The following is a 68,882-nucleotide window of genomic DNA, read 5'->3' as shown; positions in this document are numbered from 1 at the left end:
GGCTGGGGGGCTCCTGCTGGGGGTAGCCCGGCGAGCAGGTGACACCTCTGGGCTGCAGACAAAGGGGGAGGTGGAGCCGGAGGGGTCTGAACTGGAACTGGGAGTTGGAAGCAGTGAGTCTGGGGCTGGGAGAGAGAGACAAAGGAGGGGGCAAGATCCCGGCTCCGGGGGCCCCTGGGGCCTCCTCTCCCCAACGTGGATGGGCTGGTTGTCTCTTCCGGCTGCACTGACCCCTCTGAACGATGCTGTGTCCTGTTGGCTAATGAACCCGCTGTTCTCCTGCCGAGTGAGAGTCACTCCTGCCTGCGGCGGGGGTGCAGAGCTTGGGGGACACAATCACACTGGTGTCAGTAGTGGGATGTACGGCACCCCGAGGATGGAGCATCCAGCAGTAAGTGACGGGGGCCCAGGAGGAAGTGCTGACGGGCAGTGAGGTGCAGTTCCCCAAGGCAGAGGGGCCTGTGGCTGAACCAGAGCAACTGCGGTTGTGGTCCTCGAGGGAGGGTTACTCCTGGGAGTCCCTTGTAATCGGTCCCAGAGGGTGGAGGGGCTGAGGGCCTAACTCCTGGGGAACGTGTGACCCGCAAGGAGTCTGGCACGCTGAAGGGATTCTTCCAGGGCTCGTGGGACGCAGAAGGCATCAGCCTGTGAGCCTGCGACCACGCTCGGCAACTCAGCGGCAGCGTCTGGCAACTGAATTGAGATTAAAGGAGCTGGACAAGGCAGCGTGGATGTGCAGTGGCAGAACTGAGGCAAGTCAGCCGGGCAAGTCCCTTTAGTTCCCTCGGGCTGGTCGGTCTCCCTGCTTCGGTCTCCGCTCCATCAGCCACGTTCTCAAGTCGGGCAGGCAGAGCCCCAACAGCTGCTGCCGCTCCAGCAGATCAAATGGTTCTTCTCTGGGCTGGGCCCTGCCCCGTCTGCCCACCAGCCCATACAGCTGCTCCGGCCAATGTTTGGAATTCAGTTACAGTCCGGTGAAGGAAGGTACAAACGCTTTCCACCCTCGGCATTTAGCCAGACCACCAAAATGGTTGTGTGCCTCAGTTTCCCCTTCCCTGCCACACAATAGGTTTGCAAATTTCCTCCTCATGTGAGAGGTTGGCAGACTAGTTACAGGGAACGGCGGTGACATTTCAGAGTTACAAACGCCTTCAACGTACAATTCACGCTTCTACATCAATGTCATCGTGTCACATGGCTCTTTCCAAACATTCAGTACAGGGTACAATCCTACGGCGTTTGGTAGCAGCACCCACTGGTTACAGCAGTCAGCGTGAGTAACAGGACAAACCCATTGCAATTACACATTTACGTTGCTTTTTGCTGGACCACAACTGTGGCTACCGGCCATCCGCACCGTCCATCTGTCTGTCCACTGAACCTCCTACCGGCCATCTGCACCGTTCTTCCATCCGTCTGCCACTCCGCCTACCGGCCATCCACACCGTCCTTCTGTCTGTCCACTGAACCTCTACCGGCCATCCGCACCGTCCTTCTGTCTGTCCACCGAACCTCCTACCGGCCATCCGCACCGTCCTCCTGTCTGTCCACTGAACCTCCTACCGGCCATCCGCACCGTCCTCCTGTCTGTCCACTGAACCTCCTACCGGCCATCCGCACCGTCCTTCTGTCTGTCCACCGAACCTCTACCGGCCATCCGCACCGTCCTTCTGTCTGTCCACCGAACCTCCTACCGGCCATCCGCACCGTCCTCCTGTCTGTCCACTGAACCTCCTACCGGCCATCCACACCGTCCTTCTGTCCGTCCACTGAACCTCCTACCGGCCATCCGCACCGTCCTTCTGTCCGTCCACTGAACCTCCTACCGGCCATCTGCACTGTTCTCCCGTCCATCCACCACTCCCGCTACTGGCTGTCCGCACTGTCCTCCCGTCCATCCACCACTCCTGCTACTGGCTGTCCACACTGTCTTCCCGTCCGTCCGCTGCTCCACCTACCAGCCATCTGCACCGTCCTTCCATCCGTCTGCCGCTCCTCCTACCGGCCATCCACACCATCCTCCTGTCTGTCCACTGAACCACCAACCGGCCATCTGCACCATCTGCTGCTCCTCTTACCGGCCATCCACACCGTCCTCCTGTCCGTCCACTGAACCTCCTACCGGCCATTTGCACTGTCCTCCCGTCCATCCGCCACTCCTGCTACCAGCTGTCCGCACTGTCCTCCCATCCATCCGCCGCTCCTCCTACCGGCCAGCTGCACCGTCCTTCTGTCCGTCTGCCGCTCCTCCTACTGGCCAGCCACACCGTCCTTCTGTCCATCCACCACTCCTCCTGCCGGCCAGCTGCACCGTCCTTCCTTCCATCCGCTGCACCTCCTACCGGCCAGCTGCACCGTATTTCTGTCCGTCTGCCGCTCCTCCTACTGGCCAGCCACACCGTCCTTCTGTCCATCCACCACTCCTCCTGCCGGCCAGCCGTACCGTCTTTCCATCCATCTGCCTCTCCCACCGGCCATCTGCACCGTCCTTCTGTCCATCCACCACTCCTCCTACCGGCCGGCCACACCATCTTTCCATCCATCTGTCTCTCCCACCGGCCATCCGCACCGTCCTTCTGTCCATCCACCACTCCTCCTGCCGGCCAGCCGTACCATCTTTCCATCCATCTGCCTCTCCCACCGGCCATCTGCACCGTCCTTCTGTCCATCCACCACTCCTCCTACCGGCCGGCCGCACCATCTTTCCATCCATCTGCCTCTCCCACCGGCCATCTGCACCGTCCTTCTGTCCATCTGCCACTCCTCCTGCCGGCTGGCCACACCATCTTTCTGTCCATCCGCCGCTCCCACCGGCCATCCACAGCGTCCTTCCGTCCATCCGCCGCTCTTCCTACCGGCCAGCCATACCGTCTTTCCGTCCTTCCGCCGCTCCTACCGTCCGTCCGCACCGTCCTTCTGTCTGTCTTCTGCCCCTCCTCCCGTCCATCCACCTCTCCTCCTACCGGCCGGCCACACCATCCTCCTGTCCGTCCACTGCTCCTCCTACCGCCCCGCTGCACCATCCTTCTGTCCGTCTGCCGCTCCTCCTACTGGCCGGCCGCACCATCCTTCTGTCCATCCACCACTCCTCCTGCCGGCCGGCCGTACCGTCTTTCCATCCATCTGCCTCTCCCACCGGCCGTCTGCACCGTCCTTCTGTGCATCCACCACTCCTCCTACTGGCCGGCCGCACCATCTTTCCGTCCATCCACCGCTCCCACCGGCCGTCCATAACGTCCTTCCGTCCATCCGCCGCTCCTCCTACCGGCCAGCCGTACCGTCTTTCCGTCCTTCCGCCGCTCCTACCGTCCATCCGCACCGCCCTTCTGTCTGTCTGCTGCTCCTCCTACCGGCCGGCCGCACCGTCCTCCTGTCCGTCCACTGCTTCTCCTACCGGCCGGCTGCACTGTCCTCCTGTCCGTCCGCACTGTCCTCCCATCCGTCCGCTGCTCCTCCTACAGGCCGGCCGCTGGCCGCACTGTCCTCTTCTTGGTATAAAACCTCTCCTAAGCCCTCCAAACTGGCATCCGTATGTAAAATAAAGGGTTTGTTGGGGTCAGCAAACACTAAGACTGGCGCATGAGTTAGGCAGTTAACAATCTCTCGAAAAGCTCTTTCACACCTCTCATCCCGTTGTGATCCAAAAGGCGCTAGAGGACCAAGACGCTACTGCTCTGGAAGCCTTGGGGGCCTCCACTTACCACTGGTCTTAGTCTTGCTCTTGCTAAGCGGGTATCCGCGGGTGAGCGCGTTCAAAGGCTTGACAAAGGCAGCGTAATACTTCACAAATCTCCGGTAGTATCCACTAAATCCTAGACAGGTTTGAAGCTCCTGGCAATTGTTGGGACGTGGCCGGGTGACAAGTGCCTCTATTTTATCCGGGTCAGTACTCACACCTGCCTGGGACACAATGCGACTCACGTACTTCACCGATGTTCTGCAGAGCTGGCACTTGTTAATAGGAAGCTTCAACCCATTGGCATCCAACCTCCTTCATGCTCCTCCAATGTTCTTCCGAATACGATCAGGTCATCCAAGTAAACCAAGGGGTTATAGTGGACCACAAGCTAAATATGAGTCAACAGTGTGATGCTGTTGCAAAAAAAGCAAACGTGATTCTGGGATGCATTAGCAGGTGTGTTGTGAACAAGACACGAGAGGTCATTCTCCCGCTCTACTCTGTGCTGGTTAGGCCTCGCCTGGAGGATTGTGTCCAGTTCTGGGCACCGCAGTTCAGGAAGGATGTGGAGAAATTGGAGAGGGTCCAGAGGAGACCAACGAGAATGATCAAAGGTCTAGAGAACATGAGCTATGAAGAAAGGCTGAAAGAATTGGGCTTGTTTAGTTTGGAAAAGAGAAGATTGAGGGGGGACATGACAGCAGTTTTCAGGTGTCTAAAAGGGTGTCATAAGGCAGAGGGAGGGAACTTGTCCTTGCCTCTGAGGATAGAACAAGAGGCAAGGGACTGAAATTGCAGCAGGGGAGGTTCAGGTTGGACATTAGGAAAAAGTTCCTAACTGTCAGGGTGATCAAACACTGGAGCGAGTTGCCAAGGGAGGTGGTGGAATCTCCATCACTGGAGCTATTTAAGAAGAGGTTAGAGAGGTGGCTTTCAGGGACGGTCTAGAAAGTGCTTGGTCCTGCCATGAGGGCAGGGGGCTGGACTCGATGGCCTCTCGAGGTCCCTTCCAGCCCGACTCTTCTATGGTTCTGTGATTCTGTGAAGACTTGCAGTAAGTTAATGTCACCCACAACTTTCTCCATGAGATGCTGGAATGCGTCTGGTGCCCCGGGAATCCCCTGCGGCACGCGTTCGAACCGGCAGAACCCTAGTGGGCAGATGAAGGCCGCCTTCTCCTTATCTTCTGCTCCCAGGGGCATCTGATAACATCCACTTCAAAGGTCTAAAACTGAAAGCCACTGGTTTCCCAGGAGGCAATCTACGGCATCTTGAATCCGAGGCACGGTGTACTGCTCGACCGTGGTACGGCTGTTTAGGGTGCGGTAGCCGATACACATCTGAATTTTCCCATTCTTTTTCGGACCAGCACGATGGGCGAAGCGTATGGGCTGCGGGATTCTGTGATGACGCCATCCTCCGCCAGCTCTTGAAGATGCTGTCGGACATCTCAGAAAGGGCGATCCTCCTTGATCTCTCCCGGAAGGGTCGAGCATCACGCAATCTTTTGCGCATCCCGCATCCCTCTCATGTGGTGCGAATACCTTCGATCTCTCGCAAAGCTTCTTCCTCAGCTGCATCTTTCACTCCTCAGACAGTGTATCAGAGAGGAGCCATATTAGTTTGTATCTTCGAGAACGACAAGAAGTCCTGCGGCACCTTATAGACTGACAGCTATTGTGGAGCATAAGTTTTCATGGGCAAAGTCCCGCTGCATCAGATGCATGAGGGGGGCAGGGGGGGTTTCAGAGGGGCATTTAAAGAGTGGGGTCCCAGTAAGAGGGAGGGCCAGAGCTGACAAGGTCTATTCAGCAAGGTGGAAATGGCCCAGTATCAACAGCACTTATCAAAAGAGTTAAAAACAAGTCAGATCACAGTCGCAGGCCTCGCCCCCCGGCCAGCCTCCTCTCCTGGGTGTTGTAAATGGCCACCTTGGCCGTGGCCAGGAGGAGGCTGACGAGGAGGTCCCACGACTTAGTGGGGCCACGGATGGGGTACGTCAGGATAGGAAGGTGTGGAGAAAAGCGCGGCCAGAATTTCAATAGAAGATTCTGGAGGAGCCGGAAGAGGGGCTGCGACCTGGCGCACTCAACATAAACGTGCGCCAGGGTCTCCCTTGTGCCGCAAAAGAAGCAGGTGTCGGGGAGGGGGGGTGAACCGCAACAGGTACACGCCCGCGCTCACCGCCCCGTGGAGGATTCTCCAGCCAATGTCCCCGGCGGGCCGCGGGACCAAGGTAGAATAAAGGCTGGCCCACCGGGGCTCCCCACCCTTCGAAGGTGGTAGAAGGTCTCGCCACTTGTGGTCTGGGTGGGACATGAGGGTGGGGAAGTGGAAGTGAAGACCTGGGGGGCTGTGCCTTGAACAGAAGAACTTAGGCCCCTGAGAACCTGCCCGGTTGAATCGTCTGGGCAGCCTGCGTGGACCCCACCCAATTACGTCTTAACGGCTTCACGCCCTCTTGAACGCGCTCTTCAAAGAGAGGGACTGCATCAGTTGATGTGTCAGGGACTGCACGGGCTGAACAGAGTTGGAAGCGGGGCCTTTGAAGGGGGTATGGAGAAAGTTTGGGTGTGTGGATTGGATCTTTACAGTATTGGACTGGGAGCCTGAGAGGCAAAGGACACCGCTCAAGCCACTTGAGCTGGGACAGTTACTTGAGGGTTGGTTGTGAACTCTGGGTGTGGGATTTTCCCAAGCTTCTGCCATATGACTTTTCTGCCTCTTCCATTAAAAGTTTCTTTTCTACACTCAGACTCTGTGCTGGCGAGTGGGGAAGCATCGCCCCCCCGAGGAGCCCAGGGGTGCGTGATGGTCCCAGGCTACTGGGTGGGGGCTTGAGCTGGTTCTGTGTGAGATGGATGAAAATGAAGCCCTAGATGTTGAACCCGGCCCTGGTTGCCGCCAGCTCCTTCTGACAGAAGGGTGACACCCAAAAGGACCGCAGACCCCCTCTGTTTTGTAGTTGTGTTTTTACTGATTAAACTGGCTGCAACCTTGTATTAAAAAGGGCTTAGACGCAACCCTAAGTGTTGACGCTCAACGTTGGTGCCAATTTCTAGCTAAACGTCAGTACATTGGTCACATCAAATAATCCCGTGCAGCCAAATGCATTGTCCAATGCGTGTTCGTGCAACATCTGAGGGGTCTGGCTGGGACCATGTAGCCTAATTGCCTAGAAAGGACTCGGACAGGTGACCTGCTCGTGTGATAGGCTCAATATCAGAAACGCTTCCACTCGGGGGAGTGTGGGGGGACAGCGGAACTCCCTCTGCACGGGCAAGCGGGTAAGAGGGCATCGTTCTCTTCAGTCCAGCTCATCTCTTCGGGGGCCTCTCTGCTAGGAACTGAGCCCGGAAGAATCACTGACCCCTCCAAACAGAGGATGGACTCCTGAGACTTTTAGGGTAGCAGCCTGCTCCACGCCTGCGTCAGAAACCTTGTGACTGGGGTTTGCAACTTGATTGCTTTGGCAATTTTGCTCTCAACCTCGTCTTCCTTTTTATTAATCAACTCAAAAGGCCTGGCCCAGCAGGCTCTTTTGGGAAAGCGTTTCGGGGTACATTGACTTGGGACTGTGTTTGTCCGTTGGGACTGTGGGGATTTGGTGAGATCGGCTCACATCTGTGTAAGGAGGGACACGGGCTGTGGCGCCGAGGGAAGCTGGGGTGTGCAAGGAAAGTGCTTGTGTGAGTTGCTGGCCAGGGTGGCCACAGACGTGCTCTTTCTGACTGGTTTGGTGCCGTGTGGGGAGACTCCAGGGGCGTGGTTGAACCTCCTGCTTGCCTGCTACTCGGAGGTCCTGGACTGACCTGGGCCGTCCGCCCCACCGTGGAGTCACAACAGGGAAGGTCCTGACCTGCTGGCTGCCAGATACCCGGGCACCCCAGACCTCCCCAGGGGCCCAGGCCCAGCCTGAGCCTCCAGCCCTGCTGCCGGTCCACTCGCCCAAAGATATGGAGATGCAGGAATTTCCAGACATGCTGGCGGCTGCTTACCCGGAGGACACAAAGCTGCCCGACTTCTCAGATGACCTGGGAGTGGGGCCCTGAGCCGCAGCAGGTGGAGGTAGGAGGCAGCCTGGGGACCGCCCCACCGGGGCCCACGGAGTGTTTTTCTGGGGGGATCCCCACTGAACGGCTGTGGTGTGAACTGTGGTGCAGGCCCTGGGCCAGGGCTCATCCAGTGTTTGGCCTGCTCAGCCCTGCTAACAAGGCGCTGAGGCTGATGGAAGGCAGCTCAGCCCTGCCCCACGGCCTGTCCCATATGCTGCTCACCTGCAGCCCCATGAAGGGGGACTGGGCCCCATGGACGCTGCAGCCTGCCCAGGACCAGGCAGCGCCTAGCGTTGGAGGGGTCTTGGGGCCTGCTCCACCCCAGAGGGGGCGCATGGCTCTGGCCCACACCTCTACACCCTGTGGTAGCAATTTGCCCTGGTTTGGTTCTCTCGGCTGTGCCCGGAGAACCCTCCTGTATGACAGACACATGAAGAGAGAGACCAGTGTAACCAGAGGCTCATGGCCACCCCATCCCAGTGCCCCCTGGGCTGCCTTGGGGGCAGGGGCTTCTCAGCCCAGGTTAGGGAACGGCGGCCGGGATAGCGCGGGGTGGCTAATTCAATACACTGCCCGAGTCGAGGAGAAGGGGTGTCATTGTCAGTGGGCTCTCCCTGGGCCTCTTCCCTGCAGCAGCGAGGTCCTGGGTGTTCTCCCCACCCCTGGCTTCCCCCCCAGCCACCCCCAGCTGCCCCCTCGCAGGCCAGCTCTGGGCTTTGGCTGTGGGCGGAGGAATCAATCATCACACGGTAGCTCTGTTGGGGTGCAGCCGGTGGCTTCCAGGACATTAGGGACCAGGCCTGGCTCGGGCAGGGCTGCAGCGTTAGCTCAGTGGGTTTATTGAGGACAGAGGCACGGCTGACGCACAGTCACTGGAACGGCCTGGCCCAGAGCTCCTGGTGCAGGGCCGGGAACATCTCACCAGGGAAGAATTTCCCCTTCCCAGTTCACAAAGGCCCCGTTGTGCTTCTCGCAGAGCGTGGAGAGCACGTGCAACATCCCTCGGACGCTCGCCTCCACCGCCAGTGGGGCCTGGGGGGGGGAGAGCAGAGAGGGGGGTTAGCCTGGTCTGGGAGTGACCCTGAAAGGGGGTCTGAGCAGGGGTGGGGCTCTGGGTTCGGACAGAGGGTTGGGGTGCGGGAGTGTGAGGGCTCTGGCTGGGAGTTTGGGCTTCAGGGAGGTGCTGGAAATTAGGGATTCGGGCTGCCAGAAGGGAGCTCCGGGTGTGGAAGGTGCTCAGGACTGGGGTGGGTGTGAGGATGGGGGTCCAGGCTCTGGGCTGGGGTGCTGGAGTGGGCTTAGGCTCTGGGTTGGGAGTGGGATGTAGAAGTGGTCCAGGGTCCAGGCTGGGAGATGGGCTTTGGGGTGCATGAGGCTACTGGATGGAGATCACAGATACGACCCCATGGAAGTACCTGCGAGCTGGTGCCCATAACAACCAGCTCCCCTCATCCGGCTCCTCACAGCAGCAGCTCTGCTCACCTTCACTCTGGGATGCCAGCAGCTTGAGGAACCAAGCAAGCGGCAGCAGGAGGTTGGAAGCCCAGGGCACAGCACTGAATCCCTGAGGGCATCTGAGTGGGACGCGATCCCTCCATGCAGGGCAGAGGTGGAGGGCAGGATGGGTTCCAGCATAACCATTACCCCTACAATGAACATCTCCCCCAGCATGTGGCTACCACTGGCCTCTCCCAGCGAGGCACCTACCTGGACGGAGCCGGAATTCCCCATGTCCGTCTGCACCCAGCCAGGATGGACAGCGACACTCAGGATCCCGTCTCTGCCGTACCCCAAGGCCTGGCACTTGGTGAGCATGTTCAGAGCAGCCTGCGGGCGAGATGCCATGAGCAGAGACGGCAGAGTGTGGGGGAGGGAACGAGCCCTGCGGAAAACGACCTGCCCTTCTGAGGGGAGAAACGGGACAGACATGTGCCGAATAAATTTTATGTGCACCGAGGCCTGCGCGGATGGGCACCACCAATAAAACCACAGGCTGCCGGCTGCGGGCGCTCGGCTAATCAGCTGGGCGGCGTTTGAATTTCTCCTGCGCGGCCGCCCAAGCGCGCAGCTTACAGGAAACGCTGGTGAGAAGCAAACACTCGGGTGAGCTGCTCTCTCGCATGCGCTCAGTGAGGACACGAGCTGCGGGGGGACCTGCGCTTTGATGAGCTCCTGATGCTCAGCGGTCTCCGGTGAGCTGGGTGGACGCGCACACCTGAGAGCCATTGTTGGAACAGAGTCTGGACCCCAGGTCTGAAGCAGGCAGGAGGGTTTCTCACACCCAGCGCTGACGGAGGCTTCTGTCCATTCTGCAGGGCTGGGCGGGTTAGGGAAAGTGGAAGTGTGACATCGATTCTCCTTTGGGGTCCCCCACAGTTTCACCAGGCACGGGGAGGATCTGCCCCACTTGGGCTCTAAATGGGGAACGCCCACCCCTAGGAGGGGGTAGAATTAACACCTCCACAGAGACCCTTCCCTGAGCTGAGACTGGCTGGACTGGGGCTGACCTGCCCGGCCCATCTCAGCGTGGGGATTTCTCCGGCGGGATACAGGCACACCAGAAAGCTCCTCACCGGATGGGGACTCTGATCTGAAGCCCAAGCGAACTGCAGGCAGACAAAGAACTGCCGGCCCTGCCCAACACAGCGCTGGAGGCCGGAGTGGTGGCAGGAGGATGGGGAACAAGGGGAACACGCCCAGTGACAGGGATTTGTGCAAGTACCAAACCCAGGCAGCAGTCAGGCCCTGCTGGGTGTGCCCGGTACCTTGCTGCAGCGATAGGAGATGACTTGGCCCAGATCCCAGCAAGAGACTTTCTGGATGGAGCCGGCGTCGCTGGAGATGTTGACGATGGCCGCCTTGCTGCAGCTCAGCCCTGGCTGGGGGCTCCCCTGGGCAGCCTGCTTCAGCAAGGGCAGGAAGGCCTGGGCAGAGGGGAGAGCAGAGCAGCCGTGGGGTCAGAAAAGGAACCAGCCTCGTGCCCGTGAGGACGGAGCAGGAGCCCCACCCAGGCAGGTGTGCGGCGCTGTGGGCCCTGCTCATGCCCAGGTGGAGGCCAACAATGGTCCCCAACTCATGTCCCTGCTTTCAGAGTCCCCATCCAGGGCAGATGGGGGGGGGGGTCTGCGGCTCCCCACAGCTGCCCACGTGGCTCTGACCGTGGCCCACCTGCAGCTCCTCAGCTGTGAGTCTTTGCTGGGCCAGGCTGCAAGCCAGAGCCAGGGCAGGGGAAGAGTCATGTGGACACCTGTGAGGACTCCCCCACCCCCAGCCACGTCCTGGGCAGGACCCCCGAGGCTCAGGGACTCAGGCCGGATGCTGCTCCCCCACCCCGCTACCCTGGGCAGGAGGAAGGGTCCAGGTTGCCCAGCCTGGCTACAGCGTCTGGCTTGGCCGGGGCCAGGGTGTGTGGGGAGAGGAGTGGAAGGATGAGGACCAGGGAGGGCACAGAGCCTCCCCACAGCCCTGCCGGGGGGCTGGAAGACTCTCTTGCCCCTGCTCTGAGGCACCGTCCCACCACGTGCCCTTGGCGTGAAGCTAACTGGTCCGTGCCGGCTGCGGCGCAGGGGCCTGGAGCCCCTGGGCTCTGGCCGCACAAGCCGGCTTCACGCTCCGCACACAGGCCAGGGACAGACCCACCCATAGCAGAGCCCTCCGAGCCTGTCCTGCACCCCCAGCCCCTTGTGCACCACCATGTGCCAGTCAGCAGGCCTGCAGCTCGCACGGCAGCCGGGGCGAGCCCACCCGGGGGCCATGGCCGTTTAGTGCCAGTTCCTCGTGCGAGGGACTCGGTCGTTTCCTCAGGGTGGGGGTGGGGTGCAGCGTGAGTGGGGCATCAGGGGAGGTGGCCGAGGCCGTAGGGTGCGGCAGGCACCGGGGGCCCCTCCCTCACCCAGACAGCTGCCATCGCTCGGGCCCAGACACCCCCCTCGTGGGCGTCACGAGCTGCCCGGGGGCCCGTGACGGATGCTCACAAGCGCTCGGTGCCTTTGCTACAGGAGGGAAACGCCCCGAGAGCCCCTTCCTGCTGCTCGTCCCCCCCAGGGACTCTTTGTCAAGGAGAAGGGACACGGTTCTGCCCTCTGGGTTCCCAGCCCCCCAGTTCCCACCTGTGGTCCCCTCCCATGAGCCTCAGCCCGGGCAGCCAGAGACCATCTCGTGGCTCTGTGCTGCAGTCGCCCTCGGCCCCGGAGGAGACAAGCGCCCCTCCGCTGGCAGGGCCCCGGCTGGGTGTGCAGGGAGAGGCCACTTAACCCCACACATAGTGGTGGGGCTGGGGAGACAGAGTCGCTCATATGACGTATCTGGGGCCTCGTGCATCGCACTGTCCTTGCACTGATGCTCTGGGTGTTGAAAAGTGAGGGACTGAAGCTGTGTGTGTGCAGAGCCAGGGCCATGCAGGGATCTGGGGGTGAGGCTTCAGTTCTGAGAGGTTCAAATCCCATAATGCACTTGCAGCCTCTGTGGTCCCAGCCAAGGCCCCCACACTCATCCAGTTCCCCAATCCCAGGGAAGGGAGGATTCCTGGCCCAAGCACAACCAAACTCCCATTCAGCTGGCCACGTGCTCTCTGTCAGGGCCCTTACCTGGCTCACCAGCAAGGGCCCCGTCACGTTGGTCGCGTACACCTGGGCCATGTCCTCTGGTGTCTCTGACTCCAGTGTGCTCAACTTCACCATCCCAGCATTGTTTATCAGCAGATTGAGCCCCGAGCCTTTCAGGTGTGTCTCAACTCTGGCTGCCGCCGCCTTGATGCTGGCTGGGTCTGTGACATCTACAGCGACAGAGCAGGGGGTCAAGTGCGTGATTCCCCCTCTCTGATGTCACCCCCACCAGGGTACGGCCCCCGGGGCCAGAGGGCTTCTTCCATTGGGCTCAGAGGTGGGAGAGGGGTTGGGGAAGGGAGTTGGGGGTGGGGGCTGCGGCTGGATCCAGGCATGCGGAGCTGTGCTGGAGCAACAAGTGGAAAGGCCAGTTCAGAGAGACAATTATGATCAGTGCCTTGGACAGCCTGAGTACTAGGAAGTGCAAACGTGCTGGAGTCAGTGATGAGTTCACACGCGTGACATTGATCTCACTTAGACAAAGGCAGTGGACGATTTAGAATTGCTTGTGAGGCACTGGAGGTGAGACAAGTCCCCAGCTGGACGTGGAGGGCTCCGTCCCAGAGGTGGGAACGCCGGACAGACCTGCCCGTGTGTGATTCTCACAGGAGGGTCCTGCTGGGTGGTGGCCTGGGGCTTTCCAGCCTCTCCAGGGACAACCCACCCTGCCAGACCTTCCACTCACGCCTGCCTCCTCTGGGGCTGGGGAAGGTGTCACTGAGCTCTCAGCAATTGGCTCTGGTCCTGTTCTCCCCATTGGCATCGGGAGGACCTGGGAGGGGGGAATGTGGAGGAGGATGGAAACGGGAAGAACGTGCCACAGAGAGAGGGAACCTCAGCTCTGGGCCTGGGTCCAGGCACCCACCGAGAGGAACGATCAGCAGGTTTGGATGTTTGGCTGCCAGGTTCTGCAGTTCCTGAAAACAAATAACGTTCAAGGTTATAGACACTGGGCCCATGCACAGGGCCAGGTGGGGCAGAGTCCAGAGCCCTGCAAATCCTTGGCACCAAGTCATTGTTGTACTGCTTTCCTCTGCAAAGCCCCCTCCTGCGGGGCCCTGCCCTGGGGTTCTGGGGCCGTAGGAAGCTTCGCATTGCCCCTGAGCGTTTCCAATGCCATCGTCAAACTCAGCGCGACGGAGTCAGGGACGCAAATCACTTCCCCATCACAGACACACCTGTGATCCCCCGGTGCCCTCTGCGAATGTGTGTCCCAGGGCTCGGCCACGCACAGGGACAGCTGGGCCATTGGGAATGGGGATGCTGGGGAGGCGCAGTGCCTGGGGGAGCAGCAGAACGGTCTAGGAATTGGCCAGGAATGTGGACGTAGGCGGGAGACTGATGGGGAGTGGGAGGAAGGTGGTGGAGGGCAGTTGCCAAGTGGTGGTAAGGGAAGGCCCCACCCAGGAGCATCACAGGCAGACAAGGGAGGGGTTGGACGGCAGATTTGGGCTCTCTGGAGGCTGGCAGGACTGGGTGTAGCTGTGCTATAGTCTCTAGGTACCTACGCTGGGTGAGCCTGTCCACAGCCCCCTGCGTGATTTCTCCAGGCCCAGCCGGTGCTGCCAGTTCCTCGCTGCTCTGGGACTCGAGCTGCCCGGTGTCGGGGTGCAGCTCCCCACCATCCAGCCGGAGCAGCGTCTGCAGTCATAGCCTGGGACAGCGTGTGGGTCTCGGCCCCCGAGTGCTCCAACACCAGAAGCCCTTTGGGCAGGTTCTTTTTCTCCCTCCAGCTACCGCTAACTCCACCCGTTCTCACCTGCATTCGCTCTCCGGCCGGGTCCCGGCAGGTGGCAAAGACCCACTCCGGTGGGTTGGAGATCCCCAGAAGCTGCTTGACGAATCCCAGGCCGATTCCTCGATTGGCCCCGGTCACCAGAACGCTGCGGAGATTCAAGCCAGCCATGGTCCCTCCCTGCCTCTGCTCGGCGAGAGCTGCACTCGTCAGAGCCCTGAGTTCCCTTCCCACCCAGAACTGGGGTAATATAACGATACCTCCAGGGAAATAACTCAGCTCTTATCCGGTGACTGGGCAGGGAGCCAGACCGGATTTATCTATTTGTTCCCCCTCCTCTCTGGGTGAGCAGGTCAGTTGGTTTGCTGACGATTTACTCCCAGTTTGGTGGGGGACAAATCAATTGTTGGCTGCCCCACTGTGCAGCAGGGCAACACGAGCATACAGAACGTGCCCTGCGCTCTGCAATCACGATCCCCGTTCCACAGCTCTCAGTGGCGCTGGGCGCAGAGGAGGGAGAAAGCGGAACTGGGTGAAAGGCTAGAGGAACGTGTGATTGGAGGTCAGGATTTTGCTGAAGACTTCTACGGCCTGTTAATTTTGGCTCCAAAGCGGAGGGCAAAACTCTGCTCGGCTAAGGATGTAGATGTGCGATTGCCGAGGGAGTGAGAATCAGTCGGGTGCCTGTCCCCAGCCCTGCCAGAGCTGGAGAAGATCTTACACCGGTGGAAGACGCAAGGTCGAGTTCTCCACAAGGGGTCCCTTACGCAATGCAAGGCAGCACCTTCCCTCGCGTGACCCTATTTCCATTTGCTGGGTACGGGACACCTCGATAAAATTCCTCAAGTTTGAGCAAGTTCAGTTGGATCCCAGCAGACCGCAGGCTGCAGGGTCACACGCCCGCCCCCGATTGCTCTCGGGGTTCCCATCAGAATGGGCCCAGCAGCAGTTTTTGTAATCTGTGTGGGAGGAAAGGGACAGGAGCTGCTTCCGGCCACAGCATAAGGGTCGGGAGGAAGGGATGACTTGCCCAGCGCCTTTGCAGAGCTCTTCTTTTTCCCCCCACCCTCCTCGGTGGCTGGAAACAACTTGTCCCTTCTTGCCCGCGCAATTGTGCTCAGAGGTGACAGACGGCAGAACAAGGAGCAATGGGCTGAAGTTGAAGAGTGAGAGGTGCGGGTTGGATATTAGGAAAAACTCCTTCCCCAGGCGGGCGGTGAAGCCCTGGAATGCGTTGCCCAGAGAGGTGGTGGGTTCTCCATCCCTGGAGGTGTTTAAGTCTCAGCTGGACAAGGTCCTGCCTGGGATGACTTAGTTGCCTGGAGAGGTGGTGGATTCTCCATCCCTGGAGGTGTTTAAGTCTCGGCTGGACAAGGTCCTGCCTGGGATGACTTAGTTGCCTGGAGAGGTGGTGGATTCTCCATCCCTGGAGGTGTTTAAGTCTCGGCTGGACAAGGTCCTGCCTGGGATGACTTAGTTGCCTGGAGAGGTGGTGGATTCTCCATCCCTGGAGGTGTTTAAGTCCTGGCTGGACAAGGCCCTGCCTGGGATGACTTAGTTGGAGTTGATCCTGCTTTGGGCAGGGGGCTGGACTCTGACCTCCTGAGGTCCCTTCCAGCCCTGGGATTCTATGAAAAGAGAGCTAACAGCCCCCATCGCCTGCTGGTCACCCACCTCCCGTCCCCAGCTACAGTGTGGGCAGGCAGGGATCAGAACCTGAAGCCGCAGGGTGCGCCAGGCCCAGAGGGGCCAGGGTTCAGCTAACTCAGCCAGAGAGGTGGCTCAGCCGGCAATGGATGGAGCAGCCCCTCATTCGTTGGGACAGGTCTTGGAGAGGGACTTGGGAGCGTGTGCAGAAGGTTCTTTAGCTCTCGTCTCTGCATTTCTGGGGTGCCAACAGCCGGGGGGTTGGGGGGGGCGCATCTTGCAGGAGGTTCCCTCTCAGCAGCTAAAGCGGCTCCCTGCCTGCTCTGGGTCCAAGCTGCCCCCTCCGTGGAGGGGCTGGAGGTTCTGCGTGCCGCTCGCACCCATGGGCGTTGCCCCAGATCGCCCGATGTTTTGTGTGTTCCCATCCGAATGCAACCACCTCACCGCTTCCCCCCAAGGCTGGGCCAGTCTGCTCTGGCCAGAGTCCGGGAACAGGGCTTGCCTACGGCCCACAACCCGACTGCTTGAGATTAGCAGGTGTCGCCCCTTCCTTAAGCCCAGGCCTTAGGCTGCACACAGGGCCTGAGAAATACAGCCGGATGTTGCAGGCTCCCTTCTGACGACAGGCCCTGCCGACACCTGTGATTGCAGCTTCCGCAGGTGCAGCCAGGGGAGGTTTAACCCAGCGAAGTGGTGAGCAGAGCAGATGTGATGGGGTTTTGGGGTCCCCCAAGCTCTGCACCCCGTCCGCAGGCAGGAGAGTTTCTCACTTAGCAAAAAAACAGCAGGTTTATTAGCCGACAGGACACAGCATCGTAGAGGAGTCAGTACAGCAGGCAGAGACAGCCAGTCCCATCCATGTTGGGGAGAGGAGGCCCCGAGGGGCCCCCAGAGCTGGGGCCTGGCCCCCTCCTTTGTCTCTCTCTCTCTCTCCCAGCCCAGACTAACTGCTTCCAACTCCTAGTTCCAATTCAAACCCCTCAGGCTTCACCTCCTTTGTTTGCAGTACAAAAGTGTTACCTGGTTGCCAGGGTTACCCTCAGCAGGAGCCCCACACCCTCTGTGAGTCACTCACACACACACAGGTATCCCCCACTCCATCACATCTCTCCCCCCTTCCAGACCGAACTGAGCGGGGTCACTCAGCCAGTGACCTGGGGAAGTTTGGGGCCCTCCCCTCGTGACTGGGCATCGGCTGCACCCTTAGTGCTCCCCTTGATGTGCACCACCTCCACGTCATAATCCTGCTGGGGGAGGCTCCAAGTTAGGAGCTTGGTATTGGCCCTTTTCATGTGATGCAGCCGGGCAAGTCCCTTTAGTTTCCTTGGGTTGGTTGGTCTCCCTGCTTCTGTCTCTGGTCCGTCAGCCACGTTCTCAAGTCGGGCAGGCAGAGCCCATACAGATGCTGCAGCACCAACAGATCAAATAGTTTTTTTTTGGTCTGGGCCCTGCCCTGTTTGACCACCAGCCCATACAGCTGCTCCAGCCAATGTTTGGAATTCAGTTACAGTCCAGTAAAGGAAGGTACAAATGCTTCCACCCTTGGCATTTAGCCAGACCACCACAATGGCTGTGTGCCTCAGTTTCCCCTTCCATGCCACACAATAGGTTTGGAATGTTCCTCCTTATGTGAGAGGTTGCAAGACTAGTTACAGGGAACAACGGTGACATTTCAGAGTTACAGACTCCTTCAACATACAATTCATGCTTCTACACCAATGTCATCATGTCACATGGCTCTTTCCAAACCTTTAGTGCATGGTACAATTCTACAGCTTTTGGGAGCAGCACCCCTTGGTTACAGCAGTCAGCGTGAGTAACAGAACAAACCCCATTGCAACTGCACATTTACGTTGCTCTTTGGTAGACCACAACCTTTGTGCAACATCCTTGAGAATTTGGTATTTTGGGGATAAATGGCTGAGGCCTTTCTTAGCATCATTAAGTTTTAATCTTCTTTTTTGCCCCCTGGGGTGGAAATTTGATCTCTCTGGCTGTGCCCTCCCTTCTAACAAGAGCTGGGCCATTGATGATCTTAGGGAGACTTCCCGCTCCCAGCCAGCCTGGAAATTTGCAAACCAAACTGGTTTTTAAAAGTTGTTTTGTGAGTCCCAGACGCAGAATCCACATGAAGGAATTCCTGTTTATCCCTAATTGGCCCACCAGGCCCAAAGCTTCTTTGTCCTTCCACCTCCAACTACTGCCTCCCCGTGGAATCAGAATTGGAGTCCAGTGTGAGAATATAAGTGTTTCTAGCATCTGGAGATGGGGAATTGCTGGCCCTCTCCTGCATCCTACAGAGATTGACTGTGCAGCCGTTTTACTTGGTTTTTACAGGGCTGCTCACATTCCCTGATAGTTTTTACTTTACTTGCACCAACTTCCAATTCCTGAGAAACTTCCACACTGCCTGCTTTGGACCCTTCCAGAGCACAGCCAGTGTTTCATACTCAGGCAGGTCCTGGCCATTAGGAGCTGAAACAAACTTCTCCCCAGGCAAAGGGTTGCTCTGGTGCTTACAGACAAGCACCTTTCCTGTTCACTCTCCTTTACCTCACTCCCATTTTTTGCAGTCCCCACAGACGGGTCAGGAAAAGTTTCAGGGAAATTCTTTTCCTCAAGAGCTCCCCCAAACAACTCACCCCTGTCTTGCTCCACAGGGGCACTGCTCCCTTGAGCCACAACCAGCTCCTGGGTTTTACCTACACCCAGGATCACTTCTGGCCCGTTAGGCAGATTCCCACGTAATCCCCCTCCAGCCAGACAGCCAGTACCACCGGACACAAGGTTAGGATCCCTTTCCTCCCTTCTGCTACCAGCTCCTTTATCTTCATCAGTCAGCGTAACTCCATTGCCCGTCTGTTCTTGTGTCCTGGCAAGAGGATGACTCTGGTAGGACAGAGTCCTCTCACCCCCTCCCAATAACACCTCAGCATCAGGCAAAGAACAAGTACCAGAATCGTCTGGTCTCTGGGATTCCCTGATGATACTAACTGGATTAGACCAAGTTAAAGGATCACCCCCCCTGAGAGACACAGAGGTAGGCCCACTTCCCATCTGGGCTTCAGCTGCCCTCAGATCCAGCTCTGGGATCTTGGCTCCATCTCGAGCCCCCACAGGCTCAGGCAAAGGATTCACTTCCCCAGAAGCAGAAGCACTTTTCTTGCACCAAGGACCAGTGTCCTTAGCAGGGACACCACTGCCCATCCCAGAGCCATTCCCTCTGCTCCAGCCCCCATGGCTGGATTCAGAGTCACACCTGGAATGCTCTTTTCTGGTGGATCCTTCTCCAGCCACCCCAGGCTGGTGAATCTTCCTCAGACAATGGGCTAGTTTCCTCATTGGCACCTTTTCCAAACGCAGGCTCTGCTCTCTCCCCAGGCTGCTGCTGCTGTTCAACACAGACAGACAATGGGAGACACTCTCTCCTTTGTCCCAGCCCCCCGGCTGGTCTCCACACACACACAGAAGGTGAAGCAGCTTCTCTCACAGACAACTTGCCATTCCCAGGGGATCAGCTGCTTTCCTGCACAGACACACAGGCACCTTCCTCGGCCCAGGCCTGGAAAACTCTTCGCAGGTCTGTCTTGGCCACTAGTAGATGATGGGTTGGAATCGCTCCTTCCCTCCTTGAGCTGTGGCAGGTCACTCGGTTCAGAGCTCCAGGCAGTCCAGGGTTCCCTGCCCCGATCCGGGCTCACCTCTGCAGGATTCTCCTTAACCCTCAGCTCTGCCACTGCACATCCACGCTGCCTTGTCCAGCTTCTTTAATCTTGATTTAGTTTCCAGGTGCTGCCACTTCACAGCGGAGTTGCTCAGCGTGGTTGCAGGCTCTCAGGCTGATGCCCTCTGCACCCCACGATTCCTGGAAGAATCCCTTCAGTGTGCCAGGCTTCTTGCGGGTCACAAGCTGCCCGGGGTTAGGCCGTAGGCCCCTCTGCCCTCTGGGACCGACTCCAACAGACTCCCAGAGGAACCCCTTCTTCAGTGTGACACCCGCTCTCAGGGACCATGAGCACCCTGTCTTGGGACGAACTCATTCAGCGTCAGCCTCCTCAGGGGTCACTTGTTCCTGGGGGTTGGGCTCTTGGCCCCTCCACCTTCTGGGACCGACTCCAACAGATTCCCAGGAGTAACCCCTCCTCGGGTGTGACACCCCCTCTCAATGACCACGACCGCAGTTGCTTGGGTTCGGCCGCAGGCCCCTCCGCCTTGGGAAACTGCACCTCACTGCCCGTCAGCACACCTGGGTCTCGCAGGCCCCACTTCTTCCAGGGCCCCGGTCACTTACTGCTGGATGCTCCATCCTCGGGGTGCAGAACATCCCACTTCTGACACCAGTGTGATGGGGTTCTGGGGTCCCCCAAGCTCTGCACCCTGTCCGCAGGCAGGAGTGACTCTCACTCAGCAGGAAAACAGCAGGTTTATTAGCCGACAGGACACAGCATTGTACAGAGGAGTCAGTACAGCAGGCAGAGACAGCCAGTTCAATCCATGTTGGGGAGAGGAGGCCCCGAGGGGCCCCCGGAGCCGGGGCCTGGCCCCCTCCTTAGTCTCTCTCTCCCTCAGCCCAGACTAACTGCTTCCAACTCCCAGTTCCAATTCAAACCCCTCAGGCTTCACCTCCTTCTTTGTCTGCAGTACAAAGGTGTTACCTGGTCGTCAGGGTTACCCTCAGCAGGAGCCCCACACCCTCTGTGAGCCACACACACACACACAGGTATCCCCCACTCCATCACAGTCCCCTGAACCCCATCACACCAAGGATCCCTTTTGTTAACGTACTTCATTTCATAAGGCTCTGGTGAAACAAACTTTATTGTCTAAGAGGTGCGAGGGGGGGGTGTGCGAATTGTTTTAGACATGTGAAGGGTGTGTGATGGGTTCAGCCCGTCCTGATGAGCAAACACCAGCGGCTGAGGAGTGCAAACAGCTCCCTGAAGGGGAGAAAAAGCTCCACCCAAAAGAGAAAAGAACAAAGTCCCATAAGGACGAGGGGAAAGTCAGGGCTGAACACGGAGGCGGCACGACCCATAGGCTGACATCTGACTTGACGCCTATAAAAGGGGTGAGAAGGGAAGACCTCTGGGTCACGTTCTGCTTACACCACCGAAGAGCATCGGCGTGCGCCCGACAGAGACCCGGCTCTTCCTCCTGCCCGGCTTTCCCGGCCAGTCAGCCGCCACGCGCTGCGAACTCAAGCCACGGACGCCAGCTGCGACCAGGACCGGTAACTATACACCAGCTGCAGGACGTGCATGTGTGTGTATTAGGTATTTGATCCTGGCTATCAATGAAATCGTATTCTTATAATAAACGCAGCCCAGCGCCTTGGCCCCGGAAAAGACCCTGTGTGTTTTATCTGGGAAGCAAACGCTTCTTTCGAGAGACGACGTGCGTCGACGCTCCGCAGGGCCCTTCTGTCGAAAGACCAGTCCTTATTTTCACCCCCCCGGGCCTGTTCTTCCCAAGAGCGGGGGCCGTGCGGACGCTCTTATTCGACAGAGCAGCTCGCGCTTTTGATCCGCTTTTCCGCACGGGGACGCGCAAAGAGAGCGTCTTTCGGAAGACCGCTGGAGCGGAGAAGTAGCCTGCGTGTGTAGACGCTCCAAGGGACCTTTCAAAACAGCCCCGGCTAGGCCAAAAGCGCTCGCTAGTGTAGACGCGGCCCCGGTGCGCGCAGCGGGTCCAATGGTTCCCAGAATGCAACATGCAGCTGACAGCTCTGCCCAACCACTACTTCAGGGTAGCCCAAGGACCTTACTACAACCGCTACGGGTGTTTTGCCAAGATATTCTTAAGCAGCAGACTAGAGACTTTGACAAGCATCAGAGAGGTGGCCATGTTAGTCGGTAGCTTTGAGAAGAACAAGAAGTCCCGGGGCACCTAATCGATATTTTGAAGACCCGCTTCATGGGATGCGCCTGAGATAGGCCTGACTATGCCTATCAAAAGACAAGTTGTTCACACTATGGGTCCATCTAAGCTACGCGGAAGATCGACCCCGTCCCGGTCGATCTTCCAGCGACTGATTTCATGCGCCTGGGAGAGATGCGTGAAATGGAACTACCTGGGGCTGGCATTTGACCCTGTTCTCAATCTCAGGGGAAATAAGGGAGGTCGACGGGAGAGCTTCCATCTCTGTGAAGATGGCCTGGGAAGTCAACTGCAGGGGAGTTGATTCCAGCTGGGCAACTGAGTACCGTCACTTTACTTACCCTCCCTAGCCCGGGAAACACAGCGGGACTTAGGTCTCCAGGAAGTTTTCTGGACTCTCTCGGGCCCCTCTACATGGGCTAGCTTTTTAAATTAAAGAACCCAGATGCTGTTACACGGAGGTCATTCACCAAAGCTAACTAAACCCTAGTTGAACCAAGGCCCCGTACATTTGACTTACATGTCCCTCCTGCTTCCCCAACCTTTGACTGACATTCTGGTTTGGCGAACACACACTTCACGACACAGAGCGGGGCCAGGAACCCCCGGCACACGCCAAGAGAGGCAGGCAAGCCAATTTTCCTTGGCATGTGAAGCAGCTCAGTCCCACCCTTCCTCTCCCACACAGCCAGGAACTTGCCCAAAGCTAAGCTGCCTGCTGATTAACAAAAGACCAGCTAATGCTACCAGCCACCACCGAAACCGTAAAGCTCTGCATCTCGTTTATTAACAAAGCCGTTGTGAGTAGGACCGTTGAGCTACATCTACAAAGCAGAACTATTTGGGGATCCTGGAGGGATCCCAACATAGCTACTCCGTGTCTTTGACACGGACCCATCATTTCGAAAGTTTTTGAAATAACGGGAGAGCTACTTCAGCATCCTGTCCTCCTCGTTGCAGGGGGGGTAAAGGATGCCTCAAAACAGTGCGTTATTTCAACTGCGCCAAAGGCCGAAACAGCCTGTTTCAAATGACGCTCGAAATAAGCTATGCAATTTGCATAGCACAAACGACGTAGCTTATCTCGAGTTTAGGCTGTCGTATGGCCTATCACCGCTGCCGAGACCAGCCCTGGAGGTCAAAAGGTCGACTTCGGCACGCCGCCTCGGAAAGGTTGCTGACCCTTGGCATGGCACAAAGAAGCTGATGATAAAAGATTAGGGATAAAGATGATAAAGATTTCCGCACGTGGAAAGCGCTAGAAAAAGACGACTCAGGCCCACTCGGCTGGAGGAAATGAACTAATAGAAGGGCACAAATGAGAGGTTAACTTTCGCTATGGACGGGGACAGGGAAATATGGGGAGAACGGCTCCCTAGCTGCGGCTGCCAAGGGATTTTTTTAAGGCTCCCTGCTGGCTCCCTCTTCCTGGGGCTGGAAAGCGCGTACTCACGTACAGTATATGTTCTCCGGCCACCAGCTGCACCTGTGCCACTGGTGAGGGAAAAGGTCAGCTGGCAGGGGGCCAAATTCAGGACAATTAGCCCCTTTTTAAACTAAATAGGGACGCCTTGTCGGTGCCCGAAATTTGGGCTGCCCCGCCCAACGTGGGCCAGCTGGCCACCCTAACTATGGGGAATTAGGAACGTACAACCACCTTGTCTCAGCTCCAGACAGGGCATTTGTGGGGAGGTGGGGGGTGTCTGTCTAATTCAGAACGAAGGTGAGTTTTGTTATAGGAACCTGCCCCAGACGTAATGTTCATAGGCTCACTCGCCCGTGTGGATTGTCTGGTGTCTGATAAGTTTCGAGCTCTGAGCAAAGGCTTTCCCGCACTGCCCACACCTATAGGGCTTTTCCCCCGTGTGGCTTCGCCGATGTCTAATAAGGGACGACTGATCCGTGAAAGCTTTCCCACACCCTGCGCATTGAAAGGGTTTCTCCCCGGTGTGGACCCTCTGATGTCTTGTAAGGGATGAGTGATCCACGAAGGATTTCCCACACTCGCCGCACGCAAAGGGTTTTTCCCCCGTGTGGCTGCGCCGGTGGCTGACCAGGGCGGAGCGTTCTGTGAAGGACTTCCCACACTCGCCGCATCGGTGGGGCTTGTCCCCCCTGTGGATCATGAGATGCTTAGTCAGGGTGGAGAGGTGAGAGAAGTTTCGTCCGCACTCACGGCACTGATGAGGTTTCTCCCCCGTGTGGATCCCGAGATGCGCCACCAGGGTTGAGCGCTGGGAGAAGGTCTGCCCACACTCGCGGCACTGGTGGGCTTTCTCCCCGGTGTGGATCTTCTGATGCGTGGCGAGGTTGGAGCTCTGAGAGAAGGCTTTCCCGCACACCGGGCAGGGATAGGGTTTCTCCCCGGTGTGGGTTCTCTGGTGCTGAATCAGCCCCAAGCTCCGGGGGAAGGATTTCCCGCACACCCCACACTGATAGGGCTTCACCCCCGCGTGAATTAGCAGATGACTCCTGAGGGACGAGCACTCTGTAAAGGCTTTCCTGCACTCCACGCACCTGTAGGGTTTTTCCCCCGTGTGGACGCGGTGATGCCGAACCAGGCCGGAGCTGTGAGAGAAGGTTTTCCCGCACTGCGTGCAGCTGTAGGGTTTCTCCCCGGTGTGGACGCGGCGATGTCTTGTCAGGGCGGTGTGATACGCAAAAGCCCGTCCGCACTCAGCGCATCCGTAGGGTTTCTCCCCGGTGTGGGTTTTCCAATGCGTCGTTAAGTTGGCGCGCTGAGAGAAGGCTTTTCCACACTCCCCGCATTGATAGGGTTTCTCGCCGGTGTGGGTTCGTTGGTGGTTCAGGAGGTTGGCGCGCTGCGAAAAGGTTTTTGAACACTCCCCGCATTGATAGGGTTTCTCTCCGGTGTGGGTTCGTTGGTGGTTCAGGAGGTTGGTGCGCTGCGAAAAGGTTTTTGAACATTCCCCGCATTTATAGGGTCTCTCCCCTGCGCGGAGGCTCTGATGGCTAGCAAGGGATGACGGCTTGGCAAAGGACTTCCCGCCCTCGTAGCGGTCTTCTCCTGCATGGATGCTGTGATGCTTAATCAGGCCAGAGCGGTGAGAGAAGGACACCCCACACTTGTTGCATTCATAGGGCTTTTCTCCAGTGTGGGTTCTCTGATGGGTCACGAGGTTTGTTCTCTGAATAAAGCTTTTCCCGCACTGCCTGCAGGGGTAGGGTCGTTCTCCCGTGTGGGTTCTCTGATGCCGAACAAGTTGCGAGCGATACGCGAAGGCTTTTCCGCAGTCGCTGCACCCGTAGGGCTTCTCCCCGGTGTGGGTTCGGCGATGGCCCGCCAGGCGCGAGAGACGAACAAATGTCTTCCCACATTCCCGGCACTGATGGGGGCCCTCCCGGCTGTGGATTCTCTGGTGTCGAAGAAGATTGGAGCGCTGGCTGAACTTTTTCCCACACGCGGAGCAGGTGGTGTTTCTCTCTCTAATGGGGATCGTCTGTTGGGCTGGGGTTCCCTCGCCGTACTTCTGCGCTCCCTGAGAATTAACAGATTGATCCCCTGGCTGGTCTTCCTGGTGCTCCTGTGGCCCGTGCTGACTCTCGCAGGTTTTTTCCTCCTCATAGCTCCCAGAAACACGCCCTTTGTGTCGTTGCAGTAACGCGTGATGTGGTTTCTCTTCCTTCTCCTCTCCCTGCAGCGGACTCTGCTCCACGGTCTCACTCACCAGCCCGGCCCCTGCTGGGACAGAGAAAGAAAAACCTCAGAAACCACCCTGGAAAAGGGGAACACACAGCAAAGGAGCTGCTCACGTTGGGGGAGAAAAACAGGGCCTGAACTTTCCCCAACTCCACCCTAAAGGGGAGAGAGACAGGGATAAATTTTGTATCCAATTCCCAATTAGACGCAACCTGCGGCTCCAGAGCCGCATGTGACTCTACAAGGATTTCTTTGTGGTTCCTGCTGCTATGATTTCACATCTCAAGAGAGAGAACCTCCTGATTATTTCCGATCAACAGTGAACCTCCTGCAGTCAACATGTATCGCGTTACAAATCACTGTGCGCCCACCGGTCTTAAAAACGGGGGTTACAAAAGCTACAGTTTGACGCTATTCATGAAGGACCGGCTCGTATTCACATGCATCGTAGCGCCTGAATTTTTAACTGAATTAAGGAAAAACGCCTCTTCCAGCTACTTTGGTTGCCGACCCCGGTCAGGCAGAAGGAAGCTTAGAGAGGAGTTACTCTCAGGAGTGAGGATGGATAAGAAGTGGGGCTATTGAGCAATTTAAAAAAATAATCACGGATAATTGCACTGTTAAACAAGAACAGAAGTCTATTTATTGAGATTTCTGTGCTATTTCAATAATTCTGAATATATCCATTTCAATTGCAACACAGAACACAAAGCACCCTTTATTTTTGACTACAAATATATGCACTGAACAAACAAAAGAAATCGCGTTTTCCAGTTCACCTAACGCAAGCAACACCGGAAAACCAATTTTCCCAAAGTAACTGAACTTCCAAAGGTAGAATTACCTGCAAAAACCCTGCATCCAAATACACAACAGCGTAAAGCTTCCCTGTCCACAAGTCCACTCAGTCCTACTTCGGGTTCAGCTGATTGCTCAGATAACCAAGTATCAGTTAGAGCTTTGCAAGAGATAATGCTGCACTCGTGGAGAATGTCGCCTGGAAGCAAGTAAAGGCTTTCGCGTGGCGCCAGATATTTATGCGCCAGATGTACTAAACAGCGGCCACCACCCCGTCGACCATGACTGACGGGTTTATGCTGGATTCCGACGACAGGGCCACAGAACTGCAGCAGCACAGCAAGGCTCAGAGAGGCTGGCTGCCTCTCGCGGCTCCGTGCCGCTCCCGGGGGTCGGCACATCTTTGTGTGCCCGTGAGGGAGTGGACAACCTGTCTCCCAAAGCTACAAGACAGCAGACTGCATAGTGGCACAAGGGTAGGGGCAATGTGTGGAGACAGCTGTCCCCTCCACACTAGAGACCTACCTCCTCCCAGGTGCTTATGGGAGCAGCAGGGGATGAAACACGCAAGCAGAACGTCTAAGCCGCACTGTACGGCCAGGCAGGAGCTGGCCGGAGTAAGCGGCACCTAGCGATAACCTGCACCTCCCAACCCCTCCTGCCCGCAGGTCCCTCCCAGAGCCAGCACCTCCTCCCTAACCACAACCATCTGCCCCAGCTCGGAGCCCTCGTCCAAACCCAGCACCCCCTCCTGCCCCCCGACAATCTGCCCCAGCCTGGAGCCTCCTCCCGCACTCCAACAATCGGTCCCAGCCTGAAGCCCTCATCCCAACCCAGCACATCCCCCTGCACCCCGACAATCTGTCCAAGCCCAGAGCCCTCGACCAAACCCAGCACCTCCCCCTGCACCCCGACAATATATCACAGCCCAGAGACCTCGACCAAACCCAGCACCTCCCCCTGCACCCCGACAATATATCACAGCCCAGAGACCTCGTCCAAACCCAGCACATCCCCCTGCACCCCGACAATCTGTCCAAGCCCAGAGCCCTCGACCAAACCCAGCACATCCCCCTGCACCCCGACAATCTGCCCCAGCTGGGAGCCCTCGACCAAACCCAGCACCTCCTCCCGCACCCCGACAATCTGCCCCAGCCCAGAGGCCTCGTCCAAACCCAGCACCTCCTCCTGCACCCCGACAATCTGCTCCAGCCCAGAGCCTCCTCCCAAACCCAGCACACCCTCCTGCACCCCGACAATCTGCCCCAGCTGGGAGCCCTCGACCAAACCCAGCAGCTCTTCCCGCACCCCGACAATCTGCCCCAGCCTGGAGCCTCCTCAAACCCAGCACCTCCTCCTGCCCCCCGACAATCTGTCCCAGCCTGGAGCCTCCTCCCAAACCCAGCACCTCCTCCTGCACCCTGACAATCTGCTCCAGCCCAGAGCCCTCGTCCAAACCCAGCAACTCCTCCTGCACCCCGACAATCTGTCCCAGCCCAGAGGCCTTGTCCAAACCCAGCACCTCCTCCTGCACCCTGACAATCTGCCCCAGCCCAGAGCCCTCGTCCAAACCCAGCACCTCCTCCTGCACCCCCGACAATCTGTCCCTGCTGGGAGCCCTCATCCAAACCCAGCACCTCCTCCTGCACCCCGACAATATATCACAGCCCAGAGCCCTCATCCAAACCCAGCACCTCCTCCTGCACCCCGACAATATATCACAGCCCAGAGCCCTCGTCCAAACCCAGCACCTCCTCCCGCACCCCAACAATCTGTCCCAGCCCAGATACCGTCTTTGCATTTTGTCAAGCCTGCAGTGAAAGTGCTCTTAACACAAGCCTCAGCCTGAGAAGGGGGCTGTAAAATACCTGAAATCCACAATTATGGTTGATTTTCTCTCGATTTCCTGGGAGCTTGTCACCTCAGGATAGAATACAGAAATGAAGCTCTGAGAAAAGGACCTGGGGGTCGCGGTGGGCGAGAGGCCGGAGAGGAGCCACCAGTGGGGCCTTGTAGCCGAGAAGGCGACCGGCGCATGGGGCTGTGTCCGGAGGAGCATTTCCAGCAGCGCTAGAGAAGTGATTGTTCCCCTCTACTCGGCACTGGGGAGGCCCCAGCTGGAGGGTTGTGTCCGGTTCTGGGCCCCCCAGTGCAGACAGGACGTGGGGGCGTTGGAGAGGGGCCGGCGGAGGGCAACCAAAATGCGCCGGGGGCTGGAGCAGGTGGCCGGCGAGGAGAGGCCGAGGGACTGGGGCGTGGTGAGTTGGCAGAAGAGAAGAGCGAGGGGGGTTTGCTGGCAGCCTTCACCTCCCTGCAGGGGCTCCGACGAGGCCGGGGGGCAGGACGAGGAGCGATGGTCTGAAGTTGAAGAGTTAGAGGTGTATGTTGCATATTAGGAAAAACTATTTCCCCAGGCGGGTGGTGAAGCCCTGGGACGTGTTTCCTAGAGAGGCGGAGGGATCTCTATCCCTAGAGGTGTTTTTTTAAGTCCCAGCTTGACCAAGCCCTGGCTGGGATGATCGAGTTGGGATTGATCTGCTTTAGGCAGGGGGCTGGACTTTATGACCCCCTAATGTCCCTTCCCTGCTCAGCTGGCAGGAGAGAGCTCGGTCATCAGCATAACTAAACCACCCCTGCTCGGGCGGACGTTTTATTCACATCCCTGAACGACATAACCTTTGCCGATACAAACGGTTGTGGTAGATATAGCGGACAGTAGCAGTAGACAAACAGTAGACGCGGCCTGGCCTTTCCTATCGGCAGCCTCCTAACCTGAGAAAGATCCTCACCAGCCAACACAGGCTACACCACAGGAAGATGAATCCTGGAACGTTTCCTTGCAGCAAACCCTACTGCCAACTTTCTCCACACGTTTATTCTGGGGACACCATCCCTGGACCAAACCACGTTAGTTACAAGATCAAAGGCTCATTCTCCTGAGCTTCCGATTACATACGCTATTATGTGCCCGCACTGCCCTGCCGCCACGTACATCGGACAGACTGGGCGAAACCTTCGCCAAAGAATAGGGCAGAGATCAAGAAACTCAATAGACGTAAGCCGGGCAGCGACCACTTCAATGGAGTGGGCCAGTCAGTTACAGACCTGAGAATTTGTGCCCCGCAACACAGAGAATTTAACAACAGATTAGAGCGAGAGATTTCCGAGTTAGAGAACATATTCAAATTCGACACATTAACATGTGGTATGGACAGAGACATCCACTACCTCACGCATTACAAGGGCTGCTTCCCTTCCTTCGATGCTCGTAATTATCTCAGGCAGGACAATTAACATCCCCCCACCTCTCACCCCGCTTCCTTCTATCCTATTTGTTCTGTCACTTTTAATTGCAATACTTTTTTTTTTGGGGTCCTCTGTACTTATAAATCTCAGTCTGCACTGGAGATGAAATCGATCTGAGGAAGTGGGTCTGTCCCACGAAAGCTCATCACCAAATAAATCTTTTTTTTTTTTATTAGTCTTCGAAGTGCTGCATTTTTGCTGCTTTGTTCTGCTGGAGCGCAGACTAACGTGGCCACCTCCCTGCTACTACGAACAGTAGATACCGCTGACAAAACACAGCAGTGGCAGAAACCGTAGACACAGCTGATATAAACGTCAGGGGGAGACAACAGTAGATACAGCCTAACTCAACGTACAGTTCTATTTGCAACAAAGCACAGGTAGTTCGCACTCTCAAGGTAGCTGAATGTCAACCCTAAGTCATCCGCTTCACAGAATCCCAGGGCTGGAAGGGATCCTCAGGAGGTCGTCTACTCCAGCCCCCTGCTTCAAGCAGGATCAACCCCCACGAAGTCATCCCAGCCAGGACCTTGTCCAGCCGGGACTTAAACACCTCCAGGGATGGAGAATCCACCACCTCTCTAGGCAACGCATTCCAGTGCTTCACCTCCCGCCTGGGGAAGGAGTTTTTCCTAATATCCAACCTACACCTCTCCCTCTTCAACTTCAGCCCATTGCTCCTTGTTCTGCCGTCTGACACCACTGAGAACAGCCTCTCGCCAGCCTCTTTAGAGCTCCCCTTCAGGAAGTTGAAGGCTGCTATTAAATCACCCCTCAGTCTTCTCTTCTGTAAACTAAACAAGCCCAAATCCCTCAGCCTCCCCTCATCGGTCTTGTGCTCCAGACCCTGAATCACTTTTGTTGCCCTCCACTGAACCTGCTCCAGCAAATCCACGTCCTTTTTATACTGGGGGGCCCAGAACTGGACACAATATTCCAGATGTGGCCTCACCAGTGCCGAATAGAGGGGAACAACCACTTCTCTAGATCTGCCCAAAATGCTCCTCCTAATGCACCCCAATACGCCGTTAGCCTTCACCTCAGACATCCACGGGTCAAGGGACCTTACTACTAGAGTTCCCTATAAGCTGAGCACTCGAGCGGGTGCCCGAGAGTCCGTCAGATGCTCATCAGCAGAGTACCCGCAGTGGGCGGCGTGTTTCTATTCATTCTGGTCTACTCCAGCTACAGACGCCTTGGGGCACATGAAAAATTTATTCCAATGACAGATGGAAAAACGAGAGAGAACAGGGGACCCCAGGCTCCCACGCCTTCCAAGACAAGGAGCCGGTAGGAAGGCTCGCAAGGCAAAAGAACTCCACTCACCTGGAGGAGCCGAGACCCGACTGTGGCTTCTGCCGTGCAGGATGAGCTGGGAGTGAAAACGGAAACTCTTCCCACACCCCGTGCACGCGTAGGGTCTCCCTCCTCTGTGGCGCCGCTGGTGCTTTTTGAGCGTTGAGTTCTGCGTGAAGCTTTTCCCACACTCCGAGCAAGCGAAGGGCCTCTCGCCCGTGTGGGTTCTCCGGTGGATGACCAGCTCCGAGTTCCAGCTGAAGCTCTGCCCACACTGATGGCACACGTAGGGTTTCTCCCCGGTGTGGATCCTGTGGTGGGTGATGAGGTGGGAGCTCCGACCAAAGCCTTTCCCGCACTCGGGGCAGGTGTATGGCTTCTCTCCCGTGTGGGTTCGCCGATGGATGACAAAGACAGAGTTGTGTTGGAAGGATTTCCCACACTCCAGGCAGACGTAGGGTGCTCCTTGCCTGGTGAGCCTCTCATGTCCAGTACGGTGGGCGCCTCTACTGGTGGCCTTCTCTGCTCCATGCAGACTCTGACAAGTTATAGATGGCGCATTTCCTTTGGCTCTCTCTGATAATGGCCCACGTGCATCCACCTGCTCAGCATCTTCTCGTTGAGGGGCGTCCTTATTGTCGCTCACCATTCCCTCATCAGCTAGGACGGAGAGAGAAGCCAGATACACGTCACTGCTTTGGGCAGAGAAACAGGGAACCTCAAGCTTGGCCTACGCTACGCAGACGAGTTGATCGCAGAGACGCCATTCTAGCTATGGCAATGGTGTCGCTCGGATGGACTCATCTGGCCATCTTCACACAAGGAGATCAACGGAAGAAACTCTCCCGTCGGTCCCTCTTACCTCTCGCGATATCGAGAAGTACGGGGGGGTCAATACTGACCCCAGATGGTCTGATTTTGTGCATCTCTACCAGGTGCGTAAAATCAAACCCTGGGAGACCGAATCTGACCGGGTCCATCTTCCACCTAACACAGCCGTACCCTCAGGGGGAGAGACAGAGAGATGATAAATCAAAGTAAGTGGAGAGATCAAAGAAAAAGCGGAATCTCCTCCCAACCTTTCCACGGACAGACAGAGAGTGCGAGAAGGGGACCAATTGTGGGTCTACGTCCTACCCAGGAACTCAGGGAGAGCGCGTCAGGACAGGGTGGAAAGAAGTGAAGTCTGCCATGAGAGCGCCGCCTTTCCCGAAAACAACTCCAAGAGTTCACGAGGGCTTTCAAAGAATCCCAGACTCCCAGGGCTGGATGGGACCTCAGCTGGGACCGCAACAGCTGGGACTTCCAAACCTCTAGGGATGGACAGCCCACCACCGCCCCTGGGAATGCAGTCCGGAGCTCTGCAGGGATCCCAAATGTGTCCTTCTTTCAGGGACACAACGTGAGTTGGTTTTAGCTGATTCCTCACCTGTGCAGGCAGCTCTCAGGCCCTCTCTTTCTGCAGAGCTCTGGAGGGCTGGGACCCACGGCTCCTCCCCTCGCTCCAGCCAGGAGATCACTGCCGATTTGGAAACTGGAAACCCTGCGCCAGGGACAGAGAACAGGTGAGATTGAGTCAATCTTGGGGGCACAGTCCAGGCCCCTAAAACACAGCATCGCCACCGGCCCCATAATCCTGGGAGCTTCACAACGCTCCCCGGTATAGCTCCACCTGGGCCCCCGTCAAACAACCAGCCAGGAGACAGGTCGCACCCTGAACATCTGCACACCGCCATCCTCCTGGGCCAGCAGCTTGGCAGCAACATTACAGTCACACGCCGGCCTCCACCAGAGTTGGTTCATACGTCCAACGCGCTCCCACTCCCCAAGTTGCTTTTTAATTTTTAAATAAGCCACTTAAGCACTGCTCCTGGTTAAATATCCCATGGAAGAGTTCTCCTCGTAGCGGTAAATGGCGCTGGTGACAACGCCTCCCAATCAGCCTCCGTGCGGGTAAGAAAGTTTATTCTACGCCTGGACGGGGAAATTAAAGCAAACTTTGCTGCGATTTGCTATTCGAATAAGCTTTACTTTGCGGGGCAAGGAAGTAATGTCCATCTCCATGATGAATAAATATATGGAGATCTACATATATCTGACAGAGCTGGAAGGAACCTTGAGAGGTCACCAACTCCAGTCTCCTGCCATGAACAAGCACCTTCCTGGATGGGTTTTTTTCAAGCTATTTGCCCCAGATCCCTAATGTCCTTCCTCACGGACTGAGCCCACAACACTGGGCGTACAAGGCCAATGCTCAAACCACTCAGCTGTCCCTCCCCACATCAGGATCCAGGATCACCACTTTCCCAAGCACGCTGAAACGCAGATTAGCCTTGTCTCAATGAGGAGAGGCCGAGGGATTGGGGTGTGGTGAGTTGGCAGAAGAGAAGAGCGAGGGGGGATTTGATAGCAGCCTTCACCTCCCTGCAGGGGCTCCGGTGAGAGGCTGTTCTCGGGGGTGCCGGGGGGCAGGACGTGGAGCGATGGGCTCACGTCGGGGTAGGAGAGGTGGAGGTCGGAGATGCGGAAAAACTCTCCCCTCCCAGGAGGGCGGTGAGGCACTGGGACGGGTTCCCCAGAGCGGTGGGGGGATCTCCAGCCTTAGAGGTGGAGCTGGCCCAAGCCCACATGCCTTCGTTTAGCCTAGGCTGGCTCAACAGCTTGGGCCTGCCCGGGGCTGTTTGGCTACGTCTACACTCGAGAGTTTTGTAGACAAAACTGGGGCTCCGTTGACCAAACTTGCAAAGCACTGCACACAAAACGCGTTGCGAAGGAAGCCGCACGGATGCTTCAGGGCAGGCCCTTCTGTCGACGGAGCGGATCGAAAGATCCGGACGCTTTTCTGCGTGGACGCGCTCTGTCGACCGACGTTTTTATCAGCACCGCTCTTCTGATAGCAACTTCTGCTGGCAGATGCTTCTGGGGTACATGTTCAGACCCAAAGGCTACGCCTCCAACTGCAGCGTAGCAAACGGGGCAGAACTGCACGCGTGGGGCATCCCGCCAGTTGCTCTGCACACACCCACAACCCCCCAGCATGCACGACTCATTTGGCCCCGGTGCCAGCAGCCGGGCATGGTCTCTGGGCCTGGCGCAGCACCCGCAACCCCAGACCCGCTGGTCGATGTCATCTAGCAGCATTACCAACACGCCCACTGCGGACTGGAGCCAGAGATGACATTTTGGGGTCTAGTACAGCGAAACGACAGCCTGGAACATGGACTGCCAGGACTTGTGGCTGGAAAGAAACTTGATGGGACTGCAGGAAACTTGGCCCCACCCATGACACATGCGGCATCCGGCTCCCTGAAATCACTGCAGATTGCGGATGTTGCTGGATGAGAGAGGTCGAACCTGGACTAATATCATAGAATCACAGGGCTGGAAGGGACCTCAGGAGGTCATCGAGCCTGGCCCTCTGCTTCAAGCAGGATCATCCCCAACTAAGTCATCCCAGCCAGGACCTTGTCCAGCCGGGACCTAAACACCTCCAGGGATGGAAAATCCACCACCTCTCTAGTCAACACATTCCAGTGCTTCACCTCCCGCCTGGGGAAGGAGTTTTTCCTTATATCCAACCTGCACCTCTCCCTCTTCAACTTCAGCCCATTGCTCCTTGTTCTGCCGTCTGACACCACTGAGAACAGCCTCTCGCCAGCCTCTTTAGAGCTCCCCTTCAGGAAGCTGAAGGCTGCTATTAAATCACCCCTCAGTCTTCTCTTCTGTAAACTAAATAAGCCCAAATCCCTCAGCCTCCCCTCATCGGTCTTGTGCTCCAGACCCTTAATCATTTTTGTTGTCCTCCACTGAACCTGCTCCAGCAAATCCACGTCCTTTTGATACTGGGGGGCCCAGAACTGGACACAATATTCCAGATGTGGCCTCCCCAGTGCTGAATAGAGGGGAACAACCACTTCTCTAGATCTGCACAAAATGCTCCTCCTAATGCCCCCCAATACGCCGTTAGCCCTCTTGGCGACAAGGGCCCACTGTTTACTCACATCCAGCCTCTCATCCACCAGCACCCCTAGGTCCCTTTCCATCGTACTGCTGCTGAGCCAGGCGGTCCCCAGACTGTAACAATCTTTGAGATTCTTCCGCCCCAGGTGCAGGACTCCGCACTTCTCCTTATTGAACCGCATCAGATTTCTTTTGGCCCCGTCCTCCAATTTATCCAGGTCCCTCTGGATTCTCTCTCTACCCTCCAATGTATCTGTGATGGGGTTCAGGGGTCCCCCTGCACTGCCCCCCGTCCGCGGGCAGGAGTGACTCTCACTCAGCAGGTACAACAGAAGGTTTATTAGGCAACAGATGCCCAGTTTCTCACAGAAGCGTCAGTGCAGCAATCAGAGACAGTCCTCCCAACCCGTCCTGGGGAGAGGACCCCAAGGGGAGCCCCTCTGGGGTGTAGCTTCCCCCCTCGCCCGGCTGCCTGTCTTCCAGCTCCTTCTCCCCCAGCCTCTAACTGCCCCCTCCGATTCACACCCAGCTCGGCTCCTCCCTGCTCTGTGCTCAGGGCAGAGGTGTTACCTGCCAGCCTTGGTTATAGCCCCAGGGTCATCCTTAGCCGCTGGGAGCTGCTCTGCTTGTCTCCCACACATCCAGCCTGAGTCTCACACACGCACCCCCCAACTCCATCACAGCATCTTCCCCTCCCCCTAGTTTTGTGTCATCCGCAGACTTGCGGAGGGTGCAATCCAGCCCCTCATCCAGGTCATTAATACAGGTGCCAAGGGAGATGGTGGAATCTCCATCGCTGGAGCTATTTAAGAAGAGGTTAGAGAGGTGGATTTCAGGCATGGTCTAGAAAGTGCTTGGTCCTGCCATGAGGGCAGGGGGCTGGACTCGATGGCCTCTCGAGATCCCTTCCAGTCCGACTCTTCTATGGTTCTACGTTGAACACCACCGGCCCCAGAACCGAGCCGTGGGTCGCTCTGCTTGAAACCGACCGCCATCCAGATCTTGAGCCACTGACCACCACCCATCGGGCCGAACCACCAAGCCAGCTTTCTCCCCGTCTTATAGTCCAAAGATCGAATCCACATTTCCTTAACGTATCGACAGGAATGTTGTGGGGGGACAGTATCAAAAGCTCTGCTGAAGTCAAGGTGTATCGCACCCAGTGAGTTCCCCACGTCCAGAGCCCGTCACCTCGTCATAGAAGCTAATCAGATCGGTCAGGCAGGACTTGCCCCGGTGAGGAGGACAGGGAGAGATGTTTTATCTTGCATAGGAAAAAGTAACTGGTTTTCTGAGAAGATCAGAACACCTCACCAGGGACCAGCAGCAGCTCCAACCTGGACCGAAAGACCTGGGCCGACCCACGGGCGTGAATTCTTACCCAGTGAGGCCACGACCTTGCAGTTCTCCCGCATGACATCCCTGTAGAGGGCTCTCTGGCCAGGGTCCAGGAGAGCCCACTCCGGGCCTGTGAAATACACGGCCACCTCCTCGAAGGTCACCGGCCCCTGGAAGAGAAGACGTCCGAAGCTCAGCACCGGCTGCCCCCCGCCAGGACACATGGGGGAGCAGGACCATGACGCAGGAAGCTCTGGGAGATATAGGACAACCCAGTTCCACCCCAAATCCACTCAGAAGAGCTTGGAGGCAGCAGAGGAAGAGACCCCAAAGGGGACGGGGTCGTCGACTGCCGCACGTGCCGACAGGACACTGCCTCCAGGAAACGTCTTCAGGGGCAGCCTCCTGGCGAGAGCCCCAGCGACCTCCGGAAAATGTCACCCAAAGCGTAAAACCAGCCACCGGAAGAAAGAGGAAGTCAACAGGAGGAAATATCAGAAATTTGGAACGACAGAACCCAAAAAAGTCAGAGAATCCCAGACCCCCAGGGCGGGACGGGGCCTCAGGAGGTGGTCGGGTCCAGCCCCCTGCCCAGAGCAGGACCAGCCCGACTCCATCGGCCCAGCCAGGGCTTGGGCCAGCTCCACCTCTAGGGCTGGAGATTCCACCGCTGCTCTGGGGAACCTGCCCCAGTGCCTCACCGCCCTCCTGGGGGGAGAGTTTTTCCTCCTCTCCGACCCCCACCTCCCCCACCACGACGTGAGCCCATCGCTCCTCGTCCTGCCCCCCGGCGCCTCCGAGAACAGCCTCCCCCCGGCCTCGTCAGAGCCCCTGCAGGGAGGTGAAGGCTGCCAGCAAACCCCCCTCGCTCTTCTCTTCTGCCAACTCACCACGCCCCAGTCCCTCGGCCTCTCCTCGCCGGCCACCTGCTCCAGCCCCCGGTGCATTTTGGTTGCCCTCCGCCGGCCCCTCTCCAACGCCCCCACGTCCCTTCCGCACTGGGGGGCCCAGAACCGGACACAACCCTCCAGCTGGCGCCTCCCCCGTGCCGAGTAGAGGGGACCAAACGCTTCCCTAGTGCCGCTGGAAATGCTTCGCCTGACGCAGCCCCATGCGCCGGTCGCCTTCTCGGCTACAAGGCCCCCCACTTGTTGGCTCATATCCAGTCACTCATTTTCACCCCAATCACTAAAACGTAGGGGAAACAAACCCTCACAAATGGGAGTTTTTTGAGATTAGACGTTTGGGCGAGAAAGGAAGAGAGTTGACCCAACACACCTCAACTCCTCTAAGCTCCCCGACGTGGCGGAGCGTATTTAAGAGGACGACCGTGTGCAATTAACACGGCGTCGACCAGCTCGACTGAAAACCAGCTCCTACGCCCGACCCACGGCCGCACGACACCCCACAGGGATTAACCCCAGGCCCTCTGCTGCCCGGTCGGCTTGGCAAGTACCCGGCAGAGAACCGAGCGCTGGGGATGAGGAAATCGGGAAGGGGATCGGCGGGTCTGCGACACGGCCTCCCCCCGCCCTCCAGCCAGCCCCACCGCCGGCTCCCGGGGGGCCCCGTACCTCAGCCGAGCCTGCCGCCGCCATGGCCTGTGCCCAGCAGGATGGGCCGATGCGGAGGAGAAGGCGGACGCTGTCCTGGGGGCTGTCGGGGAGAAGGGCCGTAAGGGAGGTTTCAGAGGGGGGTGGCGCTTTTCACGGCCCGAGGGCCCCCCAGAGATGAGCTCTGCCGCCGGGGGAGCCCTCGGCGACGCGACTGCCGGACGATCTTCACGCTGGGGACAGGCCTCGCGTTGGCGCAGGGGTGTGTGTGTGCGCCCCGCAAGTTCCCTCCAGGCGACGGCAACGTCCATTCCACCCCCCCACCCCGCCCCGACTCCCGCCCTCCCCCCACCCCTGCCCCGACTCCCACCCTCCCCCCAACAACCCCCAGACTCCCGCCCCGACTCCTGCCCGACTCCCCAACAACCCCCAGACTCCCGCCCCGACTCCCGCCCTCCCCCCACCCCTGCCCCGACTCCCACCCTCCCCCCAACAACCCCCAGACTCCCGCCCCGACTCCTGCCCGACTCTCCAACAACCCCCAGACTCCCGCCCCAACTCCCGCCCTCCCCCCCAACAACCCCCAGACTCCCGCCCCGACTCCCGCCCTCCCCCCACCCCTGCCCCGACTCCCACCCTCCCCCCAACAACCCCCAGACTCCCGCCCCAACTCCTGCCCGACTCCCCAACAACCCCCAGACTCCCGCCCCAACTCCCGCCCTCCCCCCACCCCTGCCCCGACTCCCGCCCTCCCCCCAACAACCCCCAGACTCCCGCCCCGACTCCCGCCCCTGCCCCGACTCCTGCCCGACTCCCCAACAACCCCCAGACTCCCGCCCCGACTCCCGCCCCTGCCCCGACTCCTGCCCGACTCCCCAACAACCCCCAGACTCCCGCCCCGACTCCCGCCCCTGCCCCGACTCCTGCCCGACTCCCCAACAACCCCCAGACTCCCGCCCCGACTCCTGCCCGACTCTCCAACAACTCCCAGACTCCCGCCCCGACTCCCGCCCTCCCCCTCAACAACCCCCAGACTCCCGCCCCGACTCCTGCCCGACTCCCCAACAACCCCCAGACTCCCGCCCCGACTCCTGCCCGACTCTCCAACAACTCCCAGACTCCCGCCCCGACTCCCGCCCTCCCCCTCAACAACCCCCAGACTCCCGCCCCGACTCCTGCCCGACTCTCCAACAACTCCCAGACTCCCGCCCCGACTCCCGCCCTCCCCCCAACAACCCCCAGACTCCCGCCCCGACTCCCGCCCCTGCCCCGACTCCTGCCCGACTCCCCAACAACCCCCAGACTCCCGCCCCGACTCCCGCCCCTGCCCCGACTCCTGCCCGACTCCCCAACAACCCCCAGACTCCTGCCCCGACTCCCGCCCTCCCCCCACCCCTGCCCCGACTCCCGCCCTCCCCAACAACCCCCAGACTCCCACCCCGACTCCCGCCCCCCCACCCCTACCCCGACTCCCGCCCTCCCCCCAACCACCCCCAGACTCCCGCCCCGACTCCCGCCCCCCCCACCCCTGCCCCGACTCCCGCCCTCCCCCCAACAACCCCCAGACTCCTGCCCGACTCCCGCCCTCCCCCCCAACAAGCCCCAGACTCCCGCCCCAACTCCCGCCCCCCCCCACCCCTGCCCTGACTCCCGCCCTCCCCCCCAACAAGCCCCAGACTCCCGCCCCAACTCCCGCCCCCCCACCCCTGCCCCGACTCCCGCCCTCCCCCCCAACAACCCCCAGACTCCTGCCCCAACTCCCGACCCCGCCACCCCTGCCCCGACTCCTGCCCTCCCCCCCAACAACCCCCAGACTCCTGCCCCAACTCCCGACCCCCCCACCCCTGCCCCGACTCCCACCCTCCCCCCAACAACCCCCAGACTCCCGCCCCGACTCCCCAACAACCCCCACTCACCCCCCCAGACTCCCGCCCTCCCCCCACTCACCCCCCCAGACTCCCGCCCTCCCCCCCACCCCTGCCCAGACTCCCGCCCCGACTCCCGCCCTCCCCCACACTCACCCCGACTCCCACACTCCCCCCCAACAACCCCCAGACTCCCGCCCTCCCCCCCACCCCTGCCCCGACTCCCGCCCTCCCCACCACTCACCCCCAGACTCCCACCCAGAGTCCCGCCCTCCCCCCCACCCCTGCCCCGACTCCCGCCCCGACCCCCACCCTCTCCCCCAGACGCCCGCCCTCCCCCCGACCCCTACCCAGACTCCTGCCCTCCCCCCGACAACCCCCAGACTCCCACCCTCCGCACACCCAGCCCCTGCCCTGCCCCCGGCAGCCCCCATAACCCAGAGGCAGTTAGCTGGCCAGACGACCGCCTGCCGGGGGTGCAGCCGAGCTTCCCATGGTCCCATTTGGGTTGGTCCCGGTCCCAGCCCGGGACTGGTCGTCAGCTGCCAGGTCCCCCCAGATTACAAGAGCCCCGAGGGGGTCGGTAGGGGGAGTCCTGTTTGCTGCAGCTTCACAACAAACCAAGCCCCCCTCGAGCTGAGCCTCTGGGGCGCAGCCCCGGTCGCGGCCGGAGGGTCCCCGTCCGGGGGAGGCCAGCGAGGCTGGCGGGACCCCTGAGTTTTCAGGGTTTCACCCGCTTCTGGCAAAGGGACGGGACGGTGCTGGTCTCGGGCGCTCGGCTCTCGCAGCTTATTCCCCCCATGGGGGCGGAGAGCCCTGGGCCGGGGACCCTGCGGGGTGGGAACCCAACCACACCGGGGGGCAGCAGCCCTGTGGGGCCTGGGCCGGACCAGGTCAGCAGCCCAGAAGAGACAAGCCAGGTCGTGGCTAGGGCAGGGGAGCGACTGGTGATGGGGGTGGCGGGGGGCAAGGATAGAGGAGCTGGCTGGGGCGGGGGGAAGCTGGGGATGGGGCAGCCGGCGTGGGACACGGAGACAGGGGATGATTACGGGGCAGTGGGCCGGGGGGCAGAAAAAGAGGTGAGCTCGGGGGGGGGGGGGCAGCAGGCTGGGGGGCAGAGGAACAGGTGAGTTGGGGGGGCGGTGAGCTCGGGGGCAGAGGAAGAGATGAGCTGGGGGGGGCAGCTGGCGGGGGGAGAAGAGGGAAAGAGGTGAGCTGGGGGGGCAGAGGAAGAGGTGAATTAGGGGGGCGGCGGAGAGAGGAAGAGGTGAGTTGGGGGGGGCAGCCGGCGGGGGGGGGCGGGGGGCAGAGGAAGAGGGGAGCTGGAGGGGGGCAGCCGGCGGGGGGGGCGGGGGGCAGAGGAAGAGGGGAGCTGGGGGGGGCAGCCGGCGGGGGGGGCGGGGGACAGAGGAAGAGGGGAGCTGGGGGGACAGCCGGCGGGGGGGGCGGGGGGCAGAGGAAGAGGGGAGCTGGGGGGGGGCAGAGGAAGAGGGGAGCTGGGGGGGGGCAGCCGGCGGGGGGGGGCGGGGAGCAGAGGAAGAGGGGAGCTGGGGGGGGGGCAGCCGGCGGGGGGGGCGGGGGGCAGAGGAAGAGGGGAGCTGGGGGGGGGCAGCCGGCGGGGGGGGGGCGGGGGGAAGAGGAAGAGGGGAGCTGGGGGGGGGCAGCCGGCGGGGGGGGGCGGGGAGCAGAGGAAGAGGGGAGCTGGGGGGGGCAGCCGGCGGGGGGGGCGGGGGGCAGAGGAAGAGGGGAGCTAGGGGGGGCAGCTGGCGGGGGGCAGAGGAAGAGGGGAGCTGGGGGGGGCAGCCGGGGGGGGCGGGGGGCAGAGGAAGAGGGGAGCTGGGGGAGGCAGCCGGCGGGGGGGGCGGGGGGCAGAGGAAGAGGGGAGCTGGGGTGGGGCAGCCGGCGGGGGGGGGGCGGGGGGCAGAGGAAGAGGGGAGCTGGGGGGGGGCAGCCGGCGGGGGGGGGGCGGGGGGCAGAGGAAGAGGGGAGCTGGGGGGGGCAGCCAGCGGGGGGGGCGGGGGGCAGAGGAAGAGGGGAGCTGGGGGGGGCAGCCGGCGGGGGGGGGCGGGGGGCAGAGGAAGAGGGGAGCTGGGGTGGGGCAGCCGGCGGGGGGGGGGCGGGGGGCAGAGGAAGAGGGGGGCGGGGGGGGCAGCCGGCGGGGGGGGGGCGGGGGGCAGAGGAAGAGGGGAGCTGGGGGGGGCAGCCGGCGGGGGGGCAGGGGGGCAGCTGGAGGCGGTGGGGGGGGGGCAGAGGAAGAGGGGAGCTGGGGGGGGCAGCCGGCGGGGGGGGGCGGGGGGCAGAGGAAGAGGGGAGCTGGGGGGGGGCAGCCGGCGGAGGGGGGGGGCGGGGGGCAGAGGAAGAGGGGAGCTGGGGGGGGCAGCCGGCGGGGGGGCAGGGGGGCAGCTGGAGGCGGTGGGGGGGGGCAGAGGAAGAGGGGAGCTGGGGGGGGCAGCCGGCGGGGGGGGCGGGGGGCAGAGGAAGAGGGGAGCTGGGGGGGGCAGCCGGCGGGGGGGGGGGCGGGGGGCAGAGGAATAGGGGAGCTGGGGGGGGCAGCCGGCGGGGGGGCAGGGGGGCAGCTGGAGGCGGTGGGGGGGGGCCAGAGGAAGAGGGGAGCTGGGGGGGGCAGCCGGCGGGGGGGGGGGGGCGGGGGGCAGCCGGCGGGGGGGGCGGGGGGGCAGCCGGAGGCGGCGGGGGGGGGGGGGGAAAGAGGCCGGACGCACCGGAACGCCGCACCGGAGAGCGGAGGGGAGAACGGGGCCGCCCCGGACTCACCCGCAGATGAGCCCGACCCCCGCCCACGCACGCCCGGAAAAGCTCCGGGGCAGCCCAGGGCGCATGCGCCGGCCCAGCCCGCACCGGTGCGTACTGGGAGATGTAGTCCACAAAGCCGCTCCCCGCCCCCCCGGCTCCACGCATGCGCAGAGTCCCGCCCCGCCCCGCCAGATCTCCCACCTCTGAAAGGTGCATGAAGGAGGAGGCGGTCCCAGAGGATGGGCGGGGCCAGATTGGGGGCGGGGCCAATATTGGTCCCCACCCCCAAAAACAACGTGCAGCTGTCCTGGATGGGTGGAACCTGTATGGGGGGAGCTGGGGGGACAGGACCAGGGACACTGGGGCAGAGGGAGGAGGAGGGGGACAGGACCAGGGACACTGGGGCAGTGGGAGGAAGAGGAGGAGGAGGAGGAGGAGGGGGGCAGGGGTTACCCCAGACCAGGACGCGACACACTAGCTGATTTTCATCGGCACGCGAGGCAGGAGCTCGGCCCCGTCCCTCTGCCCTACCGCAGCCGGGAGCTTGCTCCAAGCCAGGCTGCCTGCGGATTGACAAAAGCCCGGCTAAGGCTGCCAACCCCCACTTTTCCAGACAGGGACCCGTTCTGACGCTTCTGCAAGACTTGGGGACCCAAGAACCTTGGTGGCACCTTGTGGACTAACAGATATTTTGGAGCATAAAGTTTTGTGGGTAAAAACCAGAGGGTGAAGTGGGTCTTTGCCCACGAAAGCTTTCGCTCCAAAATCTCTGTCAGTCTGTGAGATGCCACAGGACTTGTGGTTGTTCTCGGTGCCACAGACTAACACGACTCCTCTCTGATACGTGGCGACTTCAGGCAATTCAAAACCGGGGAGGGAGCAGGGCCGCAACCGGCTAATTTTCCGCCTCAGGCTGGAATATAAAATTGCGCTGCCGCGTGTTTATATATCCCTTGCAGCTATTTCATAGAAAAAAGGAAAATACGTTCATGGTAAAATCACGCTACGTTTATTATAGTTAATTATTTTTTTGTTCTAGCTGATCTGCGTTGTGGTGGGGGAAAGACCCTTACCCCCAAACCACCCCACCCCGGTTCCCCCAGCTTAAACCCCACACCTGGATTCTGGAGGGGCTGGAGGAGGTTGAAGGGGCTGGAAGGAAGTCACACTCAGGGCTGCGGGGAGAAAACCAAAAAACGAAAGCTGGCCAATCAGCTACACAGAACAGAACGGAGGCAAAAGGGTGGCGAGGGGGTGAAAATTACTTCCTGCAAGAATCTATTAAGTGGCCTGCCTGGGATGGCTGCGAATACCCAAGGCCTTCGTAATGTGTAATTGCTTCTCTATTTATAGAGCGCGCTGCTGGATGGGCAGCATTAAGGAGCTGCAAGTGGCTCCTTGAAGAGCCACACACAGAACTCCGAGCTGCTGGCAACTCTTAACCAATGTAATCCCGACCCATGTTTGGGTCCCGACCCACCGGCTGGGAATCCCTGCTTTACCGTTTATTAACAAGGCTGTTGCAAGACTGTTAGGCTATGTCTCCACAGCAGCGTTACTTTGACAGATTTCCCGGGAGAGCTTATTTCGCAATAACGCCGCTCAGCTACGTCAAAATAGAGCGCTCGGACACAATCCAGCCTATTTCGACACAGGGCTCTTCCACGCACTGTAGCTTATTTCCAAATAGCCCCTATCCCCCGTCTACACAGCCCCTATTTCAAAAGGCTGATTCTGAAATAGAGGCGATTCCTCGTAGAATGAGGATCACCACATTCAAAATAAGCCCGCCACTATTTTGAAATTCTTTTCAAAGAGTGGGTGAGTTGTGTGGACGCTGGAAGTTAGTTTAGAACAGCGGCTGTTGTTCCAAAACAACTTTACTGTCTAGACGTACCCTTGGTGGCTCTAAAAAGCGTGACCTGCACTCAGACCAAACATAGAGGTCCAAGGGTCAAATTTCGGCACTCTGCCTTGGAAAGTTTGCTGAGCCCTGACCTAGAGGGTTTCATGGCAGCAATAGGGCTCCAGTGATGCAAAGGGTTAGCACATAGATTGAGGTGGGATTTGCTGGCAGCCTTCACCTCCCTGCAGGGGCTCTGACGAGGCCGGGGAGAGGTTGTTCTCAGGGGTGCCAGGCAGCAGGACGAGGAGTGATGGGCTCACGTCGCGGTGGGGGTCGGAGATGAGGAAAAACTCTCCCCCCAGGAGGGAGGTGAGGCACTGGGACGGGTTCCCCAGAGTGGTGGTGGGATCTCCAGCCCTGGAGGTGGAGCTGGCCCAAGCCCTGGCTGGGATGATGGAGTCGGGTTGGTTCTGCTTTGGGCAGAGGTCCTGAGGGCCTCCAGAGGTCCCATCCAGCCCTAGGCTTCTATGGTGTTGCAGATCGTCTGATGCAGAACAAGATTTGAGCTGTCGGTAAACCCGTCCCCAGGCTCACTGCGTTGACACGGCCTCTTCGCCGCGTGCGTTTTCTGATGGGAAATGAGGTTGGAGCGGGCGGTGAAACTCTTCCCGCACTGGCAGCATCCGTAGGGCTTCTCGCCGGTGTGGATTCTCCGGTGCGTGGCCAGATTCGAGCCCCGGGCGAAGCTTTTGCCGCACTCGAAACACACGTAAGGTCTCTCTCCCGTGTGCGTTCGCCGATGCGCGACGAGGGAGGAGTTGTCGGCAAACCTTTTCCCACAGTCCCGGCACTGGTAGGGCCTCTCCCCGGTGTGGGTCCGCTGATGGGTAACGAGTTGGGAGCGCTGGACGAAGCTTTTCCCGCACTCGGTGCACAGGTAGGGTCTCTCCCCCGTGTGGGTTCTGTGGTGCGTCACGAGGGACGAGCGGGAAGTGAAGATTTTCTCGCAGTCCCGGCACTCGTACGGGCTCTGCCCCGTGTGGGTTTTCTGGTGGATAAGCAGCTGTGAGTGCCGAAGGAAGCTTTTCCCACACTGACGGCACACGTAAGGTCTCTCCCCCGTGTGAGTCCTCTCATGCACCGTGAGTTTCGAGCGCCATATAAAGGACTTCCCACATTCATGGCACTGATGCGGCTTCTCCCCCGTGTGGACGGTCTGATGGATCAGAAGCTGTGCGCGCCGAACAAAGCGCCGTCCGCACTCCGGGCAGGCGTAGGGCCTCTCCCCCGTGTGGGTCCTCTCGTGCTTCGAAAGGTCCGAGCTCCGAAGGAAGCTTTTCCCACACGGACACAAGTAGGGCCTCTCCCCCGTGTGGGTCCTCTCGTGGGTGGTAAGTTCCGAGCGCCAGGAGAAGCGCTTCCCGCAGCCAGCGCATTCATAGGGCCTCTCTGAGCCGCGCGCTCTCTGCTCTATGGTACGGGCTGTGTTCTCTCCACACTCATGCCCGGCATTTTGTCTCTCTCCCCTGATGATTTTCAGCAGGGCTGAGGTTTCGTTGAGGTGCTCCTGAGCTCCCCAACAGCCAACTCTATCCACCTTCTCCCCTGGCTGGCTTCTCTCTTCTGTCTCTGGGGGGTCCTGCATCTCACAGTCTCTTCCCCGCTGGTGGTTCCCAGGCAGGTTCCCCTTGGAGCTTGCGGATAATGCACCACCTGGTTCTACCGTCTCAGCATCTTCCCGCAGACAGCGCCGCTCCCTGTTCTCCCTCACAGCTGCAGCGCCTGCTGGAACAGAGAAACCGCACGTGAGAGAGGGAGAAGGGAGAACATACCAGAATCAGAGAACAGGAGAATGGGAAGGAACCTCAAGAGGTCAGAGAGTCCAGCCCCCTGCCCTCCCAGCAGCACCAAGCACCATCTAAGAGCAGCCCGGTAGATGTCTGTCTAACCTTCGATATCTCCAGCAAGGGAGATCCCACCACCTCCCCAGGCAATTTATCCCAGTGTTTAACCCCCGACAGGTTGTAAGTTTTTCCTCATGTCCAACCTCAACCTCCCTCGCTAAACAAGCCCCGTTCTTTGCATCTTTCGTCTTCGCTCATGTCCTCCAGACCTTTAATCATTCTCGTTGCTCTTCTCTGGACCTTCTGCAAACTCTCCCCACCTTTCTGGGGCAAGAAGCACTGGAGAGATGTCAAAAAGCCCAAAAAACTGTGATGAAGTGAGGGTGAAGGGTTAATTAGTAGGGGAAAAAAGGGACATTTTAATATTGTATTTAGGCAAAATGAAACTGTTTGTAATGTTGCATTAATTCTTTGTATGATAAGTAATAAGATTAACTATGAACACAGGATTTATCTAATTTTATCAATTTGTATTTGTAATTTAGATTTATAATTCAGGTTATGCTGTGATAGGTACCATTAAGGACAAAGCCAGACGCCACGTTGTAAGCAAGGATCTATTCTGATCCCGTACGCCATTTGGTAAAGCTCTGTTGAAATCAAAACTCTACCTAAATTGTGTGGAAAGGGGATGAATTGTATTAGAGGTGTGAATGGGGAGCGTGTAATTGATCCTCAACGCCAGCCCGTCCCGATGAGCAAACACCAGCGGCTCAGGAGTGCAGGCAACTCCCTGAAGGGGAGAATGTTGTTTTCTCTTTGGGGTGGATCTAAGTCCCATAAGGACGAGGGGAAAGTCAGGGCTGAACACGGAGGCGGCACGACCCAGCAGGACCCATAGGCTGACATCTGACTTGAAGTCTATGAAAGGGGTGAGAAGGGAAGACCTCTGGGTCACGTTCCGCTTACACCACCGAAGAGCATCGGTGCGCGCCCGACAGAGACCCGGCTCTTCCTCCTGCCCGGCTTTCCTGGAACACGTGGGGTGTACGTGTGTGTGTTTAGGCATTAGGTATTGGTTACACTCTTATGATAAATGTGGCATACTGCCTCGGCCCCTGAGAGGGTCCTCTGTATTTTATCTGCCTAACAAGGGGTGGGAGGATTTCCTTCCCCGGCTTAGGTTGCATGTGTTTCGTGATGCCCTGGCGTTCCCTACAGTTCGGTTCTATTAGGCACCACCCAGGAGTAGTGGTAATATGAGCACACAGGGGACCCTTGTTCCCCTTGAAACAGGACCAACAGGTGGGGCTCGGCTGGTTTGAATTACAACTGAGCGTTGGAAGGCGGTTAGTCTGGCCTACGGGAGAGAGACAAAGGCCCCGGCTGAGGGGCCCCTCTCCCCGAGAGGGTTTGTCCCGGCGGTTTCTGGTTGCTGCGCTGACAACTCTGTTCTACTCTGTGTTCCTGTCGGCTCGTGAACCTTCTGTTCTCCCTGCTGAGGGAGTGTCCTTCCCGACTGCGGATAGGGGGCAGGGCCTGGGAACCCCCCCACTCCGTAATACGCGCCAAAGGCCGGGGAGAAGAGGACGTCAACTCTATCTTCCCATCCCAGCCAAATTCCCAGTTGGAAGACGTGCTAAATGTCAACGAGAACCTGTGGGAAGCTCAAAAGATGACACCTCCTGAACCAAGAAAGCTCCTAGGCTCTTTGGAGGGCATCTGATAGATACCGCGTTCGTTTCCTGTTGCCCCACCTGTGCAGGGAGCTCTCAGGATCTCTCTCCCCTCTGAACCCTGCAGGTCTGGAACCCAGGGGCCGTCCCTTTGCTCCAGAAGCAACATCTCATCAGGCTGGGAAACGGGAAACCCTGCCAAGAAGGAAGAACACGCAGATCGGGTGAATTCCTAAGAGGCTGTTCCATAAGAATGTCTGACTTCAACCCGACTCCTTTGTGAAGCAGGAAAATCCCACAGCCGGACCCTGAGGGCCTCAGGAGTGTAGAATTACTTGTCTGCCGGAAAAAACCACAAAGCTGGCACAGCGCGACAGTCTGGAAGCCTGCCCTCCGAGGGCTTATTTCAGAGCTCAAACCACTGAAGAGCACCAGCCTACTCAAATACACGTGGGACGTTACTGGATTTTAAAACGGACACAAGAACCATTATTGGTGCAAACTTGGGCCAAGAGGCGTCTGGCGCCTCACCGAACCGATTCACGCTGCTTTATACGCTCGTATCATTTTGATATGTGCAATTATAAGACCGGCTCCTTGATTGGACTGGAAATGTACGTAACAGAGAAAGGGCCTCAGCAGAGTCCAATCCACATCTGAGGGAACGCGGCTGAAGATACGTAGCCTGGGAGACACAATGCCCCAAAAAAAAAAAAAAAGGAACGGACCGGTGACCAGCTCATATCATTCTCCATCTCAACCATGCTCCCAGTGGACCTCCCTCCACATGGCCAAGAGCATAAAGGTCTTCAGTATTCCGTCTTCAGTCCAGGAACACAGAATCCCGGGGCTGGAAGGGACCTCAGGAGGTCATCGAGTATCGCCCCCTGCTTCAAGCAGGATCAACCCCACTAAGTCATCCCAGCCAGGACCTTGTCCAGCCAGGACTTAAACACCTCCAGGGATGGAGAATCCACCACCTCTCTGGGCAACGCATTCCAGTGCTTCACCTCCCGCCTGGGGACGGAGTTTTTCCTAATATCCAACCTGCACCTCCCCCTCTTCAACTTCAGCCCATTGCTCCTTGTTCTGCCGTCTGACACCTCTGAGAACAGCCTCTCGCCAGCCTCTTTAGAGCTCCCCTTCAGGAAGTTGACGGCTGCGATTAAATCACCCCTCAGTCTTCTCTTCTGTAAACTAAACAAGCCCAAATCCCTCAGCCTCTCCTCATCGGTCTTGTGCTCCAGCCCCTGAATCATTTTTGTTGCCCTTCGCTGAACCTGCTCCAGCAAATCCACGTCCTTTTATACTGGGGGGCCCAGAACTGGACACAATATTCCAGCTGTGGCCTCCCCAGTGCTGAATAGAGGGGAACAACCACTTCTCTAGATCTGCTCAAAATGCTCCTCCTAATGCCCCCCAATACGCCGTTAGCCTTCCTGGCTACAAGGGCCCACTGTTTACTCATATCCAGCCTTTCATCCACCAGAACCCCTCGGTCCCTTTCCGTCGTACTGCTGCTGAGCCAGGCGGTCCCCAGCCTGTAACAATGCTTGGGATTCTTCCGCCCCAGGTGCAGGACTCTGCACTTCTCCTTACTGAACCGCAAAAGATTTCTTTTGGCCCCGTCCTCCAATTTATCCAGGTCCCTGTGATCCTACCTCCACCCTCCAACATATGTGCCTCCCTCACTACCTTAGCATCATTTGCAATCTTGTTGAGGGTGCAATCCAGCCCCCATCTGCTCTGAACTGAGCCCGGCAGGATGGCTGACCCGCCCTAACAAAGGCTTGATTCCTATGACTTTTAAGATGGCAGCTGACTCCACCTGCTGCAGCCTGCATCAAGAAGCTGGTGACTGATGGACGCATTTGCCTGCTTACCCTGCCCTTTCTTTCTTTTACGAATAAACCTTTAGATGTTAGCTTCTAGAGGATTTCCACAGCGTGCTGTTCTGGGTAAGATCTAACTCTCGGCTGACCTAACACGTGGCCGGTTGAACCTCTGCGGCTTTCGCGAGATGGGTTTCCACGGCCTCTCGTCTGTGTAAGGAGGAGTACTGACTCGGGCACAAGAGAAGCTGGAGCGTGCGAGGGACTTGCTCGTGTACTTCTGCCTGGCCAGAGCGGCAGCAGAGGTTTGGTTTGCGTTAAGGTGGAGGAATGCCGGTATCGGACTGGAAGTAGCCTTGTTTTAAGCAATTTGCCCAGGTTTGCCTCTCAGCTGTACGGAGAAATCTCCTATATTCCAGCTTGCAGCACCATCGTAGGTCAATTTGAGATGTTGTTGTAGAACGTCACTGATGACATATTTGAATACCAGGGAAGACCCATTTGCCAGCTCCTCAGAGACAGCAAGGCTGTCACCTGCCAAAACAGTCGCTCTCTGTCCGGGGGAAGCTGCATACCAGACATTTACGTTCCATCATAGGGTGAGCTTGAGGCTCGAATCCACGAAAGGAAGAAGCCAGCACTGTCTAGCCCACCCCTGCTCGACGTCCATCCAACCAGGTCTCCAATAACTCCAGTCATGGAGATCCCACAACTTCCCCAGGCAACTTATTCCAGTGTTTAACCCCCCTGGCAGGCAGGAAGTTTTTCCCAATGTCCCACCTCAACCCTCCTCGCTGCAGCTTAAGCCCATTGCTTTCGCCTGCCCTCAGAGGTCCAGGAGAACAACTTTTCTCCCTCCTCTTTGTAAACGTGTTTGAGGTACTTGAAAACCGCCATCACATCCCCTCTCGGCCTCCTCTTTTCTACGCTAAACAAGCCCAGTTCCTTCAGTCGCCCCTCATTGCTCATGTTCTCCAGAACATCCGTCCTTCTTGTGGGTCTTCTCTGGACCTGCTCCGATTTCTCCCCACCCTTCCTGAAACGTGGGGCCCAGAACTTGACACAAGACTCCGACTGAGGCCTAATCAGTGCACAGCAAAGCAAAAGAGTGACCCCTTGTGCCTGGCTCGCCACGCTCCTGTTAATTAACCAGCAGCACCCCATACTGCAGGGCTGGCAGCGAGTGGCACACTGCAGACGGCATTGGCGGGCCAGCAGAGGCTTTCCTCACAGCAAAGCCGTGCCCAAAGCATGCCAGGCTGTCCCCTGGGGGACACCCACATGTCAGAGTAGGTAAATGCACCTGCCAGGTAATGACGACTCCAGCCAGGGAATGTGCCCCCTGTGAGTTGCACGTGAAAACCGAGCGCTCCATCTGCTGTTCAAATGTTTGCCGAGCTTGGCAATTGGACCGCAAACGTTTCCTTACCAGTCGAGGGAACATCGTCAGCGCGCAGGAGATTTTTAATAAAAGTCCTCCCAGACACAGTCTTTGGCACGACCCTAAGCAGCAGTTGATTTTAACTGATTGCTTACGCCGACCGCTCATCGTTAAGCATGTTTTCATTAGTAGCTGTGGCAGGGTGGGGCCAGCACAGGGCAGGCAGGAGGAAAAAGAGAGCTGACACAGAGCTGGAAACCAAAGCAGGAACAGCGGAGGAGCAGGCTGTGACCCACCTCTGACACCAGTGTGATGGAGTTCAGGGGTCCCCCTGCACTGCACCCTGGCCGCTGGCAGGAGTGACTCTCACTCAGCAGGTACAACAGGAGGTTTATTAGGCGACAGATGCCCAGTTTCTCACAGAAGCGTCAGTGCAGCCGCCAGAGACAGTCCTTCCAACCCGTCCTGGGGGGAAGACCCCGAGGGGTGCCCCTCTGAGGTGTAGCTTCCCCCTCCTCAGGCTGGCTGCCTTCCAGCTCTCTCTTCCCCCAGCCTCTAACTGCCGCCCCCGATTCAAAAACCCAGCTCAGCTCCTCCCTCCTCTTTGCTCAGGGCAGAGGTGTTACCTGCCAGTTGTAGCCCCAGGGTCATCCTTAGCCACTGGGAGCTGCTCTGCTTGTCTCTCCCATCCAGCCTGAGTCTCGCATTTGCACTCCCCCGACTCCATCACACAGGCTGCCCTAAATCCATCAGGGCCAGCTGATAAGACTCAGGGGCTACCTTTATAAGCTCTTCTCCAAGCAGGGCAAGGGGAAGGTGGGGAAGGAGAGTTTGGGTGACGAGTGAGGAGGAAGGACACCGAGAGGAACACCGGGGGCCACGAAAGAGGAGAGAAGCCTCAATAACCCGGGGGGCCGTGCTGCCCCAACCTGGGGGGGCCTGGAGCCTCACCAGAGACTTGAAGGAACTGGTCAGCTGAAGGAGCCAAACTAAGGAGGACCCGAGCTGCTACAACTACCACTCAAGGAAGGGGATACCAGGGAGAAGCAGCTCAGGGAGAGAAGCTGCAGGGGCCAGGGTGAAGTGAGTCAGCCCTCACAGCTAGCGGCTGTCCAGGGCCCCTGGGCCAGAACCCGGAGCGAGTGGGTGGGGACCGGGTTCCCCCCAGACTGCCCCCTGCCGCAACAAGGGTAACATGGCGCGTACGGTGGGGCCAACGTACTAAACAGAGGGCCTGGGGCCCAGAAACGAGTCTGATCAGAGCACATATCAGAGAGGCAGCCGTGTTAGCCTGTAGCTTCGAGGACAACCAGAAGTCCTGCAGCACCTTACAGACGAACAGATATTTTCGAGCAGAAGCTTTCCTGGGCAAAGACCCGCTTCGTCAGATGCCTGAGCGGGGGGGTGGTTTCAGAGGGGTCTTTAAAGAGAGGGGTCCCAGTAAAAGGGAGGGCCAGAGCTGACAAGGTCTATTCAGTCAGGGTGGAAAAGGCCCATTATCAGTAGTATGCATGGAGAGAGGAAAAATCAGGTCAGATAAGGCGGGGGGGATACGGCCCACTGTCACGTCTAATGTGGAGACGTTAACACCTACCTACGGCAGAGAAGCGCCTTTTGTAAGGGGCGAGCCACTCCCAGTCTCTGTTTAATTATCCCTCTGCCTCATAGGTTCAAACACCGCACCTAAATCAACACGCCCATGAACTGAACCATTTCCAGAAACCCACCTCTCTAGAAACTCCCGCCCTTGCCTAAATCCTGTTTGCCCTGTAACTTTCACATCGTCTAAATCAATCTCTGACCAGAACTGCCCTCGTGTAACGAGGTCGATGACAGAAGATCATGTCGCTTCAGAGCCATTTGAAGTTCCTGTACACGTGGACGTACTCTCTTTCCAGTTTGTCCCTATGTTTGAACCTAGGAGGCTAAGGGATAACAGAAAACCACCACCTAATGAAAACGTGGTTAACCACGACTGGTCGGCCGCAAGCAATCAATTAAAATCAACTATTGGTTACGCAAAGACTGGGTAAAGACTGGTCTGGGAAGACTGTTATGAAAAATCTACTGTGCACTGACAATGTTACCTCGACTGGTAAGGCGACGTTTGCAATCCAATTGCCAAGCACGGCGAACATTTGAACATCAAATTGAATCTCCCGAGCTACGAATCCAAGTTGAGACAGGGCAGAGTTAAGGTTATATTGTGAGGAAGTTGAGACAGGGCAGAGTTAAGGTTATATTGTGGGGATCCGGAGACAGGGCAGAGTTAAGGTTACACCGTGGGGATCCGGAGACAGGGTAGAGCTAAGGTTACACGGTTGAGATGCGGCAGAGCTAAAATTATATTGTGGGATTGCTGGGATAAGGCAGAGTTAAGGTTACACTGTTGAGCTGGTGCAGAGTTAAAGTTATATTGTGGGGATGCTGAGATAAGAGAGTTAAAGTTACACTGCTGAGATGGGGCACAGCTAAGGTTATACTGCGAGGTTGGTGGAATAAAGCAGAGTTAAGGTTACACTGCTCAGATGACGCAGAGTTAAGGTTACGTTGTGGGGCTGCTGGGATAAGGTAGAGTTAAGGTTACACTGTTGAGATGGGGCACAGCTAAGGTTATACTGCGAGGTTGGTGGAATAAAGCAGAGTTAAGGTTACACTGCTCAGATGACGCAGAGTTAAGGTTACGTTGTGGGGCTGCTGGGATAAGGTAGAGTTAAGGTTACACTGTTGAGATGGGGCACAGCTAAGGTTATACTGCGAGGTTGGTGGAATAAAGCAGAGTTAAGGTTACACTGCTCAGATGACGCAGAGTTAAGGTTACGTTGTGGGGCTGCTGGGATAAGGTAGAGTTAAGGTTACACTGTTGAGATGGGGCACAGCTAAGGTTATACTGCGAGGTTGGTGGAATAAAGCAGAGTTAAGGTTACACTGCTCAGATGACGCAGAGTTAAGGTTACGTTGTGGGGCTGCTGGGATAAGGTAGAGTTAAGGTTACGCTGTTGAGATGGGGCACAGCTAAGGTTATACTGTGAGGTTGGTGGAATAAAGCAGAGTTAAGGTTACACTGCTCAGATGACGCAGAGTTAAGGTTACGTTGTGGGGCTGCTGGGATAAGGTAGAGTTAAGGTTACACTGTTGAGATGGGGCACAGCTAAGGTTATACTGTGAGGTTGGTGGAATAAAGCAGAGTTAAGGTTACACTACTCAGATGACGAAGAGTTAAGGTCATATTGTGGGGCTGCTGGGATAAGGTAGAGTTAAGGTTACGCTGTTGAGATGGGGCACAGCTAAGGTTATACTGCGAGGTTGGTGGAATAAAGCAGAGTTAAGGTTACACTGCTCAGATGACGCAGAGTTAAGGTTACGTTGTGGGGCTGCTGGGATAAGGTAGAGTTAAGGTTACACTGTTGAGATGGGGCACAGCTAAGGTTATACTGCGAGGTTGGTGGAATAAAGCAGAGTTAAGGTTACACTGCTCAGATGACGCAGAGTTAAGGTTACGTTGTGGGGCTGCTGGGATAAGGTAGAGTTAAGGTTACACTGTTGAGATAGGGCACAGCTAAGGTTATACTGCGAGGTTGGTGGAATAAAGCAGAGTTAAGGTTACACTGCTCAGATGACGAAGAGTTAAGGTTACGTTGTGGGGCTGCTGGGATAAGGTAGAGTTAAGGTTACACTGTTGAGATAGGGCACAGCTAAGGTTATACTGCGAGGTTGGTGGAATAAAGCAGAGTTAAGGTTACACTGCTCAGATGACGCAGAGTTAAGGTTACGTTGTGGGGCTGCTGGGATAAGGTAGAGTTAAGGTTACACTGTTGAGATGGGGCACAGCTAAGGTTATACTGTGAGGTTGGTGAAATAAAGCAGAGTTAAGGTTACACTACTCAGATGACGAAGAGTTAAGGTCATATTGTGGGGCTGCTGGGATAAGGTAGAGTTAAGGTTACACTGTTGAGATGGGGCACAGCTAAGGTTATACTGCGAGGTTGGTGGAATAAAGCAGAGTTAAGGTTACACTGCTCAGATGACGCAGAGTTAAGGTTACGTTGTGGGGCTGCTGGAATAAGGTAGAGTTAAGGTTACACTGTTGAGATGGGGCACAGCTAAGGTTATACTGCGAGGTTGGTGAAATAAAGCAGAGTTAAGGTTACACTGCTCAGATGACGCAGAGTTAAGGTTACGTTGTGGGGCTGCTGGGATAAGGTAGAGTTAAGGTTACACTGTTGAGATGGGGCACAGCTAAGGTTATACTGCGAGGTTGGTGAAATAAAGCAGAGTTAAGGTTACACTGCTCAGATGACGAAGAGTTAAGGTCATATTGTGGGGCTGCTGGGATAAGGTAGAGTTAAGGTTACACTGTTGAGATGGGGCACAGCTACGGTTATATGGTGGGGATTCTGAACTATGGCAGAGTTAAGGTTTTATTGTGGGGGTGATCTGAACTCCACATTTCCCCTTCTAGGCTCAGCAGGGACAGGACTCCTTACCCAGCGAGGTCACATTCTCGTAGTTCTCCTGCATGACGGCGCTGTAGAGAGCTCTCTGCACAGGATTCAGCAGAGCCCACTCCGCCATGGTGAAGAACACAGCCACCTCCTCGAAGGTCACCGGCCCCTGGAAGAGTAAGAGCCCGGCACTCAGTACCTGCTGCCCCACTAATCACGGGGGGAAGGAGCCAATCAAACAGCAGTTCTGGGGGCTCACAGTGAACAGATTCCCACCCCCACCCTGCCCGGAGTACCTGGGAAACAGCAGGGTAAGAGGATGAAGAAAAGCCCCTTGTCTCTCCCAGCAGGTCCATCACACCTGCTCCTTTCGGCAAGCTTGGTTCTGTAGCAGCTGCTAGACCCACACGGCAGCCAGAACTTGTTGAAAGCTCCCATGAGTCTGTCCCTTTGCAAAAGAAACTCCCTTCCCCGACGGCAGCTGTCCTGGGTGTGAGGGGAGTGTGACTGTGTGTGTGTGTGTAATGGACTCACTCCCCACAGCCAGCCTGCGCGCACAGCCAGCTGCCCACAACACCTTGATGGCCGGAGACTTATGGGAGCTGAGCCCTGCAAAAGGACCCACCACAGAGACACCGAAGAACAGGTTGGACGGACATCTACCAGAGATGGTCTAGCTGCTTGGTCTTGCCATGAGCGCAAGGAGCTGCCCTGGAGGTCCCCTCCAGCATTAGCGTCCTATGATTCTGTGACCTCTCCGCCTGCACGAGTTTGCTTGTGTGAGTGTCAGAGTGCAGGAGGGTCTGATCTGAGATGCGGGGCACTTAACACATTTGTGCCTCACCCTGGGGGGTGTCGTGGCAACACGGCAACGCTAGCAAGGCGAGCGCCTGGGGAAGGAGCCGAACACCCTTCTCACAGGGACGAGCTGCGTATGAAGGACCAGCTCTCCCAAGCCCCACAGCGACGTGACCCCTTCCCGTCTCCCATCCCTCCTCCTTTTCTCCACCCTGTGTCCTCCAACCTCCCCGCCTCCTCTGTCTTCGCTGTGCCTGTCCCCAGGGCAGGAAACCCAGCGGCAGACCCCAGTTAAATCTCACCTGAACTGACTCCGCTGCAGCCGTCTCTCTGCTGGGTAACAGGGCAGGCCGGGACGCGCTGGGGCAGAGCAGGGACCTCATTCTGCAGCCCGGTATCTGTGGAGGTTTCAGACCAGGCTGGAGTCAATTTCACATCCTGGGTGCCCCAGACCCTTTCCCGACAGCATCCTAGGTTCTGCCATGCTCAAGCGGGGGTCCAGTGGAGGGCAACCAAAATGCGCCGGGGGCTGGAGCAGGTGGCCGGTGAGGAGAGGCCGAGGGACTGGGGCGTGGTGAGTTGGCAGGAGAGAAGAGCGAGGGGGGTTTGCTGGCAGCCTTCACCTCCCTGCAGGGGCTCCGACGAGGCCGGGGGGAGGCTGTTCTCGGGGGTGCCGGGGGGCAGGATGAGGAGCGATGGGCTCACGTCGCGGTGGGGGAGGTGGGGGTCGGAGAGGAGGAAAAACTCTCCCCCCAGGAGGGCGGTGAGGCACTGGGACGGGTTCCCCAGAGCGGTGGGGGGGATCTCCAGCCCTAGAGGCTTTTATATCCCAGCTCCACCAAGTCGGCGTTGGTCCTGTTTGGGCAGGGGGCTGGATCCGGCGACCTCCTGAGGTCCCTTCCAGCCCTAGAAGTCTATGATTCTGTGCTTGCAAGACATTTCCTCTCTTTAGCACAGGGCAGCCCCGCTCCCTCCTGCCAGGTGAAGGTCACACGCTTTTAAACCTCCGCAGGGAGGACGACCGGGGAAAGGGCTGGTGGCACGGTCACTTTCATGCCGGTCCCCAGACGAGCCGAAGCAGCCCGAGAGACGAGCCCTGCTGCTGTCAAGCCAAAAGGACCAAGAATCAGGCCACAAAGCTCAGGCCTTGTTACGATACAGATGCTGGCTTCCGAACATCACCCACGGACGTGGGGAGAACGGGGTTACTGATGGAGGCCCTGAAAGCTCACGTACACACCCTGCACAACAGCGGCAGATGCCGTGGTGGTACAAACACTCCCAAAGTCGCCCCATGGGGGTGCACCGACTCCTCCTGCAGCGAAGGGCGGTGGACAGAGCGGTTTGGAGGGAACCGCCAAGGTGAGCGGTGGGGACGAAGCCTGTCGCAGGTGTCACACGTAACGGCTCTTAATTCAGCGGGTGAGACGGGGTCCCGGAAGGGATGGATGTGGGAGAACGCCCCCGCCTAGAGCTGCCACTGAGTTTTCCTTCGCGATCACCATCACCAGGACCCTTCACCGCACAACCAAGGTCATGCTCTTCTTCGGCACGTCGGTCCAGGGGCCCTGCGGTGCCAGCTGGGACGCTGTGGGTGCGGGAGGGCTTTATACCCCTGGGTCCCAGGCGAGTGCCTCAGTTTCCCCAGACGCAGCATCAGTGCATTGTGACGGGGGGCAGGGGTTTGGGCGTGAGGACTTCTCAGCCGTAGATAACGGGAGTTCCAGCTCTCTGTACCCTCGGCCACTGCCAGGACATAGGCTGGAGAAGGCTGGTTTGCACTGAATCTGGGCTGTGGGGAGTCCGAGGCACCGGCCCCCCCTCAGCCACAAGCAGAGCTCTCTGGGGGACCAGCCGAGGAACACTCCACCCAGCGGGACGGGTGCTGGTCTCGTGCGCCCCATCGTTAAGCCGGAGTGGCCCCTCTTCTGGATTAAGATGAGATCCCCTCCACCAGATCGCTGTGTAGGGCTGCTCAGCCCCCAGGGTCTGGCTCAAGGACTCAGGGCAAGGATCACCCTCCGCAACCGAAGTTCCTGCCCTTTTCGAGGCGGGGAGAAAAGGAAATGCTGTGACTTCCCCACACCGGGTCTGGTCAGGGAACGCTGGAGCCAGGAATCCGGCACCAGCTCATCAATGAGGCGTGTGGCCACCAGCAGTGACCAGAGCCCACAGCCACCAGAAAGCCCAGGTGTGTACACACACCTGAAATTCCCTGGGATCCAGCCCCAGGTCCCTAGCCACGGATCCCAGATACCCCACACAGCCCCACCAGCCAGTGACCCTGCACCAGGCCATCTCTGCCAGCCTGGGAACCCACCCACCAAGGGTCCCCACCAGCCCATCTCTGCCAGCCTGGGAACCCACCCACCAACGGTCCCCACCAGACCTTCTCAGCCAGCCTGGGAACCCACCCACCAAGGGTCCCCACCAGCCAGGGTCCCCACCAGACCTTCTCAGCCAGCCTGGGAACCCACCCACCAAGGGTCCCCACCAGCCAGGGTCCCCTCCAGACCTTCTCAGCCAGCCTGGGAACCCACCCACCAAGGGTCCCCACCAGACCTTCTCTGCCAGCCTGGGAACCCACCCACCCACCAAGGGTCCCCACCAGCCAGGGTCCCCACCAGACCTTCTCTGCCAGCCTGGGAACCCACCCACCCACCAAGGGTCCCCACCAGCCAGGGTCCCCACCAGACCTTCTCTGCCAGCCTGGGAACCCACCCACCCACCAAGGGTCCCCACCAGCCAGGGTCCCCTCCAGACCTTCTCTGCCAGCCTGGGAACCCACCCACCAAGGGTCCCCACCAGCCAGGGTCCCCACCAGACCTTCTCTGCCAGCCTGGGAACCCACCCACCCACCAAGGGTCCCCACCAGCCAGGGTCCCCACCAGACCTTCTCTGCCAGCCTGGGAACCCACCCACCCACCAACGGTCCCCACCAGCCAGGGTCCCCACCAGACCTTCTCTGCCAGCCTGGGAACCCACCAACCAGGATGTGATGGAGTCGGGGGAGTGCACGTGTGAGACTCAGGCTGGATGCGTGAGACAAGCAGAGCAGCTCTCAGAGGCTAAGGATGACCCTGGGGCTATAACCTAGACTGGCAGGTAATACCTCGGCCCTGAACAAAGAGGAGGGAGGAGCCGAGCGGGGTTTGAATGGGAGGGGGCAGTTAGAAGCTGGAGGGCAGAGGGAGCTGGAAGGCAGCCAGCCGGGCGAGGGGGGAAGCTACACCCCAGAGGGGCTCCCCTCGGGCTCCTCTCCCCAGGACGGGTTGGGAGGACTGTCTCTGATTGCTGCACTGACTCTTCTGTGAGAAACTGGGCCTCTTGTCGCCTAATAAACTTCCTATTCTACCTGCTGAGTGAGAGTCACTCCTGCCTGCGGATGGGGTGCAGTGCAGGGGGACCCCTGAACCCCATCACACTGGTGTCAGCAGTGGGATGCACTGCACCCACGGATGAGCTCCCAGCGGTGGCTGACTGAGCGCAGAAGGAAGGGGCCTCACAAGAGCCAGAGGTGGAACAGAGAGATTCCTGCAGCTGCTGCTGGTGCGTGGATACCCCGGGAGACAGCGGGGAGATGGATTATACCCGACTCCTGAAGGCAGAGCTAGCGGGGCTGTGCAGAGAGAGGGGCCTGACCGTGGGGAAGGCGACCAAGGCCCAGCTGATTGCCCAGCTGGAAGAGAATGACCGATCCGGGGGGCAGAGCCTGTCCCGGCAGGAAGTGGCCAGTCACCCCCTGAAAGCGTTTCGGATTCTCCGACAGGAGCGGGGGCTCGACGCCGTCAGACACACACGGTGCCCACCAGGTCGCGCTCAGCTAGCGGTGGTCCATCGCGGGCGGAGTCCCCCGCCGCAGAGCTGCGACGGCTGCAGCTCGAGGGGAGATTAAAGGAACTGGAAGCCCAGGAACGGCAGAGGGAACACGAGCGCCAGCTACAAGAGAGACAGCGGGAGGAAAGAGAGCGAGAGCGGGAGCGCGAGCGGGCCATGGCAGAGGCGAGACGCCAAGAGGTCTCAACTGCGTGTCCGGCCCAGTGTCAGGACCCAGAGGACACGGACGAGTTCCTTGCCGCCTCTGAGCGAGCCTGTGAGTTGCACGAGGCTTCCCCAGCCGAGTGGCTCCGGCACCTCACCCCCTTGCCGGGCCAGAAGGCCGCAGCGGTGCTCAGCCAGCTGGAGGGGCTGCAGCCTGGGGACTATGAACGGGTCTAACAGGCCCTGCTGCATAACTTCGGGCTGACTCCAGACATGTACAAGAAGAGGTTCCAGGAGGCGCAGAAGAGGCCAGAGGAAACCAATGTAGATGCGGCCTCCCGCCTAATGCAATACTAGCAGAAGTGGGCGATCGGGATGGGAGTCCAGTCCGTGAAGGACCTGATTAAGCCGAATGTCCTGGAGCGATTCTACGAGAGCCTGACCAGAGGGTGTGGCTCGTGGACCGGACGCCCGGGGATTCACACAGCGCAGGGAAGCTGGCAGATGACTTCACAAACAGCCGGGCCAGGTTTGAAAGTGAGCCCCAGAAAGAGAGGGAGTCCCGGAGAGAGAGGGAGTCCCGGAGAGACCGGTTTCTGGCTGTACGACAGAGGGGACCACCTCTTGGGCGAGCCCAGGAAAGAGGGGCCAGCCAGAGCCTGGACAGAGCAGCCGGCCCGAGGGACGCAGCAAGACCCAGGCTGTTATCGCTGTGGGTGGAAGGGGCATAGATCAGCCCGGTGCCCCAAGCTCCCAGACAGGTTGAGCAGGCCGGGGGATCATGGAGTCAACTGGGTGGGGTCCCAGAAGCCAGAGGGGCTGGCGGCCAAGGCAGGTGGTGCCGATAGGGTGTCCTCGGATTGGGCCGAGTCCGCCCCACAGACCAGCTCCTCAGGGGGACCAAATGCTCAGAGGCCAGTTTACAGAGTGGGGGCAGCGCTACCTCTGTGGAGCAAGTGTCTCACACCCCTCGAGGTAGACGGGGAAAAGGTCACGGGGTTCTGGGACACAGGCGCTGACGTGACGCTGGCCCGACCCGGGGTGGTGGCACCGGGCTGCATGATACCCGATTCCCACCTGACGATAACAGGAATTGATGGGACCCCTTTCAAGGTGCCCATGGCGAGGGTGCACCTGAAATGGGGGAAGAAGGAAGGCCCCAAGGAAGTGGGCGTGCACAGCCATTTGCCGGCGGATGTACTGATGGGGGCTGACCTGGAGAACTGGCCAGGTGAACGCCCTCGTGCCCTAGTCCTGACCCGTAGCCAAAGAAAACGAGGGGTGCGCTCCCCAGATTCAGGGGTACAGGCCCAGCCAAAGCCACAGAAGCCACAGGGGCCAACCCTGAGAGAAAGGGGGCCCCCAAAAACCAGATCTCACAGGCTGGTGGTTCTGGAGCCAGGCAGGGATGGGGAAGTAGCATCCGCTCCTGCCCGAGCGGAAGAATTCCAGGCAGAGCAGCAGAGAGACCCCTCCTTGCAGAAGCCGAGGGAACTGGCCAGTCTCAGCCCAGCTCCACAGCTGGGGGAGGGCTGCAGGGAGAGATTCCTGTGGGAAAAGGGATTCCTGTACCGGGAATGGGCTCCCAGACGCAAAGCGGAGCCATGGAAGGTCCAGAGGCAACTGGTGGTCCCCCAAAAGTACCGGCGCAGGCTGCTGTACCTAGCCCATGATGTCCCGCTCGCAGGACACCAGGGGATCCACCGCACCAGGAGAAGGTTGTTACAGAACTTTTTCTGGCCAGGGATCTTTGCAGCTGTCCGTCTGTATTGCCTGTCCTGCGATCCCTGCCAGAGGGTGGGGAAGAGCCGGGACGAGGGGAAAGCTGCCTTGAGGCCACTGCCCATCATAGAGGAGCCTTTCCAGAAAGTGGCTATAGACATAGTGGGTCCCTTCAGCAAGGCAACGCGTTCGGGGAAGAAAAATATTTTGGTGGTGGTAGATTTTGCCACACAATACCCAGAAGCAGTGGCCTTGACCTCTGTCGACGCTGACACCGTGGCAGATGCACTGCTGTCCATTTTCAGCAGAGTGGGGTTCCCCAAGGAGGTCCTCACAGATCAGGGGTCCAACTTCATGTTGGCCCTACTGCAAAGCTTGTGGGACAAGTGTGGGGTCCGGCACACCTGGGCCACAGCCTACCACCCGCAGACCAATGGGCTGGTGGAGAGGTTCAATGGGACTCTGAAGCAGATGCTGAGAACCTTCACGAATCAATACCCCCATGACTGGGACAAGTACTTACCCCACCTGCTGTTTGCATACAGGGAGGTGCCCCAGGAATCCACGGGGTTCTCCCCGTTTGAGCTGCTGTATGGAAGGAGGGTACGGGGACCCTTGAACTTGCTCAGAGAAGAGTGGGAGGGGACGGCCTCTCCTGAAGGGGAGTCAGTGGTACAGTATGTACTGACCTTCCAGGAAAAACTCACCATACTCATGGGCCTGGCCAGGGAGAACCTCTCCATGGCCCAAAGGAAGCAAAAGGTCTGGTATGACCGTAACGCCAGGGCCCGAGCCTATGCCACCGGGGATCAAGTGATGGTCCTTGTACCTGTGCGGCGGAACAAGCTGCAAGCGGCCTGGGATGGGCCCTTCAAGGTCGTCAAACAGCTAAATGAGGTGAACTATGTGGTGGAACTGTCGAACCGGGCCCACAGCCACCGGGTCTATCACGTGAACATGATGAAACCTTACTGGGACAGGGAGAACTTGGTGCTGGCCGTGTGCAGGCACTAAGAGGGGCAGGGGGATGATCCCTTGGTGGATTTACTCACAGGGACTGGAGCCGGCTCCTTGCTGGAGTCTATTCCCCTCTCAGACCAGCTGACCCCTGCCCAGCAGACGGAGATCAAGGAGGTGCTGCATTCACACCAACAGCTGTTCTCTGACAGATTCGGATGCACTGACCTGGCTGTCCACCGAATAGAGACAGGCACCCACGCCCCTATCAAGTGTGTGCCATTCAGAGCCACAGGGAGGACAGCTCAGGACATAGAGCGGGAGGTTGAAGACATGCTGGCTCTGGGGGTGATCCAACCCTCGTCCAGCCCCTGGGCCTCTCCCGTGGTGTTAGTCCCTAAAAAAGATGGGTCTGTTCGGTTTTGTGTGGACTGTCGCAAGCTTAACGCCATCACTGTCTCGGACGCCTACCCCATGCCCAGGCCTGATGACCTTTTAGACAAGCTGGGGGGAGCCCGTTACCTCACCACCATAGACCTCACCAAGGGGTACTGGCAAGTGCCATTAGACCAAGATGCCCGGCTGAAGTCGGCTTTCATCACTCTTGTGGGGCTCTACGAGTTCTTGGTCCTTCCCTTCGGCCTCAAGGGGGCACCCGCTACCTTCCAGCGTCTGGTGGACCAGCTACTGAAAGGGATGGAGAGCTTTGCCCTGGCTTACATGGACGACATTTGCATCTTCAGCCAGACGTGGGAGGACCATGTGTCCCAACTCAAGCAGGTGCTGGACCGACTCCAGAAGGCCGGTCTGACTATCAAGGCAGGGAAGTGCAAGGTGGGAATGGCTGAGGTGACCTACCTGGGCCACAAGGTGGGCAGCGGCCGCTTAAAGCCAGAGCCAGCTAAAGTGGAGGCTGTCAGAGATTGGCCAACACCCCAGACTAAGAAGCAGGTCCAGGCCTTCATTGGGATGGCGGGGTACTACCGGAGGTTTGTGCCCCACTTTAGCTCCATCGCAGCCCCCCTCACGGAGCTGTGTAAAAAGGGAAAGCCTGACAAGGTGGTCTGGACCGAGCAGTGCCAAGAGGCCCTCTGCGCGCTGAAGGAGGCTCTGGTCAGGGCCCCAGTGCTGGCAAATCCAGACTTCAACAAGCCCTTCCTGGTGTTCACCGATGCCTCAGACGTGGGGCTGGGGGCGGTGCTAATGCAGGTGAATGACAAAGGGGAGAAACACCCCATCGTGTACCTGAGTAAGAAGCTGCTGCCCCGGGAGCAGAGCTACGCGGCCATAGAGAAGGAATGTCTGGCCATGGTGTGGGCACTGGGGAAGCTGCAGCCACACCTGTTTGGACGGCGTTTCACCGTGTACACCGATCACTCACCCCTGACCTGGCTGCATCACATGAAAGGGGCCAACGCCAAGCTCCTGCGGTGGAGTCTGCTCCTGCAGGACTACGACATGGAGGTGGTCCACGTCAAGGGGAACAACAACACCATAGCCGATGCCGTCACGCAGGGAGGGCCCCGAATTTCCCCAGGTCACTGGCTGAGTGACCCCGCTCAGTGCGGTCTGGAAGGGGGGAGAGATGTGATGGAGTGGGGGGAGTGCAAATGCGAGACTCAGGCTAGATATGAGAAACAAGTAGAATAGCTCCCAGCGGCTAAGGATGACCCTGGGGCTACAACTGGCAGGTAACACCTCTGCCCTGAACAAAGAGGAGGGAGGAGCCGAGCTGGGTGTGAATCGGAGGGGGCAGTTAGAAGCTGGAGGGGAGAGGGAGCTGGAAGGCAGCCAGCCGGGCAAGGGGGAAGCTACACTCCAGAGGGGCTCCCCTCGCGCTCCTCTCCCCAGGACGGGTTGGAAGGACTGTCTCTGATTGTTGCACTGACTCTTCTGTGAGAAACTGAGCCTCTGTCGCCTAATAAACTTCCTATTCTACCTGCTGAGTGAGAGTCACTCCTGCCCGTGGCCGGGGTGCAGTGCATGGGGACCCCTGAACCCCATCACAGAGGGCACACCCAGAGAGATCAGATTTCCACCCCAGGGGGCAAGAGAGAAGATGAGAACTTGACGGTGCTAAGGCCTCAGCCATTTCGCCCCAAAATACCAGATTCTCAAGGGGGTTACACAAAGGTTGTGGTCTACCAAAGAGCAATGTGAATATACAGTTGCAACGGGTTTGTCCTGGTACTCACGCTGACTGCTGTAACCAGTGGGTGCTGCTCCCAAACGCCGTAGGATTGTACCCTGCACTGAATGTTTGGAAAGAGCCATGTAACACGACGACATTGATGTAGAAGCATGAATTGTATGTTGAAGGCGTTTGTAATTCTGAAATGTCACCGCCGTTCCCTGTAACTAGTCTGCCAACCTCTCACATGAGGAGGAAATTTGCAAACCTATTGTGTGGCATGGAAGGGGAAACTGAGGCACACAACCATCGTGGTGGTCTGGCTAAATGCCGAGGGTGGAAAGCGTTTGTACCTTCCTTCACCGGACTGTAACTGAGCAGCTGCATGGGCTGGTGGGCAGACGGGGCAGGGCCCAGACCAAAGAGAAAGTGTTTGATCTGCTGGTGCTGCAGCATCTGTATGGGCTCTGTCTGCCCGACTTGAGAACGTGGCTGATGGAGCGGAGACCGAAGCAGGGAGACTGACCAGCCCGAGGGAACTAAAGGGACTTGCCCGGCTGCATCCCATGAAAGGGGCCAATGCCAAGCTCCTGACTTGGAGCCTCCCCCAGCAGGATGATGACATGGAGGTGGTGCACATCGAGGGGAGCACCGAGGGTACAGCTGATGCCTTGGCACAAGGGGAGGACCCCGAACTTCCCCAGGTCACTGGCTGAGTGACCCCGCTCAGTTCGGTCTGGAAGGGGGGAGAGATGTGATGGAGTGGGGGATACCTGTGTGTGTGTGAATGGCTCACAGAGGGTGGGGGGCTCCTGCTGAGGGAACTGGGAGTTGGAAGCAGTTAGCCCTGGCTGAGAGAGCGAGACCAAGGAGGGGGCAAGGTCCTGGCTCCGGGGGCCCCTGGGGCCTCCCCTCCCCAACCTGGCTGGGACTGGCTGTCTCTGCCGGCTGCACTGACTCCTCTGCACAACGCTGTGTCCTGTCGGCCAATAAACCCGCTGTTCTCCTGCCGGGTGAGAGTCACTCCTGCCTGCAAATGGGGTACAGAGCTTGGGGGACCCCAAACCCCATCGCACACCCCCACCAAGGGTTCCCAGCAGACTTTCTCTGCCAGCCTTGGTACCCCCACCAGCAGGGAACCCACCCTGAGACACGAGCTCTACAATGACATCTGCCTGGGAATTCCCACCCCCCCGCCCTGAGGACCCCCACACAAACGTCTAGCTGCAGATTCAGTGACCCACGGACAGAGGCCAGGAAGTTCTGCTCCGGAGGACACCACGCAGCCAAAGGAGAAGAGCGCCGGCCGGGCGCTCCTGCAGGCAGCAGCCCATCCCCATGACGCCCGGCAGCCAACTCCAGCGGCTGGCCTGAGCTAGCGCCAGGATCCCCCCAGCAATCTCGCGCACGTCGCCGATCGCAGGCGCCGGAGCAGACGTCCCCGTGCTCCGTCACTAACCGAGGAAGCCACCCCGCCGGAGACCAGACCTCGGGGCGGTGGGATGCCTCTGCACCAAGTGGTACCCAGAGCGAGCACCTCATCCCACGCCAGCCGGAGAAGAGATAAAGGACCAGCCAGCTGTTACCAGCTGGGGGCCTGAGACCCCCAAAGAGTGGGGCGCCGCTGGCTTGGCTGGGGATTTAGTAAACAGCCTTTCGCCAGCAAACCTCTGACCGAAGGGGGGACAAACGAGCCTCTGTGTTGGAGCAGACGGTCGGTGGGATGTCATCCCCGTGAGTTACGAGACGAAGGGGAAAACGGGGGGAGGTCGAGGAATGCGGGGGCAGAGCTAAACTCGGCAGGGTCTCTCCCACCGAGGGGGGAATCCCAGGCCGGGGGCCCAAAGGATTTAGGCGCAGGCTCAAGATGTGGGGGGAAAGGAGCTCAAGCCACGATCTCTCCACACCGTGTGATTAGGGAGAGGGAAACGGCCAAGGGGGGCAAAATCGGACCACAGACTGAGCAAGGAAGGGGGTGGGGGGGAGGAGGGGGTCTGACCCCCTCGAGGGGTGGGGGGAGGAGGGGGTCCAGCCCTCCAGCTGCCTGAGAAAAACACCCAGACAAAGGGGGGAATATGCTGGGGGGGGGGGAGGTTTGACTGATAGCAAATTACCCCCCCAAGCACAGAGATACTTCTCCGCCCAGCGCAGAGCCGTCCCCACCCCCACACAGTGCAGAGCCGCCCCCACCCCTGCCCCCAACCCCACAGCTCAGAGCTGCCCCATCCCCCCGCCCAGTGCAGAGCCGCCCCTGACCCCCAGTGCAGAGCCGTCCCCACCCCCGACCCCACAGCTCAGAGCTGTCCCATCCCCCCGCCCAGTGCAGAGTCACCCCCTGCCCCCCTAGCGCAGAGCCGTCCCCACCCCCGACCCCACAGTGCAGAGCCGCCCCATCCCCCCGCCCACTGCAGAGCCGTCCCCACCCCTGCCCCCGACCCCACACACACAGCGCAGAGCCACACCCTCCCCCAACCCCACAGAGCAGAGCCGCCCCTGCCCCCCCCACACACAGCGCAGAGCCACCCCCACCCCCACACAGTGCAGAGCCCTCCCCACCCCTGCCCCCGACCCCACAGCTCAGAGCTGCCCCATCCCCCCGCCCAGTGCAGAGCCGCCCCTACCCCCCCAACCCCACAGCGCAGAGCCGCCCCCACCCCCGACCCCACAGCGCAGAGCCATCCCAACAGCTCAGAGCTGCCCCATCCCCCCGCCCGCTGCAGAGCCATGCCCACCCCTGCCCCCGACCCCACACACACAGCACAGAGCCGTCCCCACCCCCAACCCCACAGCGCAAAGCCGCCCCATCCCCTACACAGTGCAGAGCCGTCCCCACAGCTCAGAGCTGCCCCATCCCCCTGCCCGCTGCAGAGCCATGCCCACCCCTGCCCCCGACCCCACACACACAGCTGTCCCCACCCCCGACCCCACAGCGCAGAGCCGCCCCATCCCCCCCGCCCACTGCAGAGCTGTCCCCACCCCTGCCCCCGACCCCACAGCTCAGAGCCACCCCATCGCCCCTGCCCACTGCAGAGCTGCCCCTACCCCCCCAGCGCAGAGCCATCCCCACCCCCGACCCCACAGCGCAGAGCTGCCCCATCCCCCCACCCGCTGCAGAGCCATGCCCACCCCTGCCCCCGACCCCGCACACACAGCACAGAGCCGCCCCCACCCCCAACCCCACAGAGCAGAGCCGCCCCATCCCCCCCGCCCACTGCAGAGCCATCCCCACCCCTGCCCCCGACCCCACAGCTCAGAGCTGCCCCCACCCCCGACCCCACAGCGCAGAGCCGGCCCCACCCCCCCACACACAAAGCCAGAGCCGGCCCCTCCCCCTCCCCCTCAGCTCAGAGCTGCCCCATCCCCCCGCCCACTGCAGAGCCGTCCCCACCCCTGCCCCCGACCCCACACACACAGCGCAGAGCCACACCCTCCCCCAACCCCACAGAGCAGAGCCGCCCCCGCTCCCCCTTGGGAAGACTCCCGGGGGGGGGGGCGTTACCCGTACCGGATGTGACGTCGTGCGCGCGCGGCGGCCTGGAGCCGTTAGAGCGGTTGGTGGCGTGGGGTGGGGAAAGCGGCTCCTCCCTTCCACCAAGCACCCGGAAGTGACGCGATCCGCCGCCCCGGCCGCTCGAGCCGGCCGGAAGTGACGTCACTGCCCCCTTAGCGCCCCCCCCGCTGCAATTGGGGAGTGGCCCCAGGGCCCCCTCAGCGCCCCCCCGCTCCATCTCCCCGGCTTCCCGACCCTCTCGTTCGCCCCGCCCCGCCCCGCCCCAGCGCCTTGGGGAGCCGGGTGCAGCTCTCGCCCCGCAGGCCCCTCCCGCCGAGCCCGCTGGTTCGGAGGCAGACCCCGTGTCGTGCCCCTCGGCGGGCCGGGGCCGCGGCCCTTTCGGGGGCACCTCCCAGCAGGGAGCCCCAGGAGGGGTGAGGGGCGGTGAATCCAAGTGGGGGGGGGACCCGTAGGGTCCCGGCCAAACCGGCACCCCGCCCCCAGCGACCCATCGCTCCGCCCCACTGAGATCACATGGCAGCTGGTAACGCCCCCACATCGCATCGCCCCGCCCCCCAGTGACCTCACACCGCTGCAGGTACCGCCCCCAGCGACCCATCGCCCCGCCCCCAGTGACCTCACACCGCTGCAGGT

General features: G+C 59.0%; 2 protein-coding genes across 7 annotated transcripts; both read right to left on the bottom strand.

Moving 5' to 3' along the window:
• Nucleotides 1-8,494: 8,494 nt before the first annotated feature.
• LOC142005949 (C-signal-like) lies at nucleotides 8,495-14,244 on the bottom strand. Its single transcript, XM_074983140.1, has 6 exons — nucleotides 14,098-14,244; nucleotides 13,204-13,255; nucleotides 12,321-12,508; nucleotides 10,500-10,658; nucleotides 9,442-9,561; nucleotides 8,495-8,766 (listed from the first exon to the last, which is right to left on the bottom strand). Exons 1-6 carry the CDS (start codon nucleotides 14,242-14,244, stop codon nucleotides 8,653-8,655), a joined length of 780 nt encoding a protein of 259 aa, XP_074839241.1. The 3' UTR covers nucleotides 8,495-8,652.
• Nucleotides 14,245-20,159: 5,915 nt separating this feature from the next.
• On the bottom strand, nucleotides 20,160-68,351 carry LOC142005942 (uncharacterized). Of its 6 annotated transcripts, XM_074983126.1 has the most exons (7): nucleotides 68,244-68,351; nucleotides 56,250-56,345; nucleotides 55,192-55,318; nucleotides 44,515-45,756; nucleotides 32,311-32,328; nucleotides 30,689-31,120; nucleotides 20,161-25,300 (listed from the first exon to the last, which is right to left on the bottom strand). In XM_074983126.1, exons 2-7 carry the CDS (start codon nucleotides 56,328-56,330, stop codon nucleotides 23,367-23,369), a joined length of 3,834 nt encoding a protein of 1,277 aa, XP_074839227.1. In that variant the 5' UTR covers nucleotides 56,331-56,345; nucleotides 68,244-68,351; the 3' UTR covers nucleotides 20,161-23,366. The 6 variants fall into 6 exon arrangements, with proteins under 6 accessions (XP_074839220.1, XP_074839221.1, XP_074839222.1 ...); XM_074983119.1 differs by lacking the exons at nucleotides 32,311-32,328; nucleotides 44,515-45,756; nucleotides 55,192-55,318; nucleotides 56,250-56,345; nucleotides 68,244-68,351 and adding exons at nucleotides 32,088-32,201; nucleotides 36,000-36,126; nucleotides 37,531-37,612; nucleotides 42,147-42,214 and having other exon boundaries at nucleotides 20,160-25,300; nucleotides 30,689-31,318; XM_074983120.1 differs by lacking the exons at nucleotides 32,311-32,328; nucleotides 44,515-45,756; nucleotides 55,192-55,318; nucleotides 56,250-56,345; nucleotides 68,244-68,351 and adding exons at nucleotides 32,088-32,201; nucleotides 36,000-36,126; nucleotides 37,531-37,612; nucleotides 42,095-42,157 and having other exon boundaries at nucleotides 20,160-25,300; nucleotides 30,689-31,318.
• Between the last annotated feature and the right edge of the window lie 531 nt (nucleotides 68,352-68,882).

This window comes from Carettochelys insculpta, unplaced genomic scaffold, assembly GCF_033958435.1.
Source record: "Carettochelys insculpta isolate YL-2023 unplaced genomic scaffold, ASM3395843v1 scaffold_0036, whole genome shotgun sequence".
Lineage (NCBI taxonomy): Eukaryota > Metazoa > Chordata > Testudines > Carettochelyidae > Carettochelys > Carettochelys insculpta.
This window is presented reverse-complemented; position numbering and strand designations above follow the sequence as displayed.

Coding starts and splice junctions, on each gene's coding strand:
- LOC142005942 (XM_074983126.1), bottom strand. CDS start 56,330: ATGAGGTCCCTGCTCTGCCCCAGCGCGTCCCGGCCTGCCCTGTTACCC. Junction 55,319..56,249: donor CTGCAGCGGAGTCAGTTCAG/GTGAGATTTAAC, acceptor TTACTCTTCCAG/GGGCCGGTGACCTTCGAGGA. Junction 25,301..30,688: donor TCGGGTCTCGGCTCCTCCAG/GTGAGTGGAGTT, acceptor TCTCTGTCCCAG/CAGGGGCCGGGCTGGTGAGT.
- LOC142005949 (XM_074983140.1), bottom strand. CDS start 14,244: ATGGCTGGCTTGAATCTCCGCAGCGTTCTGGTGACCGGGGCCAATCGA. Junction 13,256..14,097: donor CGGCCGGAGAGCGAATGCAG/GTGAGAACGGGT, acceptor ATTTGTTTTCAG/GAACTGCAGAACCTGGCAGC. Junction 8,767..9,441: donor GGAATTCCGGCTCCGTCCAG/GTAGGTGCCTCG, acceptor TCCCCCCCCCAG/GCCCCACTGGCGGTGGAGGC.